The sequence below is a fragment of the Humulus lupulus genome, chromosome 4 (assembly GCF_963169125.1).
Source record: "Humulus lupulus chromosome 4, drHumLupu1.1, whole genome shotgun sequence".
NCBI lineage: Eukaryota > Viridiplantae > Streptophyta > Magnoliopsida > Rosales > Cannabaceae > Humulus > Humulus lupulus.
The window spans coordinates 218,094,977-218,167,065 of record NC_084796.1 but is presented as its reverse complement, the minus strand read 5'-3'; the positions used below and the strand labels follow the sequence as shown (position 1 = coordinate 218,167,065).

The window sequence follows — 72,089 nt, the reverse complement described above, 5'->3', positions numbered from 1 at the left end:
ACATCGAATATAAAGAAGACATTCGAGTAGTTGAACACTGCAAAAATATTCGACCAGTTAAATACTACTAATCTACCTAATGGATACTGACCAGTTGAACACTTCCTGGTGTTTTTCGACCAGAATTTTTTTTTTTCAAATGTACTAACAATTGAACACTGCCAGAGTAAAAATATGTAACACATATGCATAATTTGTAGAAAGATTCGACCGCGCTGCACGTGATCTCTTTTATTACTCGTAAAAAAGGACAAAACGATTCTAATAACGAGTCTCAATCAAACTAAAATTGTTTCAAAAATAAAATGACTGGTTAGCAAATAACCAGTTCACAAACAAACTTAAATAAAAAGTAAACACTTGAAACTAAGCTACCACTCTGTAAGCGGTATTCATTGGTAATATTTCCTAAGGTGCTTGGCATTCCAATAGTTTTGACTAGCTCTCCATTTAGTTAAGAAATTTTGTAAGTCCTGGGTGGCAAGACTTGCTCAATCTGATACGGTCCCCCCCAGTTTGGTCCTAGCACTCCAGCTTCTAAGGACCAAATCTCCGACCTGGAATTTTCGATCTCTAACTCTAGAATTAAAATAGTGGGCCACTTTTTGCTGATGGGCAGCAACTCTCAAGCTCGCATTTTCTCATTTTTCTTCAACAAAGTCCAAAGACTCAGCAAACAATTGGTGATTCTCTTCCTGATCATATGTACTTCTCCGATGAGATGGTGGGTCGACCTCGATAGGCAACATCGCTTCATATCCATTCGTCAAGGAAAAAGGACTATGATCAGTTGCCGTCTGGGTAATAGGTCTGTATGACCAAAGAACTTCTGGCAATTCTTCTGCCCAAGAACCTTTAGCTTGCTCTAGACTCTTCTTTAGAGTATCCTTCAAAGTTTTATTCACTGCTTCCACTTTCCCATTTTCTTGTGGATGAGCTACCGAGGAGAAACTTTTTGTAATGCCATGTCTAGTGCAAAAATCAGTAAACAAGTCACTATCAAATTGAGTGCCGTTGTCAGAGACTATCTTCTTGGGCAGACCATAGGGACATATTATATTCTTTACTACAAAATCTAACACTTTCTTTGAGGTGATTGTTGCTAGTGGTTCAGCTTCGCAGAATCCTTTGTGAAATTTAGCCAACAGGTTTTTTGACTGGTTGGGTGTTATGCATCTAAGTAGTGGCATAAAGTACCATCTTCTATAAAATATCCCATCCATCATAATATACCTAGTAACTTTCCTCATAATCTTATTGGCTTCATTACGATTGTCTTGTAAGATTCCATGCTCAAGGTAAGTAATGATGGGTGTCATCCAAGTGTTAGCTAATGTGATGGGCATGGCTTCCTGCTCATTAATACTCGGTTCTGCCAAGTATTCTACTTGTACTATGTTCAAAGTTTCAGCATCTTTTGCACTAGCCAATTTAGCCAAAGCGTCGGCATTGGAGTTCTGCTCTCTGGGTACTAGCTTGATAGTATATTCCTCGAATTGTGCTAGCAGGTCCTTGGCTTTATTAAAGTATTCCACCTTGCGCAAACCTCTTTCCCGATATTCCCCTAAAATTTTGTAGACCACCAACTGGGAATCACTATTTATCTCGACTGACCGGGCATGAACATTTCTAGCCAGGCGCAATCCTGCCAGGAGGGCTTCATACTCTGCCTCAATATTAGAAGCATTAAATCTGAACCTCAACATGCAATGAATTCGATGTTGCTCAGGTGTGACCAATATAATTCCCGCTCCTGAATGATGTTCATTTGATGACCCATTAACAAAAAGTTGCCAGGTAGGAAAATTTTCTCTCTGCCCAGTCACATTTGCTTGCCGGTCGGGAAGATAAGAATCCCAGTGCATTCAGCAATGAAGTTTGCCAAAGCTTGTCCTTTAATGGCTGACCTCGGTTGATATTTGATTTCAAACTGGCCCAATTGGACAGCCCATTTAAGTAAACAACCAGAAGATTCTAGTTTCTATAAGACTTGGCGTAAGGGCTGGTCGGTAAGTACTTTAATGGGATGTGCCTGGAAGTACGGCCGTAATTTGCGAGATGCAAGTACTAAACAATAAGCTAACTTCTCGATCACGGGATACCTTGACTCTGCTCCTATCAATCGCTTGCTAAAATAATATACTGGACGTTGCACCTTATCTTCTTCTCGTATTAGAGCAACACTAACAAAATGCTCTCTGACTGCCAAATAAATAAAAAGATCCTCTCCATCTACTGGTTTTGAAAGAATAGGAGGTTGAGCCAAATGTTTCTTTATGGCTTGGAAAGCTCGCTCACATTCCTCCATCCATTCAAATGTTTTGCTTCCTCTAAGTAAGTTAAAAAATGGGACACATTTATCTGTTGATTTGGAAATAAACCTACTTAGAGCAGCAATCTGCCTAGTCAAACTTTGCACATCCTTTGTTCTGGCTGGAGACTTCATTTCCATAAGTGCCTTTATCTTCTCAGGATTCGCTTCTATTCCTCGTGAGTTAACAATAAACCCAAGGAATTTTCCAAAAATTACTCCAAACGAACATTTCAGTGGGTTCAACCAATGCGATACCTTCTAAGTATTGCAAAGCATTCCCCTAGATCTTGAACATGTTTCCCAGCTTCTTTCGACTTGAACAGCATGTCATTGACATATACCTCCATGTTTTTTCCAAACAAGTCACAGAACATACCATTCACTAAATGCTGGTAGGTGGCACCAGCATTCTTCAAGCCGAATGGCATAACCTTATAACAGTATAAGCCTATATCTGTCCGAAAGTTGGTATGCTCCTTGTCGGGAGGGTGCATACTTATTTGATTATATCCTGAGTAACCATCCATAAAGGAAAAAATTTCATGACCAGAAGTTGCATCAACCAATTGGTCTATCCTGGGCAGAGGAAAACAGTCCTTGGGACACGCCTTATTTAGATCACTGAAATCTATACAGGTCCTCAACTTTCCATTTGGCTTGGGCACTAAGACTAGGTTAGAAACCCAGGTTGGGTAGTAAGTTTCCCTTATGAACCCGTTTTCCTTTAGACGTTCAAATTCTTCTTTCAGGGCCTTTGACAAATCTTTGTCAAGTAACCTTCTCTTCTGCTGCGATGCTGGGTAGTTTTCATCCACGTTGAGCATGTGGTTGATCACAGTTGGTGAGATACCCACCATATCCTTGTGAGACCAGGCAAAGACGTCTTGATTTCTTTGCAAGAATTCTACTAGCTATGCTTTCACTTCCACCTTTAGATTTTTTCCAATTTTGACCACTCTGGTCGGGTCAATTTTATCTATTGGGACATCTTCTAACTCTTCCATAGGTCCTACTCTACTATCAAAATCTCCAAAGTGAGGATCAAAGTCCATTTCCTCACTTTGGGAAACATCCTATTTGGTGACATCATCACCGGATGGGGTTTGTTGCTTTGTAATAGCAGGAGTCCTTTCCTGGTCAGTAAAATTTACAACATCGTGCAAGTCAACATCCATCTTGTCTAAAAATTCTTTTCCTTCTCTACACACAATCATGTTATTCTCACTGACTCCCCTTCGTACCTTAACCACTGAAGCATTGTAACACTCCCTAGCTTCTCTTTGGTTTCCTTGGACACACCCTATACCCGCACTGGTTGGGAATTTCATAGTAAGGTGCCATATAGACACTGCTACTTGTAGATCCATGAGCAGCGGTCGACCAATCACCACGTTGTACGCCGATGAACAGTCTATTATTAGAAACTCTGTCATGACTGTCTCGTGCCTAGGAGTGTCTCCTGCTGTGACCGCCAACTTGATTATTCTGGTCGGTGACAGTCCTTCTCCAGTGAATCCATATATAATTTGAGATCATGGCTTTAAATCATTGACAGATAACTTCATCTTTTCAAAAGACAATTTACAGATAATATCCACCAAGCTTCTCGTATCAACCAGGCACCTCTTCACCTTCATGTTTGCAATCTGAATGGTAATGACGAGTGAATCATTGTGATGATACCTGACGTGTTTGGCATCATCCTCTATGAAAGTGAGAGACTCACTCTCATACCGAGGATTTTTTAACGGTCACTCCTCTTGCCGAAGTAACCAAGCATATATCTCTCTTGCTTTGTTACTATCTACGGCCAAGTGTGGACCTCAACATATAGTGTCTAATGTAAATTCCATAGGCTCAGGTTGTAGAGGTGGAGATCTTTCTCGCTTGAACCCAGGATTGTTGTTGCTTCCTTCTCCTTGGGTTTATTCTGCTCGATACTTCTTTAACTTCCCCGACCGGAGAAGAAACTCTATCTCGTCTTTGAGATGATTGCATTCATTTGTTTCGTGACCATAGTCTCCATAGAAATGACATAATTTATTCATATCTCTCTTACTCATTTCCTTCCTAATGGGTGGGGGTTTCCGGTAAGGAACCTCTTGATGACTTATGAGAAAGATTTCTACCCGGTTGGCCGAAAGAGTGGTGTAATTGGTGAATCGAGGTTCATATTTGGTTGGCTTATCGTTCGGACTTGACTTAGCCTTCTTTTTGTCATGGCGGTCAGACCTGTTATTCCCACGTTTCTTTCTGCCATTTTTACTATTTCCTCCATTCTTAGGAGGATCAGTTGATCCGCTCGGGTTGTTTAGGACTTTTTCTCCTTTCTCAATCGCGTCATTCAATTTCATATATTTGTCTGCTCGGTCGAGAAATTGTTGGAGTGTTGTAATTGGATTGCGATGTCTACTGTCCCACAAAGGGCTCCGATAAGTTATCCCAGAGGAGATTGCAACCATCTTCCCCTCGTCTTCGACAACAGTTGCTCGGTTGGCCTCTCTCATGAATCTCTGTATATAATTCTTCAGAGATTCATCATTTCCTTGTTTAATGTCAGCCAAGTGGTTGGCATAAACTGGAGGGGTCCGAGTGGCACTAAATTGCCTATAAAATTCTTTCCTAAAAGATTCCTAAGAGGTAATGGAGTTTGGCTTGAATTTCTAATACCATTCTTGGGCAGTATCGGATAATGTAGTCGGAAAGACTCTGCACCGGTAATCGTCACTTACACCGAGCAGCTCCATTTGTTCTTCAAATATTCCAACGTGCCTAATGGGATCTGCCTTTTCTGTATATACTGGCAGAACTGGTGCTTTATACTTAGTTGGTGGTTGGGCTGCTCTGATCCTAGCACAAAAGGGACTACCATTTTTGTGGTCTATCACTTCCAATTCAGAGGGGCGTTTTGACAAACCTTGCACCGTGGACGTTAGCGCATCAAGCTGGGCTTGGATGGCTAGTGCAACTGACGAGGTTCCAAGGTCGTGACCGCCTGGTCGGGCATTTTCATTTGGTGCACTGTCGTCAAGTATTTCTTCTTGGATAGCAGGGTGGTTCAGATTTTGCCCTTCGACCGAGATAGTCCTCCTCTTGTCCCTGATAATGTCCCTTAGATCTTTCTGGGAAGTGCGTCCTCCTAGGCGATCAAACACTGTGCTCTGAGTTTTTTGAGAAGGCTTACCGCGCGAGACCTGCTCTCTCCCATTGCACTGCTGGTCAAGATGTAGTGGTGGCCTTCCTATACGTGTCGGGAAGTCTTTTCCTCCTTGTTGGTTGTTGCCCTCTTATTCCTTTGACCTGTCGGTGTGATGACTATCAGCCTCATCACGACCATGTCCATGTTTGAACTGTGAAGTTTCTTTGTCTCGAGGAGCTCTGGTCTGATCTTGCTTGGGAGGAGTCGTTTTACTGCCCGATTGGTGACTTCCTGATCTAGAAGTTTCTGACCTGTGGCTCTTGGAGGGAGTTCTAGAGTTCTCCCTATGTGTCGAAGCTTTCTGGAACGGATCCCATCATCCTCCCCACCAGGAGGATTACTCTTACTTTTGTCTAGGGCCCAAGAATCGGCTCTGCTTGCAGTTCTCTGACCGACATCATTATTCTTTGCTCCCTGTGTGGTTGCTCCTCCTGCTGCGGTCTGGGCATTGGCCCAGATCAATTGCGCTGCTGCTTCTAGAGAAAGTGCAGCCTCACAGTGTCGCCGATCGGCCTCCTCCTGTCGTCGCCTAATCTCTTCGCTTCTGGCATCCATCTCCTGTCTTTGCGGCTCAAATGCAGCCTTTGGCCTGGCCATCTATTCAGCAAATGACTCATGTCGAGCATTGAATTGCATCATTTCTTCTTGGAAGGCCCCCATGGCTTTCTGGAATTGTTCAACCTCTGGAGTTGTTCAACCTCTGGATTCATTTCCTCGAGGAAGACCCTGGGCTCAGTCTCAAGGTTCTGAGGTCCAGGACCTTATAATCTAACAGGCTCTTTTGATGTGCCTGATTTCTTGGATGCCACATTGGTATTCTTGGGTGCCATATGATATGATAGTAGTATGTTTCTTCCCTTCAGGCTCTCAATGAAAACACCAAAAATGTTGACCATGATTTTGGCCAACGATGAATAGACGTCAAAACTATAGTAACCGTCAAGAGAAAATACGATATTGATAATTTTATAGTGGTTCGGCCCCAATTTATTGGTAATAGCCTAATCGACTTGGAGTTGTGATATATAGAACCTACACTCAAGATCAGAAGAACCTGTGTCAACTGAGTTTCTTAAGTGTAAATGAAAAAGTACAGGATTTCTCTCTCAAGAATACAAAGTTTCTCTCAGAAAAATCAGAATCCGAATCAGAATCCTTTCAATGATGCCATGAGCTCTTTATTTATAGGCTCATAGATCTTACAATCAAAGTCCCTCAATAATCGAGATCATTGAGTTGTTCTAACCTACTCTTAATTAATAATCAAATTTAAAATACAACAATAAGCGATTTCTTTGGGATAATTGAGAGATTCCCGATGTAGATATGGATGATTCTAACTGATGTCGTTACTGAAACTGGCTAAGTTTCTGATCGGTTCGGTCGGCCAAATCCATTCCCTGAAGTGAGACTGGTCAGCTATCTCACTTTACTGGTCGGGGAAAACATCTTCATAAACTGACTAGCCGGATAAACCTGATTCCTAAAGTAACTGGTCGGCAAAAACTCTTCACTGGTCGGCCAAAACATTCTACTGGGCGGAAAGAAATTTCACCTGGTCGGTGAAATTACTACCAGACCAAATAGATAATTTTCATGACCAGTAATATCACAACTCCGAAGATCAATCTCAAACCTTTGCCCTCCTTAGTCAACACATTTATTGACTATTAATGTGTCACTCACTACCTTGCATTGCCACTTTTGATTGCCATGTCATCATATTCAATTTTTGGAGATAACACTAAGGTTTAGATAGAATATGTAAGAATGTGACTGTAGAGTCCAAGAACTTTACTTAGATAGTTAGATAGTATCAGTAGTAGTGATAGCTAGTAGTAGTTATAGTGTGTTTATGACTGTGGATTTTGGTTCAAGCAGGGACTTAGTTGGACACTCACAGCAACGCAGATTTTAGAGGAAATGTTATGCGCTTGTGTACTTGCCATTGATAGAGTTCTCCTACAACAATAGCTACCAGTCAACCATCGGGATGGCACCATATGAGTTACTTTATGGAAGAAGGTGTCGATCGACGTTACATTGGAACGAGGTAGGAGAATGGCAGCTTCTCGGTCCCAAAGCTGTTAGAAAAGCTCAAAAAGCAGTAGCACTGATTAGGAAGTGTATGCTCGCTACTCAAAGCCATCAGAAAAGCTATGCGGATGCCAAGCGATGTGATGTGGAATTCAAAGTCGGAGATCAAGTCTTCCTTAAGATATCTCCTATGAAAGGTGTGAAGTGGTTTGGGAAGAAAGGCAAGCTTAGTCCCCGATTTATAGTTCCTTTTCAGATATTGGATAAAGTGGGAGCCGTTGCATATAGACTAGCCCTACCGCTAGCCCTAGTAGATAGCCACAACGTGTTCCACATCTCAATGCTACGCAAGTATGTGTCAGACCCATCTCACATCCTCAAGTATGATATGATAGCACTCCAGAAAGACTTGACTTACGAGGAACGACCGGTTAGCATCCTAAATAGAGGGATGAAGCAATTACGGTCCAAGAGTATTCCGATAGTCCAAGTCCTATGGACTAATAGTTCTGAACAGGAGACAACGTGGGAGTTGGAGGAAGACATGCGAGGCCGGTATCCGGAATTATTTGGTATTTAAATTTCGAGGATGAAATTCTTTTTAGAAGGGGAGAATTTTAGAGTCCAAGAACTTTACTTAGCTAGTTAGATAGTAGTAGTAGTAGTGATAGCTAGTAGTAGTTATAGTATGTTTATGACTGCGGATTTTGGTTCAAGCTGGGACTTAGTTGGACTCTCGTAGCAACACTTGTAGATTTTATATGTTTAACCTATAGTTTAAGAATATTAATTATAACCTAAGGTTTGATTAATATGATTGAGTAATTATAACCTAATGATACTTGTCATGTGCATGTTTAATAAGAAATTAAGTATTTTTGAGGAATAGTTTATTAAGAGTAATATTTGAAAATCCCAGAGTCTGCCAGCATCTTTGAAATCGTTATATGACTTAGTCAAAGTTGTTTACTCAATTCAAATTAGGCTTAAAAAGTGCAATTACGTGTATAATATTTCAGCGTATGCCGATATATCGTAGCTCTAGGGGGCGATATATCGCCACACGGGGATACGAAAAACACATAACTTCGCACGACCACTTCGATGAGCCTCGAGAATATCATTCCAGGCGATATATCGGCTCTAGGGCATGAATTTTGAATAATTTTGAACCGAGCTCATTTTATTTCATAACCTCTTGATAAGTCCAGAATCTTTTTGATCGAGTCTTAAGCCTCTGCAGAACGAATATTTAAACGTTTTTCAATTAAAAGTCATTATTTTTATTCAAGCTAAATGAAGATCTTTTCATACTTGAACTCTATAAATAGGACCTAGTACCCAAACATTTTTTCATTCTTCAAGCTGAGTTCAGATCCTTCAAGCTGCTTGGTTTACTTTAGAGTGTTAAACACTTGGGTTGGGGTTATAAGCTTTATCATTCTAAGCTTATTAAACGCTTGGGAAGTAAGTATAATAGTGTTCATTCCGATATGGAGGTGTAGTTCGGTTATAGTGCATTCAAGGTATTCATATTTCTAGTTCCTTTCTGTATTGTTTCATTAGTTTTTATAGTTTTTCTAACTCGCTATTTTCATTCGTAATTAGGCATCTAAGTTCTTTGAACTTGAGGTTCTTGTCGGTAAGTACCTTCTCGGTGGTTTAGTTCATTCCTTTTCATCTCCTTATTTTAGAATACTCACCTTGTCATTAATGATTTTAGGAGTGTTCTAAAATTCCGTCCTTGTTCTCACATCCCGGTATTTGGTAAGGAAAATAGGATAGTTTCTATATGTTATGTGTTATGTTTATGTATAATATGTTGTGACAATTTTATATTATGTTATGTTTTATCTAGGGCTCATAGTTTCTTAGTGCCTTAGTGTTTATCATTTTTATGTTTATAGATATGATTTACCCTACCTCAAATATTAGACAGGGGATCCACATGAGTTATCATATACAATCATATGATTTACCCTACCTCAAATATTAGACAGGGGATTTAGATGGGTTATCATATATTGCCATGTGATTTAACCTACCTCAAATATTAGACAGGGGACACAGATGGTTTATCACATGTCATAATGGCCATTAATAGAGTAGTCTTATGTGGTATGTGTTGGTATAGTCATATGTTTATATTATATGTTATATGTTTATAGTTTATGTTTATGTTTCATCCTTGTAGTAGATTTTCCTTGCTGGGCATTAGGCTCATTCCTTTGTTTTATATGTGTGGGAAAATAGTTATGGCGGCGGGAAGATTCTTGGCAGCTTGGGATTGGGATTGTGTTTGAAGGAGAATGGAATCGATTCGAGGATGAAGTTGTTTAAGTCTTTTAATTATGATTTATATGTATTTTTTCGCACTTTGTTTTGTAACGAATTTATGGATTTAAGTTATGTTCTATTTTATTTTCAAACAATGGGATCCCATATCCTAACTGATTTTTTATGTATTTAACCTTTGCTTTACAGTTTTTAATAAAATAATCAAGGGTAAACCTAGGAAGTCTAGAACCTTCCCTTAGGTACCAGGATCTCGTATTCTGGTTTAAACTACTTTAAGTGTGCTCAAAATGCACAATAACGTGGGTTAGTATTTCAGCATCAGGCGATATATCGCATCTATAAGGGAAACCACGAAGCCTTAGGAAAATGGTGCAAGCAATATATCACCTATTGGGGGAAATATATCGTCTCTATCAGCCAATTTTGAAAATTCGTGGAATCCAAAGCTAGAAACATCCCTCAACAGCTTGCATTTGCTCTTGAACAATTTTGAGCGAGTTTTGGGCATTTGTAGAGCAGAAAATCCCATCTTTATTCATTTTAATGGGAGTTAGTTTGACTCCTTGAACTCTTTAAATAGAACCCTTCACTTAGCCATTTGCATCATCTTTCAAACACTTTTCAGAGCCTCCAAGCTACCAATTTTGTTATAGAGAGAAACACTAGGGTTTTGGGGTTAAAAGCTTTCAAATCTAAGCTTTTCTAAACACTTGGGAAGTAAGATATAGTGTGATTTCAGTGTTTGCGGTATAGATCAAAGCTCTAAGCTATCTAACCTACTCTTAATCCTCTGGTTTAGTCTATTGGTATCCTGCTATTATTTTCTTTTACTTCACATCCTAACTGGTTATAATAACTTTTGGTTAGGTGCTTGATTTCTTTAAAACTTAAGGATTTTTGTAAGTTCTTATCTTGATGGTTTAGATTTTATTTTCATCTTCTTTTCTTTAGGAAACTTATCATTTTACTGTTTGGTTTTAGGAGTTTCCAATCCCGCACTTGTCTCCAATACCTCTGTTTTTGGTAAGGAGAATAAGTTAGATTTATGTGCTTGTCTATGTATTTTTTTTTATGTCTTTTAATCGCTTGGGAAATGTTGTTGCTTAGATAGCAAATCCCAAGATTTTTATCATTATCGTAGACCACAGTTGTGATTAAACCTACCTTTAAATAGTAGCAAGAGGACTATAATGGTTTCTATCATATACTACGGTAATGAGTTAATGGCCATTAATATTGTAGTCCATTTTTATGTTTTATGTTTTATTTTTTTAGTAGTTTTTCGTTACTGAGCATTAGGCTCATTCCTTTTTATTTAGATTGTGCACATAAATGAACATGGAAGGGGGGACGGATCCAAGGTGGCTTTGTCATGTGTATTGGGTGAGGAACTTAAGGAATGAACCGATGGGATCGATCAAGGATGACATTGACATTTGATTCTTTTAATTACGTATTTATGATTTCCGCATTTAATATTTGAACATATAAAGAAAGGTTTTGTTTTCTTTGTGGTTTTATGTATGAACAACGGGATCCAGTATTTTTGGATTTTCTATGTTTTAGTAAATAAAGTTCAATCATTCTATGTATATATCCAAAAATAGTAGTTATGTCTTAGTAGTTTTAATGGTCCGAGGTCTTTAAGTTAGTCGGGTCATTACAATTGCTACCAAAGCCACGGTCCATATGCATAAAGTTCTGCTTGATACACACACAAAAGCTTTGAATCTAACTACCAATGTAAGTGTTTATGTTATGAATATTATGTTTATGTTAAAACTAACGCATTAGTTAATATGTTTTCAGTCAAAACAAATGGAGCCATAAATTATCAGGATATCCGTGCCATTAAGGCATTGAAAAGGATTAGAGAGCCAAATGATACGATTGGTGTGCTATAACGAATCACTCAAAGATTGGTCAGATTTCACAAGGAGATAGCTCACCTTCAAAACACCAGGTAAATTAAGATGAGAGCCATGGATCAATATGTCCTAGTAATTAGGATTTTTGTAGATATGGCTTTTGTAGTTTCAAATTTGAAAGAATAATGGGAAGCTCTAGATAATGAGGATAATGTACCAGTAGCCATTAGATATTATTTTCTCATACTTAGGTTTACCTATAGGTTTGAGATTCAATTCACCAATGCACAAAAAAATAATATCCTAATAAATATTTCCCGTAGCAGATTCAAGGCTTATAATATTGATGATTATGAGGAAATAACTGATGATATTCTAGATGAAGGGTCAGATGTAGAAGATCTTGATTTTTAGAAATTTTACCCTAGTTATTATTAGTATTATTCTTGATTTATTTTTAATTATTATTGTAATAAGTGAATTTTTTTCCTTATGAATAAAGTTATTATTATTTTGAATGGTATGTTTGGAATTTGAATTTTTTTTAATCATAATTAAATTAGAATAAATTCAATAAATAATGACTAAATTCAGTGAGAGTGGATACAAATCAATGGACCAAGTTCTATATTGAGAGTTTAGGGGGCCATAGTAGTGGGAACGATTTTACTGATCCCAACCCTCCCTCAATATGGTTAATATTGGAACAGCAACAAGTTTCAAGCTTGAGAATTAATTCATATAGGGTGGTTAGAAACAAACTTAGAAAATAAAAAAGATGACCTAATAGTCTTAGTATAGAAACCCACCCTAATTTATAGAGATGACTTCCATAATTTTTCATAAGAAATAATAACTTATAGCTCCGAGTTATGCTTGCTTAGACTAAGTTTTTGCCTTAGAAACCATTAGGGTAAGTTCTAAATTGTTTCATGAATATTAGATTTGCACGCACTAACGACAATGCCCTCAGCACTGGTAAAGAGACACATGAGGCCCCTCCAGTCCGCAGAAGGGGAAGACGTGCTGCCACTACTGCTGCTAATAGAACTGCACCACCTCCAGTTGACAACGATGCTGAAATTATTGGTTACGACGACGAGTAGTAGAGCTACTACAGCAACAACTACAACCTCAGCCGCAGCCTCAGCCAGCAGCTCAAGCACCCCAGTTGGAGCAAAATGGTGAATATCTGTATGGGAGATGGCCTATGGAAAATTATGCACCTTATCCAGCTCAGTACATGGATCCATTCTATGAGCATTTTCGAAAATATAACGCTCCAAATTTTGAAGGGACAACCGAACCCTTTGATGCTGAGGAATGGCTTAGAAATGTAGAGTCAATTCTGACACACATGAACCTCGGCAACGTAGATCGCATATCCTGCATTTCATCTCTACTGAAAAAGAATGCTAGAATTTGATGGGATTTGGTGTAGCAAACTCACGATATCACCACCATGACTTGGGCAAAATTTGTGGAGCTATTTCACAAAAAGTACTACAACTCGGCAATCATCGCTACAAGGGTGGAAGAATTCGCTAGCCTGAAATAGGGAAATTTGTTGGTAGTCGAGTATGCTCGACAGTTTGATTGGCTAGCAAAGTTCGCACTAGAATTAGTCCCAAAAGAATACTTGAGGGAAACAAAGTTCTCCAAAGGACTCAAACCAAAGATTGAATTAGGGGTCAAGATGGCAAACCCTGGAACCACTTCTTACGCCAATGTTCTGGAAATGGCTATAGAAGTGGAAAGGCTCCAAGAAAATGTTAGCAAGGAGAAGACGAGCAAGTCAAAACCTAAGCAGCAGAATCAGACTTGGAATGGTCGAAACGACAACAACTAATAACAACAATGGGTAGAAAAGAAAGCATCCCGATAATAAGTAGACCGACGCTGACAAAAGAGCACGGACCAACAATTGTAATAATAAGTCGGGTTATGTGGTGTACCCTTAGTGCTCCAACTGCTAGAAAGGACATACAGGGGAGTGTTGTGCAAACAACAAGGGTTGCTACAATTGTGGCCAGGAAGGTCAATAGAAAAGAGAATGTCTGTAGCACAAAGTAGAAGAGAAGGAAAACAAGATGGTCCAGCCAGAGTCTTCACTTTGACCCAGGGAGAAGCCAAAACCAGTAACAAGGTGGTCACAGGTTAGCTTCCAATCCTCAATAGTTTATGTTCAGTATTGTTTGATTTGGGAGAAACACACTCATATATCTCTTTAGGAATGATAGAAAAACTAGACAAACCTTGTTAAAGATTTAGAAATAGGTTTGTTACGGAACTGCCTTCAGGCAAAATCGTTTTATCATCACGAATAGTACGAGGAGTACTGATCAAAGTCGAGGACACGGAGTTGGAAGGAGACCTGATACTGCTAGAGATCAAGAATTTTGACGTAATACTGGGCATGGGCAAGCTTTCAATACATGCCACAACCATCGATTGTCAATGCAAGCAAGTGACGTTAGAAACCCATGAGGGTCAGAAACTATGTTTTATGGGAAAGGTTTCAGGACTATGGATACCACTTATCTCATCTCTCAGGGCTTAGAGGATTATAGAGAATGGATGTCACACATTCTTAGCAAACATCACGGATGTTGTACAAGAAACACCATTAAAGGTTAGAGACGTTCTCTTTATAAAGGAATTTCCAGAGATATTTCTTGATGACTTACCAGGGTTACCCCCTACTCAGGAAATTGACTTCACAATCGAACTAATACCGCGAACCGAGCTTATCTCAAAAGCACCATACCGTATGGCACCTACCGAACTCAAGGATTTGAAATGCAGTTACAAGAGCTCTTAGACTTGAAATTCTTCAGACCAAGCCATTCACCATGGGGGGCACCGATTCTATTTGTGAAGAAGAAGGATGGAAGTATGTGGATGTGTATCGATTGACGTGAGCTGAACACGGTGACAATTAAGAACAAGTACCTACTACCCTGGATCGATGACTTATTTGATAAACTCTGAGGAGCGACTATATTTTCAAAGATTTATTTAAGGTCCAATTATGACCAGCTCAAGGTAAAGGAAGAAGATATACCAAATATGAGTTTTGATACTCGATACAGACATTATGAGTTCCTAGTTATGTCTTTAGGTCTTACCAATGCTCCAGCCGCATTTATGGACATAATGAACCATGTCTTTAAGGATTACCTAGACAAAGTCATCATTGTACTCATTAACGATATATTGGTGTACTCCTAGGATGAAGTTGAGCACGAGGAACACTTAAGACTGACCATGCTATGAATAAAGGAGCACCAAATTTACGCCAAGTTAAAGAAATGTGAATTTTTGCTATCACAAGTAGCATTCCTTAGGCACATAGTATCCAAGGATGGAGTTGCAGTAGACCCACCTAAAGTAGAGGTTGTGAAGGTTGGCCAAGACCTAAGAATGCGTTAGAGGTTAGAAGTTTTATTGGGCTAGCAGGCTATTACAGGAAATTTGTAGAAGGCTTTTCTATGATAGCCATTTAGCTTACCAATCTGACGCGGAAACAGTAGAAGTTCAACTGGACGGATTAATGTCAAGAAATCTTCCAGTTTCTCAAAGACAAATTGTGTTCAGCATTAGTGCGTTGCGTACAGACACCCAACGACAAGTTTGTAGTATTTTTTGATGCATCCAAGCAAGGGTTGGGTTGCGTGCTGATGCAAAATGACAAGGTGATAGCCTACACCTCAAGATAGCTGAAGGAATATGATCAACGCTATCCAATACATGATATCAAGTTAGCAGTTGTAGTTTTCACACTAAAAATCTGGTGTCAATATCTATATGGAGAATGATGTGAGATTTATACGGACAACAAGAGATTAAAATATTTCCTCACGCAAAAGGAGCTCAACATGAGGAAGCGCAGGTGGTTGGAACTAGTAAAGGACTATGACTGTGAAATCCTATACCACTCATGAAAGGAAAATGTCGTTGCAGACACATTAAGCCGGAAGATTTATGGAAGTCTAACAACATTATCCAGATTGGGAAGTCGCTACAGCAAAAGCTGGTTAATGTCGGGATAGAAATAGTCATGCGTCAAATGCCTAACTTTTCCATCTAGTCAAGTTTACTAGAGGATATACAGATTGGGCATGGGAAAGATGATATGCTATTATCGCATAAAGCTGCAGTCAAAGAAGGAAAGACTACGGAGTTCTCTATATCAAGACATGGGTTCTTGAAATATAAGGGTAGAGTGTGTGTACCGAATGACCATGAGATTAGATGAAGATATTGGAGGAGGTACACACTACCCATACTCAGTTTTCCCAGGGTCCACCAAGATGACTCATAACCTTAAGGCACTATATTGGTGGCCGGGAATGAAGAAAGATGTAGCAGAGTATGTGTCCAAATGCCTAACATGCCAGCAAGTAAAGGCAGAACATCAACGACCCGCAGGCTTATTACAACCACTTAGTATTCCGAAATTGAAGTGGGAAGACATAGCCATGGACTTCATGATAGGACTACCACGAAAAAGCAGGCAGCACGACTTAACCTGGGTTGTGGTGGATATACTCACAAAGTCAGCTCACTTCTTGCCTGTCAAGACTACGTACACTGCAGACATCTATGTTCACAAAATTGTACGACTGCATAGAATCCCTAAGACCATAGTATTCGACAAAGGTTCGGTGTTCACATCAAGATTTTGGGGAAGCTTGTAGAAAGCCATGGGTACCAAGCTAAGTCTCACTACGGCATTTCATCCTCAGACTGATGAATAGTCGGAGCTTACCATACATAAAGATATGTTGCACGCTTGTGTACTAGACTTCAGGGGATCGTGGAGTAAGTATTTTCAACTTTTAGAATTCTCCTACAATAATAGCTTCCAGGAAACGATCGGTATGGCGCCTTATGAGATACTTTACAGAAGGAAATGTCAGTCGTCTTTACATTGGGATGAGGTAGGAGAAAGAAAACTTCTACGACCCGAGGTTGTTAGAGAGGCTTAAGATGCAGTGGAGATAATTAGAAAACGTATGCTCACTGCTCAGGGTCGACAAAAGAGTTATGCGGATGATAAGTGACGAGATTTGGAATTCAAGGTCAAAGATCAAGTCTTTTTAAGAATATCTCCAATGAAAGGAATGAAGCGGTTCAGGATGAAATATTACCTTAGTCCCCGGTACGTAGGTCCTTTGAGATTTTGGACAAGGTGGGACAAGTAGCATATAGATTAGCCCTACAACAAGCTCTAGCAGACAACCACAATGTGTTTCACATATTGATGCTGCATTAGCACTTCATAAAGACCTAAGTTATGAGGAAGGACCAGTTCGCATCCTGGAGAAAGGGGTAAAGGAATTACGGTCGAAGAGTATTCTGATAGTCAAGGTCTTATAGAGTAATAGTATAGAATGGGAGGTAAAATGGAAATCGGAGGAAGACATCCTAGCACAGTATCCAGAATTGTTTGGTAAGTAAATTTCAAAGACGAAATTCATTAAGTAGGGGAGAATTGTAGGGCCTCAAAATTTTACTGAGTTAGATAGTAGTATCTTGTGGTATTATTTTTAATTTTTGTGGATATTGGTTCAAGCTGGAAATTATTTGGAAACTCATGGAGATAGTTATGGATTTTGTAAGTTTATCCTATAGTTTAGAAATATTACTTTTATCATAAGGTTTAATTATTGAAACTAGTCCTAGAAATATTATTTATTATAACCTAAAGTTTAGATAGAATAAGTATGAATGTGACATTTGGCACATATATGTTTATTAAGGATTTACAATGAATAAAATAATCAAGGATAAACCTAGGAAGTCCGAAACCTTCCCTCAGATGCTACGATCTCATATTTATGGTTTAAACAGCTTTAAGTGTGCTTAAAATGTGCAAAATTGTGAGTTAGTATATCAACGTAAGACGATATATTGCAGCTATAAGAGTCGATGTATCGCCTATGCTAATACGAAAAATACGTTGACTTTGCATAAACGAAACCACGAGGCAGGCAATATATCGGCTCCATCAGCCAATTTTGAAAATACATCGAATCTGAAGCTAGAAATAGCCCTCAACAACTTGTACTTGCTCTTGAACAGTTATGACCGAGTTTTGGGCGCTTGTTGAGTGGAAAATCCCATTTTTATTCATTTTAATGGGAGTTAGTTTCACTTCTTAAACTCTACAAATAGGACCCTTCACTCAGCCATTTGCATCATCTTTCAAACATTTCTTAGAGCCTCCAAGCAGCCAATTTCGTTCTAGAGAGAAACACTAGGGTTTTGAGGTTAAAAGCTTTCAAATCTAAGCTTTTCTAAACACTTGGGAAGTAAGCTATAGCGTGATTTTGGTGTTTGAGGTATAGATCAAAGCTCTAAGCTATCTATGGTAATCTTAATCCTCATGTTTAGTCCATTGGTATTCATCTTATTCGTTTCTTTTACTTCAGATCCTAGCTCGTTATAATGGCTTTTGGTTAGGTGCTTGATTTCTTTGAAATTTAAGGTTTTTGGTAAGTTCTTATCTTGATGGTTTAGATCTTCTTTTCTTTAGGAAACTTATCATTTTACTATTTGGTTTTGGGAGATTCCAATCCCACACTTGTCTCCAATACCCCGATTTTTTGTAAGTAAAATAAGTTAGATTTATATACAATGTGCTATGTGTATGTATGTTTTTTTTTTATGTCTTCTAGTAACTTGGGAAATATGGTTGCTTAGATAGCAAATCCCGAAATCTTTATCGTTATCATAGACTATAGTTGTGTCTAAACCTACCTCTAAAAAGTAGCAAGAGGACTATAGAGAATTCCATCACATACTATGGTAATGAGTTAATGGACATTATTATTATAGTCCATTTTTATGTTTTATGTCTTATGTGTTATCTTTTAGTAATTTTTCCTTACTGGGCATTAAACTCATTCCTTTTTATTTAGATTGTGCAGGTAAATGAACATGGAAGGCGGGACGAATCCGAGGTGGCTTTGGCATGTGTATTGGGCAAGAAACTTAAGGAATGAACTGATGGGATCAATAGAGGATGACGTTGGCATTTGAGTCTTTTAATCATGTATTTATGTTTTTCGCATTTAGTATTTGAACATTTAAATAAAGGTTTTGTTTTCTTTATGATTTTATGTATAAACAATGGGATCCCATATTTTTGGATTTTCTATGTATTAGTAAATAAAGTTCTATTATATATATCCGAAAATAGTAGTTATGTCTTAGTAGATTTAAAGGTCCGAGGTTTTTAAGTTAGTCGGGTCGTTAGATGGTAATAATGGCTTCTTTCTAAGTCATTGGTAATAGGATATAGGTATTGTGTAGTGTAAGGAATAGGGTTTTGAATTAGGGTTTTAATGCACATAACCCGATGAAATCCCCTTTCTGGGTAACTGCCCATTTCTTCCTAGAAATTTGAGATACCCCAAATTGGATGTAACCGTCCCACTCTTCCATGGACCTACTCTCGGTGCCCCAAGCTTATAACAACTCGATCATGGTATTCGAGCAGTCTCGCCATTTCTTGTTCTTGGGCTTGATTTACTGTATCGGGTTATCTCGACCTTGCGAACTCGAGTTATCAAGATTTTTTCTTTCCATTTTTTCTATGTGATTGGACCTAATTCTTTTCTTTCTTGTTAGATGATGCAGTCTTTAGAGATTCGGTGAGGGCCCAAGCTTGCAATCCCTTATTGCCCACTGTCTCCTCGAGTTGAGTCTCCATTTACTCGAAATCAACGGTTGATTTGGGAGCACGAATAATGCCTCGAACAAGAAGATATCTGAGCCCACTTCCGACGTCAAATTAATGAGGTCAAGGAGGGGAAAAGAAGGACACTATGGTTTTCCATGTATCTTGACCCAAACATTGATGTTCGACCAATCCCTTAGATCCCATGTGTAAGGTTATAGTGGCATTTACCCTCAGGCAAGCTCTCCTTCAAACTTATGGAGGGTACATTACACCAGCCGACTGATCAAACAACCTCTGAAGTATCTTTTTCCCTAACTTTAAGGAGTTCTTTCTTTCTAGGCCAAACACTACTAGAGTTCTATCACCTCCACGAGATAGATTAAAGACATTCTGTCTTTTCATGGACTAAATCTTTTTGACTAATTGGTGTGTCTGCTTGCCAGCTCCGGGTGAAGACAACCAGTAGAGAAACGTTAAGCTCATAGCCTAGAGTCCTGAGCATATGGAAGCTAGGACACTACTTCCCCTAAAGGAGTACTTCAGGAAGTTCACTAACTATGTTGGTAACTCTGCTTCCAGCTCCAATCCAATTCATACAGGGTCCTTGCGACATTGAAGTTGCTCTACCACGAGAAGAAATGGGATGGAACCTCGGCACACGAGATTTTGTATCTTTTTTTCCTGAAAAGCAACCCTTCCCGAGCTCACGGTGGGGATGGCTTCTATTACCTATTGAGCTATCCGAGGGAGAGGAGGTCGTTCAAAGACATGCCTAATCACCCTATGAACTTCAAGACCATCTACTTCTGGACAGACGGGCTCGATTCGTCCAATTTTTTTTTCAACGAATCCATATGTATTTTCTAGCAATTTTCTTCTTGAATTCTTTCATCTAGAGCTTGAGAAGCTCATCTAAGTTACTTGTTCAACCAATTACCACCACCTAAAGCCCACTACTGCAATGAAGGACCATAGGGAAGAAATCTTGAGGGTCCTGTATGGCCAACAATCCTTCAACTACTTTCTTCACGGGAACAAGCTCCGCCTATGTGATCTCCTTGGTGCGAGCGAGTCTACATATGATGTTTAGACTCATAAGTACACGAGGTGGGAAGATGTCCTAGTCATAAATATCAAGCTTTCATCTAAAGGGAAGCATTCAAGCTTGCGTTCTTAAGTCTCTATCCCTCGCCTAGTAGTTCCTTCCGGCTCGACCACCGAAGCACAAGATGAGGCCTCTCCACACTCACCTATTAGAGGTAAAGTTGTGTTAGACAAGTCTATGTCGTCTCCAACCCTTTTAAAACAAGAGCCTAATGTCGTAGTCCTTTTTAATGATCCGCATAACAATTTTATGACCTGGTCGGCGGTATATCTTAAGGTACATAGGGACATTAGTTAGTTAGGTAAATACCAAACCATGTATAGTGCAAACGAGGTTTGGGCAGGGATAGCCATCCAACATGGGACTAACGAATATAGAGATTTGTCGAGGTTTTCCCCTACTTATTGAGAAGGAACTCTCTTAGAATCATCTGAAGATAGTGGGATTTCTTGGCTCCCAAGTTCGAGCCAGAGGGAATCTTCCAGTTAGGTCCCTTAGAAATTTTCATGTTTTTTTAAACATGATTAAGTACTAATATTTACTTACCTTTTTTCAGGCGAGATGGATTTGGACATTGATAACATCCATAGCCAACCAACCGTCTAAGGGATCCAAGCACAACCAGGTGGCATCGAGGGGAGTTCGTTTCTCCAAGGTCACCAAAATGACCGAGGCTTCTCTAGCAGCCTCAAGGCAAGTTGAGTCGGGCCCTGTCACTGTTCCTCTGGTGCTCTCAATGGTTGTTATTCCTCACCCTTCAAGCTAGACAAAGAAAACTCATCTTCACTGCACCCCAACCCAGGATCTCACGCTCATGGTTGCAACCTATGTCCCTGAGTTCGTGATTAACAATCCTGCCAGGACCTCATGAGCTCAACTGGGTTCAGATGCCTTAACTCGTATGGGTCAATGCTACAGCAACCTCGGGGCTCCCCAGTGGGAGTTCATAATAGGCTACAAGAACGTTAATGACCAATTTGACAAGAATGGAGAGTTTTTCTCTTCTGTAAGTTTGCCATTAAGATTGGTTAACTTTGTGCTTAATGCCAAGCTTCTTTGTTTCTAGGTGTTTAATATATGTTCTTAATGCAGGCCTTTCTTGCCTTTGTCCAACAAAACTATATGTTGGACCATGAGGTTGTAATGCACAAGGTGTATGCTCAAAGTGGCAAGGAAGCTCAAATTAAGGCCAAGGATGACCTAAAGAGGGCACATAAAAAGTTTGAGGTGAAACACCTAGAGCTTAAGAGGATCCAAGAGATAAATTCCAAGCACAAGGAGGACAAGAAGACAACTTTCGAGTTTATTGAGAGCAAGAAAGCTTGTCTTCTTGAGGAATTCAGGACCAAGAAAGATAACGTCATTGATATGGCGATGTATCGTATCTGGGCCATGAATCCTGACCTCGATACTAGTTTCCTGGCTTGTAATGAGACCTAGTATGTCGACAGGTGGCAAGCTCATTTGGAGGAGGAGGAAGCCAAGCTCGCAGCCCAGGAGGCTACAAAGGCCGAGGAGCAAGCTGGATCGACGGATGCCAGAGCTGCCAATCCATAAAGAATCAAACATGGGCTATGACCCATTGTATTATTTTATAATTTTAATTACCATTTTTTTTATGCCCTAGGGGAAAAGACAATTTATCGCTCAAGTTTGAGCTATTGTTATTATCTTGCGAATGCTTTAACTTAATAGTAGTTTTTATTCTTTTAATTTTCTAGCTTGAAAACGTTATGCACATCTTCACCTTTAGCTTTTTGCCTTATCATTATGCATCATATTTTTGTAACGAAACCTTTTCAGCTTATTACTAAGGGCTTGCTTTTATACTTGTTTCCTCACAGAAGTACATGTTTGGGCTTAAGTTTGAATTTCCATGTAATCATACATACTTCATCTGATCGCTCATTTTTCGACCTCATTATTTTAAAGTTCGAATACTGTAACGTCCCAAATTACCTAATAAGGCTTTGGGCCTTGATTAGGGGGCCAGGATGGCAAATTCTGGAGAATTATTTGAATATATGTGATTTCATTGTGAAATATGTGTTTATGTAATATATATGGGTATCATTATATGATTATATGAGTTATATTATAATATGACTAGATATGCATGTTTAGGTGTATTAAATATGCATGTGGTCCCGTTTCTTATTAGAAGGGAAATTTTTGTAATTTGGCCCATTACGGGTATATTTGGAATATATGTGCATATATGTGATGTATGTGTGAGACCACATTATTATGTGGATACATTTGGGTTACTCGGAATGAGGAGATCCTAGGGAGCAAGATAGCGAGAGAGTCACAACAGGACCAAATACCCGACTCTGTGTGAGTCAAGGGGTATTTTGGCCCCGAGCGCTCTTTTTAAATGCTCTGGTGGATCTGGAGTAGCAAGGCTAGCCCTTATTAGCAAAGCTTCAGCTCGGTTAATGGGAATAAATATTTGATGATATATTTGAAGTTAGTAAGATTAGAAGGGAATTTCAGGAATTTTGACCATTTTACCCTCAGGGATGTTTTTGGCACCTCGAGCTTCAGAATTTGCCTAGAGTTACTTGAACTCTAAGTAAACTACACACAAACAGAAAAACATAGCAAAATACAAACACCAAACTCTCTCTCTCTCTCTCTCTCTCTCTCTCTTTCTCTCTCTCACTTCTTTGGAATTTCTTGCAATCTAAGGGGAATCGAAGCTAGCTTAGGCTCGGCATTGCTTGAGGAAATTCTTGGCATTGTTTTAGTAGTAGAGGTATCGATTTCTAGCCTCAATTCTTTATGTTTTCTCTGGTTTTAGTTGACATTTAGAGTTTTGGAAACTCAAATATGAATTTGGTTATGTGAGTTTTAAATTTGTTTTTGGTGATGGTTTTGAGGCTTATCAAGTGCTGAGTTGATTGGGAACTTTATTTTTTGGGATTTGGCCATGTTTGGTTGGGTTTTTTGTGTGTTTTGGCTTGAAGAAAATGAGGGAAAAATAGGGTTTTCATGTCGAGCCGCAGCCCTGTTCTTGGGGCGCCACGACCCATGTGAACCCAGGACCCAGGGGATTCTATTTTGCTTACGCTCACCTCGAAACTTCAGGGCTAAGTTGCAGCACGTGTCCCTAGGATTTTACAGGGGGAGGCTTCTGACTTGAGGTGCCCTGCGACGTGCATAGGGTAGATTGGATAGAAGTGGTTTTGAGTGATGGGAACTCAACGCCAAGGGCTCATGATTCGACGTCTCGAAGGCTAGGGTTCAGTCCAGAAGCCTTTATCCGCTCTTTATTGATGGGATTCTACATTATGGTTGTGACTAGGTTATCGCTAGGGGCTTGAAAGAGAGATCATGCTCAAGGGTTGTTCTTATTATACGTTGCACTCGGACCTGAGGTAAGAAAAATTTACCCAGTACGTGTTAAATGTGATTATATGCGTGATTAGGGCTCGATCCCGTTAAGAAACATGGTTATTATTGTTTTTGTATTTAATTGGCTGAGATATATGATTAATATGTATGCGTACTTGTATTATCTAGAGTATGCTTGTCTGTTTCTTGTTATCTATTTATGTGGATGTTTGAATATCTGGCTAAGGCATTGACTTATTAATCAAGGGCAGCAATAGTGCACTGTGCGCTGGTCGAGAGGCTTAGGCCTAATCAGGGATGTATTATTACGTTGGGCAACCCTATGGTCGTTTGGAAAAATAAAGCGATTGGCTAGCTCTATGGCTAGTTACTCAGAGCTAGGGCATATGGCCACGAGTGACTCTATGGTCACTTAGCTAGGGCATAGGGCCCCGGGTTTACTCTATGATCATCTATTTAGTGTAGCAAGCCTCAGTATGATCCTATAATCATTTATTTATAATTGTATGCATGCATGAGTAGGTTATTACTTTTGAGCATGCTAGATATGCATTTGGAATCTGTATTTACTATTTATACACTTGTTTATAGTTTCTTGCTGAGCCTTAGCTAATAGGTGCTGTGTGGTGCAGGTAAGGGGAAGGAAAAGTTTGACTAGCCCTGAGTTGGAGAGCTTCGGTGCCGACGTATACAGATGCGGCTGCTCGACCAGCACAACTGGGGTTATCATGGAGGAACTAGGGTTGTATCCCTTATTTTCTCGTCTAGCTCGACTTGGCTTGTATTTTGTCTTGTATATAACCTTTTAAACACCTGTTATGTTATTTTGGGATCCCATGTATATATTAAACTTTTAAATGAAAAGTCAACATTTTCTTTTGACCAAAAATTCTAACCCTAACCCTTGTCATTAACCCTAGTTACATGTTTATAACCAAGGAACTTGATTAGGAAGTCTTGCACTATTTAAAGTACATGGTGTAACGATCTTTGCTATCCACAGCGTTACAAATACTACTTATACCACGCGTTTAAAAACACTTACTGACATGTAGACTTGTTAGTCTATTCATTTCTCCTTAGTAATAGTAACTTTCTTCATCCTCGAGTATGGTCTCAAGGTTACGAGGTCGAAACTATTTTGCAAAAAAATCCAGCTCTTTCTCTCTCTATTTCTGACTATTTTTTGTTAATATAGAATAACAAATTTAATGCCTTTTGATTTATTTGTATCAGTTAATCTAGACTCGTAGTGGTGTTAAACTCGTACTTGGTTATTGATCCATGCACTTATATTTATTTTTTCTATGTTTTTCCGAGCTTATGTGATAAGTTCATTGTTCTATATATTTTTTGCAAGTTCTTTCGTCTTTGGATGATGTTAATTCTGTGTTTTAAGAAATTTTAGCTTCATTTTGTAAGTTTTCGATATTTAAACTAAGTTGTAGTTTTTGTTGATAACACTGATATATTTGATGTCACGGCTCAAGGATAAGTTTCTCAAGCGTCAGGCACTCAGGCCGTGACCACTACTTTTCCAAGCCGCAGCCAGTCATCACAATTTTAGAATTTTATGTTATTTTAAATTAGATATTTAAGAGAACTATAAAAGTTTTTAGGGATAATTTTTGTAAAGAGTTTTAAATTGCGAATTTTAGGAAATTAGAAGAATAGAGGAGAGGAGAGGCCACAATCTTTCAAACATTAAACTAGTTTTTTCTTCTTCCTTTTAAACACTTTAATTTCAATTATTTGTTATGTTTGTGATTATGGAGTACTCTTCTTTTAGGTTAAGGGTTATTTCAAATCCCAAGACATGAATTCTTGATTTTCAATAATGAATGTTATTTCTTGATTTCTCCAATATTAAATTACTTATATTCTTCTATGATTAATGTTATGAATTATGTGATATCTTGTTAGGTGGGCAACTAATTAGGATGTTTAATTGTTTTACTATCATCTTAGACTTACTATTCACCTAATAGTTTAGGGTTCTAAGTGTATGTGATAACTTGCAATTCATAGTAATGTCATAGGTATAATTGATTGTGACGCAGTTTAGAACCTACGTTAAGCGAATTATATGCTAAATTGATTTGTTGCTTGGATTAACCTATCTCCATGGAAATTAATGTTCTTCCTAGGTTAAATAGATTGCATGCTTCATGTATTTATTTATTGGTATAAAGATTTAATTATTGAGCGCTTCACCTTGATTAATTTTAATTAGGAGATTGGGATAATTGAATGCTTCAGCGTTATCTACGGGATTAATAATTTAATTGGGAAATCAGAATAATGTTTATTATTGTTGGTCTTCAATGATTGTGGAGGGTGGAGAATGACTCTTAACTATTTCTTTAAATCGTAATATCAACTCATTATTGCTTTTATGTTTATGTAATTTAAATTTCTAATTGAAAAAAATCCCTTCTTTAATTTTTGTTGTTAATGTTGGGGTTTTATGCCCTAATTACAACCTAATTTCTTTGTAATCTCATTTATTATCAATAAAAGAATATAAATTATTTTTTGACTTGGTCAATCACTTTGCTCACATGTTTTATTTTCATGATTATTTTTTTAATATAAACTTCTATTAAATCCCGATCATATAGCTAATCGTATTTATATTGACGTAATCACAGTGGAATATATAAATATGATTATATGTTCAAAATAAGTTAGTCCTAAGATTAGTCAGCGCACAAGATTTACACTGACTTGCCAATCTACGATATGTTCTACTTACACATCATAGCGTTAAGTTCTTTCCAAAACATTAGCAAAGTAGATAATATTAGATGTATTTGTTACATCGGACTGGACCGATAGTGACAGTTGATAGGATAAGTAAACATATCGTTATTATCTATTCTAGTCATATCATATAGTTGACCATTGGCCAATTCAATCTCAATTCTGAGTGGTTAGTATTCTAACTGATTGTATTATTTGATTTGTTTGACTAGTTCGTTACCAGCTTACCCTCTGGACTAGCCCATACTTACATATTGGGAACTCGGTAGTATAATTCAGTGGGAGTGTTAATCATAGATATGAACATCTATAACTTCTGATGAAGAAGTGAAACGATGGTTTCCTTTTAGTTTGGTTCAATGTGTTAAATGATAGAGATCTAATTTCAGTAATTAATATTAGTTACTAAAATAACATTTACAAGGAACTAAGTGTTTTAAGTATAAAATACAATGAGGGGTAAAACGGTATTTTAGTCCCATCTCATTGTAGACTGTCTATAGAGGATTCAGTTACAATTATGGTAGTAATAATGGATCATTAATAACATATCAATATTGCTTATAGAGCGTTCTATGATTTCAAGAGTTCAATTTCGAGTCTTTAATAGAGTCACGAGGAATTAATAAGTTAGTACATTTATTTGTTAGATTTATGATAACTTATTGTAGCTTGATTTCATAGGCCCATGGTCCCCATTGTACCTTGGATAAAATCATATAGATAGTCTCAATTAATTGTTTTAATTATCAATTAGAATTTTCAAAGTCGACCTGGTCAATTTTGGATAGTGTTGACGCAACTTTTTGCCAACAGTGAATTAAGAAAATAACAAGTTTTCTTAGTGCTTGATAATAAACCGTAAACAATAAATGAAAGACACAGATCTTTTTGCGTGGTTCAGTGGTTAAAATCCACATAGTTCACGAGTCTATATTATTACTGTTTTTCTCTCTATTTTGGCAGAGTTTCAGTATTATAGAATAATCGTCCCTCTTCCTGTCCAATATTCTCAGTATTTATAAAGAAATTCCTTGGACAGGTTTGGGTAACCGCGTGAGTCAATCACGGATTTACATATTTATTATATTTAATACAAACAATTACCATTTATATTAGGATATGATCAGATCATGAAATAAATGGTCTCCTAATATCTGGGACATTAAATATTACAGGTTGGCCATAAATGATCGTATAAAATACTAGAATCTTTGGGGATTCGCGGATTCACCATATGCTTGAGCTAACACGAACTGGATATGTCTCTGAGCTCGTACTATGGAGGCCGTGTCGTATGAATATCATAAGCTCGTGCTATGCAACTTATGCATTCCCGGCCTGTATAACCATCGTGAACAGCGTGCTATCCACGTGGACAATATATGGATTCCTGGCTATTTCTTCCATGTATTTATTTTCCAGCTTTACCCGAGCTGAGTGAAGGACTCGTGCTGAAATTAGGGTACAACATTTGCCTCCCAAGTCCCTGCTCGTGGCTCATGTCGTCACTTTCTGACTTACACAGTATGGACTTTTATACTTCTGCTGCTTTAAACCATGTCTGCCCACTACTCAAGTAGTGGACACGTTGCGTACCACAATTGGCATCTGTTTGGGTTTTGAGGCTTACAATAACTGTCTTGTAACCTTTTTGCCGCCATTTTGTCTTTTGAAACATAGCCCTTGGATTCTGTACTGACCAAATCAGATGGCTCACATTGATCTATGTCGTTTACGTATAAATAGGGTAGGCAATTTTCACAGTTCACCACCTCTTATTCAAAATCTTTCTACATCTTCTTTCATCAGCATTTTCAAACCCTTTTTCTTTCTCAGAGAAACCCCAAAATCCATCTATTGCAAAAACTCTCAGAAACACAGTCACTTAGGAGTCTTCCAGGAACTCCCCCTACAAAGTCTACTTCTGTTATCGACGAACACACTATAAGTCTTTTTTGTTTTGAAAAAACGTTTCTTTTACTAATTTATGTGTTTTCCTTATCATGCTACCCACATTTCACCGTACTCAATATTAGGTTGTTTTCTAAATGTTTTTGGCATGTAGGCTTCGACTTAGGTTTATTGAGTAGGTCTTAAAATATCTCTTAAAACTATGATATTCATAAAACTGGGTAATTTATGGGTAAATCTAGGTAATTTATAACGAATTTTAGGAAATACCCATTTCGGGATATAGAAGATGAAATGTTTTTATTGTTCGAAACCAGGTTTCTTAAGAGACACACTTCTGGGGTGTTTTTATACTAAACCGGCCTCCAAGGGAAGTAATGGTGTGACACTCTGACACACGGATCCCTAGGATAGCGCATGGCATCACATAGTAGGCTGAGACTAACTTAGCTCGAATATCAGAGGCAACACCCTCCTTCGTAGTTCCGTGCTATAACCTTTACAAACTCTTAGGTCGCCTACTATGTAACTCGTCATTCTTATTCGTTAGGTGATCTGATGGCTCCCAAGAAGAATGCACGAAAGAAGAATTCACCCATCCCGTCTTCTCAACAAAAGCAAAAGGGGAAGAAGGTCACCCCTGAGTCTCCCATTCCTTACTTTGGTCCAGTGGTGGTTGCCCCCAATGCTTACTTCGAGGCGGAAAGAATCATCTCCAATATCACAACCTAGGGGAGGGTAAATAAGATTATGTTGAGCCATAACATCAAGGTCGGGACCGGAGTCCTCATTGCATGACCTACCTTCGAAGGAGAATGGAGCTGCTCCACTCTCAAGGATGATTTCGCGGCCTGGAGTGACGAACACTAGAAGGCAGGTGCCTTCCTCCCCCTTGACCAATACTTCGCGGATTTTATAACTTTCATGAAGTTGGCTCCCTTTTAGGACCCCCCAAATTCTTACAGGCTTTTGGCGAGACTGAAGTACCTGTTTTTGAAGCACGAGTGGGAGGTCCCCACTCTGGCAGATATTTTATACTTCTTCTGCCTCAAGGCCAGCCTAGAACAAAGAGTTCGGGGTGATGGGTTCTACTACCTCACCAGGTTCCCCAATTCAGCTCCGGTCATCAAGCTCCTGTGCCACCCCAATGATTATAAAGACTTGTTCTTTATGTCGATCAGGTTCCAAAACTGTGAACACAAGTATTTCAACCGTCCACATAAGTTCTTTATCTCTGACCTCAACTCGTGAAGTTTTGCTCTCTTCAAGACATTTCTATTATACATGTATTAACTAAGTTCATTATTTGTGCAGCAATATTTGCGAGGATGGCGAAGTCCGTGACCCTGGGGGTCAGTACGAGAAATTATCTGGGCTGCCCCCCTATGAGAAGGATTATCGCTAGCTCATGAATGACGTCACGATGCTGGCATGCCAATTAATTGATGAAGGGTAGACGTTAGCCTTGCGGACCAGGCCTACTCTCTTGATAATCCATGAGCTCCCACCCTCTCAAGAAGTGGACTCACCGGCCACCGAAGGCGAGGAATAGGAAGAGGACGAGATGCCTCTTGTGCAGAAGCGATAGGTTCCTCAGGCTGCTTTGGAACCCAATTTAGAACGAGCTGCGTCTGGGGCAGCAGCCGGCCCCTCCAGCCAAGGTAACCCATATCCTTATAGGGAACTAGATAAGGTTGTGGCCAATTTTAGGTTAGTTAGATTTAACCCAAATCATCTCATCCATCGTCATCCCTACAACCCAGACCGTAATATCACCCTGCTCCAATGTGTAGACCATGTGGTGGTGCGTCATGACAATAGTTACCCATAAGGCCACCATTGTTGTAGATAACACCTTAAATTTTAGGTCTGCCATCTTTGAAGAGTATGGGACCAATCGTCGGAGCTGGCCTTCTCTAATCCAAGGTACCTTTGCCCCTGGGTTTAGGAAATATGTAGATGGGTCTAGCCCCGAGGTACCTCCCCAGGTTCAAGAAATATTAGACTTAGATTCTCCTTCTCCTCCAGTAGTCCCAAGGCCGGAGGTCATGATAATAGACTCCTCCCCTAGCCCGGAGGGTAGGATATTTATTTATTTTCTTTGTGCATGTTCCTGACTTTAATTGTGAACTAATCCCCTTTTTTCCCTTTTTAAATGACGGGATGGAACAATCTGAAGCCTCTCACCTACGCACAGCTTTCCACGGCAGGAAATCCAGCTCGGGCCCTATCGTGAAGAGGCCCCGAATTACAAAGAAGACTCCTCCAGTAAGGGAAATGTCTCAAAATCCCCTGCTAAGGGGAAAGCCAAAAGCTCGACAACTCCGACATCTACTGTCACTGAGAGGAGGGTTTCTCATCCTCCACCTCAGTTTGCGCCTTCTCGGAATTAGATGATACAAGCTGATCCCCCAGCTCCTCCTCTCCCAGTTGCTACTGTTCGCATACCAGTCGATCCCAAGATCTGGAGAAGATCCTCGAAGCCTTACGAGGAATCCTCTATGAGACGGCAAGCCACATGGTGGGGCACGCTTATAAGGCCAGCTCGAGGGACTTGAGGATAATCGAGGAGCGGAGCCCAGAGAACGTCCTAGAGTCCGCCTTGGGGATGACCCTCACAGTAAATTATTATTCCTTGGTGACATTTTTATCTTTTTCTTGTCAAAGGATACATCTAACTTGCCTTGTTATTTTGCAGTCTGCCCTGGTTCAACATCACAGCATAGCCAGGTCTAGGGCCAGGAATAGTGACCTCTAGGCCGAGCTCAATGCCGCTAAGACCGCCTTGATCGTTGCTCAAGAAGGTGAGCAGACCGCCAAGTCTACCTTTGCGGCTGCTCAAAAGAGTGAGTACGATGCCAAGTTCACTCTGACTGCTACCCAAGAAGGTGAGTAGGCTGCAAAGATTTCCTTGGCTGCTCTCCAAGCTCAAACGGCATAATTTCAGGCCGAGGTTGCTGAAGCCAAAGGTAAACAGTTGGAGGTCGAGGCTACAATTAAAGAGGAGAAGGCAGCCTCATTATCCTCCATGGAAGATATGTTGTACCATTGTTGGGCTTTTAACTAGGATGGTAACTATTATTTTATGGCTCCCGCCCTGTTAGAACCATACCTTAAAAAATTCAAGGCTCGGAACTTGCTAGAACCGTCAGAAACGGGGGATGCTTCTACAACAGGCGAGCAGGAAGGTGAGGAGGTCACATCCTAAGAGCATCCTGGAGGGGCTCCATGACAGTCTTTGTTTTTTGTTATATTTTTTTGTAAAAAGTTGCCCTTGGGCTTAATTCGAGGTTTTTCTCCTCTGGACAAATTTAATTTCAATTTACATATCTAATTTTTAATCTATTTGTCTTTCCTTGATAATCTCTCATGTTTATGACTTCTTAGACTTGTACAATCAAGATTTTAGGAATTGATTTTTAGATAGAGATAGATATTTTAAGCTCGGTTATATCCAAACTTAAGGTATTGATTTATATCATACCTGATATGAAACAGGCCTTGGACTCGGTTATGTGCGGGATTTTAAATATTTTAAACTTAGTTCGTGTTAGGTTTATTGATAACCCGAGATTTAACAAACCCTTGATTTTAAACAATTTTTCCCAACCTTCCAAGTTTGGTACCGGGTTATATCCAGGGTTTTAAATGATTAAAATTGAGTTTATGATATGTCTATTGACATCTCGAGCTCTTAAAAATCCAGCGAATGTTCAACTTTCCAAGCTTCTAAGTTTTGGACCTGGTTGTTTCCTGGATAGTTTTGTACCTGGTTGTATGCAGGGTTTTCAATAATTTACAATTATCCAGCGATCTTCTCCTAATCCACCTCGGGTTATATGCCCCCCAAGTTACCAATACACGAGCTAATGCACCCTTATAAGGAAAAATTACTTAAAGCTACTTTAACAAGAAAGATTACACAATAATCTCTTGTTATTTAATTAAATGCCTTTAATAATTAAACCTTACATGGATGATTGTACTACTGGTAATACTTTTTTAGGTGCATGGAGTTCCATGTTCGTGGGATATTTCTCCACTTAGCCGAGCTAAATTGAAAGTTCCTTCACACAAAACTTCCACGATCTGATATGGCCCTGCCCAGTTCGGGCCTAAAACGCCGTCCTTGGGATCTTGTTTGCCAAGAAAACCCTTCGAAGTACCAGGCCGCCTAATCCAAAACCTCATTTCTTGACCTTAGAATTAAAGTAACGAGTGATTTTCTATTGATAATGGGGGAGCTGTAACTACGAATCCTCTCGTTTCTCATCAATCAGATTGAGTGATGCGTTAAGTAATTCATCATATCGTTCCTGGATGAATGTATTTTGTCTGTGAGTAGCCACCATACCTTCGAATGGAAGGATGACCTCGCTTCCAAAATTTAAGGAAAAAGGAGTGTGTCCTGTGGAGGTCCTGTAGGAAGTTCGATATGCCCAAAGTACTTGTAGGAGCTACTCATGCTAGACTTTTTTGACCTCATCTAACCGTTTTTTAAGGCTCGCCTTTAGTGTGTTATTCACAGCCTCAACCTGTCCATTGGCCTATGGATATGCTATCGAGGAAAAAATCTTAATTACATTGTACTTTTCACAGAAGTTGGTGAAGAGATCACCGTCGAACAGGGTCCCATTATCCAACACGATCTTTTCAGGAAGCCCAAACCGATATACAATGTTCTTCACCACAAAGTCCAGGACTCTCTTTGAAGTGATAATGGCCAAAGGCTCGGCTTCTACCCACTTCGTGAAATAGTCGATTGCCACCACCGCGTAACGAACTCCTCCGTTTCCCGTAGATAAGAATCCTATTAGGTCAATTCCCCAAACTGCAAATGGCCACGGAGATTAGACCATTGTTAGCTCGACTTGAGCAGCTTGGGCAATTCAATGGCATTTTTTGCACTTCTGAACATACGAGATGGAATCTTTCGTTAATGTGGGACAAAAATTATCCATGCCTCAGTATCTTCAGTGGTAGGTTTTGCCCCCCAGCTGATCTCCACAAAAGCCTTCATGCACTTCTTGTAGAATAGTTTTAGCCTCCTCCGGCAGAACACATTTTAGGAGAGGCAATGAATGACCACGTCGGTATAGTGCACCATCCACAATTACATACCTCGGAGCTTGATAGAGTATTTTTCTTGCATCCTTTCTTTCCTTAGGTAGCCTTCCCATTGTAAGGTATTCCACTATGGGAGTCATCCAGGTCAGCCTTATGTCGATCTTCTCGACCTCTACCATTTTTTAGTCACGCTCGGACTCTCCAAGAACTCCACAAGCACTACATTCAAAGTTTCAGCTTCCTTGGTGGTGGCGAGCTTTGCCAAAGCGTCAGCATTATAGTTCTGCTTGTGAGGTATCTGTTTAACAGTGTTGTATTCAAATTCTGATAGTTCCTCATTCACCCTAGGTAGGTAAGCCGCCATCATTGTACCACGAGCTTGATACTCCCCCAACACCTGATTGACCACGAGCTGGGAATAGCTATAGAACTGGATGACCGTTTCTTTTTGCTCCTTTGACATTCTATGTCCAGCTAGCAAGGCCTCATAGTTGGCTTCATTGTTAAATGCTTCGAATCCAAGTCTCAGAGCCATATGGAATCAATGCCCTTCTGGAGCAATCAATATGATCCCGACTCTGGATCCGTTCTCGTTCGATGAGTTGTCTACGAATATTTTCCTATTGAAATATGGTGCATTTAGCCACAAAATCAACAAGGGCCTGGATTTTGATTGAGGTCCGTGGTATGTAAAGTATCTCGAATTGGCTGAGTTCAACAGCCCATTTTAAAAGGCGTCCCGACGCTTCAGGTTTTTTGCGATACCTGCCTTAGAGGTTGGTCGATCATGAGGTGGATTGAATGGGACTGGAAATCTTCCCTAAGCTTCCTGGAAGCTAATATTAGGCAGAATGCTATCTTTTCTATCAGTTGATACCGTGTTTCTGCTCTGAGAAGTCTCTTGCTTATATAATACACTGGGTTTTGAGTGTGGTCTTCTTCCAGAACTAACACGGCACTGACTGCATTTTCTGTCATAGCCAAATAAAGGAACAAGGGTTCTCCAGATATAGGCTTAGACAACACTGGGGGCTCGACCAAGTGCATTTTAAGGTCGAGGAACGCTTGTTCGCACTCCTCAGTCCATTCAAATTTCTTATTTCCTCTGAGCAAGTTGTAGAACGGAAAGCACTTGTCAGTGGAATTTGAAATAAATCGGTTCACGACTGCTACCTCTCCAATCAGGCACTGAACCTCTTTAAATGAGCTAGGCTAAGGCATTTCCAATAATGATCTGATTTTATCTGGGTTCACCACTATCCCCCTTGTATTGACTATGAATCCCATAAATTTTCCCGACGCCACTCCGAAGGTACACTTCAGGTGATTCAGCCTCATATTGTACCACCTCAAGATCTCAAAACATTCATTAAGGTTGAATACATGGTTATCGATAGTCTTGGATTTTACTAGCATATCGTCGACATACTCTTCCATATTTTTCCCATTCTGACCAACAAACATTTTGTTGACTAACCGTTGGTAGGTAGCTCCGACATTCTTCAGCCCGAAAGGCATAACTTTATAACAATATACATTAGTGGGAGTCATAAATCTAGTATGCTCTTCATCTGCAGGATTCATTGCGATCTGGTTATATCCAGAATACGCGTCCATAAAAGACATGAGCTCGTGTCCCGCGGTGGCATCGACCAACTGATCAATCCTTGGTAGTGGGAAGCAATCTTTAGGACAAGCTTTGTTCAGGTCAGAGAAATCGATGTAGGTCCTCCACTTTCTGTTTGGCTTCGGGACCAGAGCAAGATTCGCAACCCAGATCAAGTATTTTACTTTATGAATAAACCCACACTTTAAAAGCCGAGCTACTTCTACCTCCAATGCTTCAACTCGGATAGTTCCCAAACGTCTCTATTTTTTGGGTTTTGCAGGCACGCTTTTGTCCATGTTTAGAGTGTGCATGATCACACTTAGGCTTATTCCCACCATAACTTCATGCGACTAGGCGAAGAAATCTAGATTCCCCTGTAAAAAATATAACCAACTCCTTTTTCCTTTCATCACCAAGATTTTTCCCAATCTTAATGACTCTTGAAGCGTCCTTGGGATCTATGTTTACTTCCTCAAGCTCCTCAATGGGATTGTGCTCTGACCTGTCTTCACCCATTCGTAGGTCGATATCATCGCCTGGGGCAACGTGACCATCCTTTGTTTCTTGAGGTTCTACCATCTTGCAAGCAACTTCCACTTCCTGTGACTCCTCACCTCCGTTACTTATGGCCATTACTTGTTGCCCGGGTTATGATTTTCCCTTCATAGAGATGCTATAGCATTCCCTAGTAGCGAGCTGATCACCTCTAATGGTGTATATTCCCGCAGATGAGGGGAATTTGATTGCTAGGTGACGAATAGAGGTTATGGCTTCAAACGCCATCAACACAGGTCGGCCCAAAATCGCATTGTATGCGGCTGGACAATCGATGACCACAAACTCGAGTAACTTGGAGACAGTTTGTGGACCTTCACCCAATGTCACCACTAACTCGATTGTTTTTATAGCAGCCGACCCTTCTCCAGAAAACCCATATAGTATCATCGAGGTTGCCTTTAGTTCGGTTACCGACAATCCCATTTTTTCTAAAGTGGACCTAAAAAGTAGATTCACAGAACTTCTATTATCTACTCGTGTCCTCTGAACCCTCTAGTTGGCGAGCTGAATAATTATAACGAGAGGATCGTTATGTGGAAACTGGACATGGCTGGCATCTTCCTCTGAAAAAATGATAGGCTGTTTCTCCAATCGCTGCTGCTTTGATAACCGTTGTTGGGGGACGAACTCCACTCCGTTATGGGAATTTAGTTCTTTGATGTACCTCTTCTCGGCACCTCTGCTCGTGCTTGCCAGATGAGGTCCTCTAGAAATGGTGGCTATATCTCCTCCTGTTATCGGAGGAGGATTGTCCTGATTCACCTGAGTTACGACTTGATTCGTTGGAGCTTCAGGAGCTGACGGAGGGTTTTGTCCAATGGGCTGACTGGGAGTCGCTTGATTCCGGGCGTACTAGGCCAAAGGTCCCGCCCTGATGAGAGTATCGATCTCATCCTTCAACTGTCTACAGTCATCTGTATTATAACCAATATTATTGTGGAATCAGCAAAAATTAGAAGGATCTCTCTTTGCTCTTTGGTTTTTTAGCGGTTCTGGCTTCTTCCATGGAAGGCGAGTAGAATTAACTAAGAAGATGCGGATTCTGGTATCCGTGAGATCGATAAATGTCACGTAGACTGGCTTAAATTCCTCCACGGAGTTGTTTTTCTTTGTTCTGCTTTGGTCGCCCTCACCTTTTCCCTTCCTATTATTATTTCCCCTATGTTATTCTGGGGAACGGTTTGAGCCATAGCTGCAACATCCGTTACCACTCCAACGGGATGGACAGGGAGTTGGCTGGTTCCTACAACATAAGTGCGCACCTATTCTAGATTTACCCATCTTTGAGCTCGTGTCAAGAACTCGTCCACAGTATTAACTCCTTTCCTCTGCAACTCTTTCCATAAGTCGCCTCCAACAAGAATTCCCATCCTCATTGCCATAAGCTTGGAGCTTTCGTCGGCATCTCTAGCTCATGTAGCAACATTGGCAAACCTACTTAGATACGCTTTCAATGGCTCACTGGGCTGCTGCACTGGGCTGCTGCTTTACATTAGTGAATGAGTCTGCCTTAATTCAATCTTCTTGGGAAGCACTGAATGCTCTCTTAAAATCAGTGGAAAAACTCTTCCACAAGCTAATTGAATGCCTCTTGTATTGTTTGAACCACTGCCTGGCTGGACCTATCAGAGTCGAGGGGAGTATAAGAAACCTTAGATCGGGTCCAACGTTGTGGGACATCACTATGGTGTTGAACATTCCCAGGTGATTGGATGGATCCCCATCTCCATCAAGCTTTGACAAATGTGGCATCCTGAAACCCACAGGATACACGGCTGTCGCAATATTTGGGGCAAAAATTTCGAGCTCGTCCTCTGAGTCACAACCATCTTTCTCTTTCTCCGATAGAAGCTTCTTCATCAACTCCTCCATCTGGGCTAACCTTTTGAGGGTTTGGTCCTTGGGTCCTAGGTTATTCTGGGGCTGTTCAACAGCTCCCATTCTATCTTATGCGTTTTGTGGGTTATTGTCCCTCCAATTTTGGGCTTCGTTTTGTGGAACATTCTCGTTATCACGTACTTTAGAAGGACCTCCCTCTTGACGAGTGTAACTGACTCCTTCATCCCGGGCTGAATTTCTTCTCTGCGAATTTAAGCGATCATGCAGATCAGGCTGTGGATCATACCGAGGGCTTTGCGCTGAAGTTAGATGATTCCTTAGATCGCTTTCAAACCTACCAGGCCTACCACTTCAACGACTTTCCATCCAATATATTTTATTTGCAAAGCTCACATCTCGGGGTTGAGGTTGAGAGTCCAGATTTTAACACGTGTCCATGGAACATAGGCCTGGGCAGATGGAGGAGCATTTCTTCTACTGTCTCCATAAGAAGGCATGTCCCGTGTAGGATGAAGCAGTGTCGGATGTCTTATGTGTGACGGGGGATGCCTAACTGGCGAGGTAATCCTTGTCCCATCAGGGCGAACTAAATTAGCTTGCCTCTATTCTCCCCCATCATTTCTAGTTCTCCACGCTCGATCCAATCGTCGCGCCCTAATCTTCCTATCCAATATTCTCAGTATAAAATATACAATTTAGAGAAGAAAAGAGAAATTATGGAACATTTATTATTTAAGATAAATTGGTATCTGTTGTACCCTACTTTTAGCACGAGTCCTTCACTCAGCTCTGGTATTGCTGGAAAATAAATGCATGGATGAAATAGCCAAGGAATCCATATATTGTCCATGTGGATAGCACGATGTTCACGATGGTTATACGATCTAGGAATACATAAATTGCGCAATGCAAGCTTATGATATTCATACGGCACGACCTCCACAGTACGAGCTCGGAGAATCCAGTTCGTGTTAACTCAAGCATATGGCGAATCCGCGGATCCCCAAAGATCTGAGTATTTTATACGATCATTTATGGCCAGCCTGTAATATTTAATGTCCCAGATATTAGGAGACCATTTATTTCGTGATCATATCATATCCTAATATAAATGGTAATTGTTTGTATTAAATATAATAAATATGTAAATCCGTGAATGACTCACGTGGTTACCCAAACCTGTCAAAGGAATTTCTCTACAAATACTGAGAATATTGGACAGAAAGAGGGACGATTATTGTGTAATACTTAAACTCTGCCAAAATAGAGAGAAAAACAGTAATAATATAGACTTGTGGACTAGGTGGATTTTGACCACTGAACCACGTAAAAAGATCTGTCTTTCATTTCTTATTTACGGTTTATTATTAAGCACTAGTCAGCCTTGTTATTTTCTTAATTCAATGTTGGCAAAAAACCGCATCAACAGTTTGGTGCTTTCATTGAGAGAAGAGATTACTCCTTTCTTTTTTAAAATCCCAATCAAATCTCATCATTGTAGTCACCGTTCAATGCATGATAATGAGATAGAACAACTTGGTGGGCAGGAGGCCCCTCGTATTGCTGTTTCAAATGAGCATGGCCCTGAAGTTCAACAACATCTAGGAAAGCAACCGGTAGGCCACGGCGATACTGGGAGTTTGGCGTCATTGCCACCGAAACCAAACCAAGACTACTTAGCTGCGGTTGAGTTGGAAAATATGCAGCTAAGAAGACATTTGGTTGGGGGAAACAAGCAAATCGAGGAGGCTTTTGTTTGGTTAACCCCTCTTGCATCCGATGTTAATGTCGGAAAGAGGCAAAGTGGGTCTCATAAGTCCCACAGGAATAACCGATCCAAACCAAGTCGGTCAGTCAAAACTACCACCCCAAGTTCTATGCCTACGGTGTGAGATCGACAAAATGCTTAGTTTAGTGGCCATCCTAGGGGTCATTGGCAAGTCATTCGGTCGGTTAGAATCACGATCCCATGTTCGGTACATCCGTCACACGCGCCTGGAAATACTCATGGCAACCCACGAGGAGGTGTTGGAGTAGGCTCACTGAGACAAAATGTTATCGCTAACCCTCCTACGTCATGATCGGACCGTCAGACGCAGAGAGCTAGAAATGATGGGGGAGAACAGAGGCAGGCTAATTTAGTTTGCCCTGACAGGTTAAGGATTTCCTCGCTAGTTAGGCATCCCCTGTCTCCCATAAGACATCTGACACCGCCTCGTCCTACATGACACATACCTACTTACAGAGACAAAAGAGGAAATGCTCCTCCATCTGCCCGAGCCTATGTTCCATGGACACATGTTGGAAATCTGGACCCTCAACCTCAACCACGATCTATGAGCTTCACAAATGGAAGCTATTGGAAGGAAAGTTGTCGAAGTGGTAGGTCTGGTAGGTTCGAAGGCGATCTGAGGAATCATCTAAGTTCGGCTCAAAGCCCTCGGTATGATCCACAGCCTGATCTACGTGATCGCCTCAATTCGCATAAAAGAAATTCAGCCCGGGATGAAGAAGTCAGTTACACTCGTCAAGAGGGAGGTCCTTCCAAAGTACTTGATAACGAGAATGTTCCACAAAACCAAGCCTGAACGTGGAGGGACAATAACCCCTAAAACGTGTACGATAGGATGGGAGCTATTGAACAACACCAGAATAACCTAGGAACCAAGGACCAAACCCTCGAAAGGCTGGCCCAGATGGAGGAGCAGATGAAGAAGCTTCTATCGCAGTAAGAGAATGATGATTTTGACTCAGAGGATGAGCTCGAGCTTTTTGCCCCGAATATTGCGGCAGCTACATATCGAGTGGGTCCCAAGATGCAATATTTATCAAAGTTTGACGGAGATGGGGATCCGTCCAATCACCTGGGAATGTTCAACACCATAATGGTGGCCCACAAGGTCAGACCCGATCTAAGGTTCCTTATATTCCCCTCGACTTTGATAGGTCCATCCAAGCAGTGGTTCAAACAATACAAGAGGCATTCAATCAGCTCGTGGAAGAGTTTTTCCATTGATTTTAAGAGAACATTCAGGGCTTCCCAGGTAGCTCGAATTAAGGCTGACTCATTGGCCAATGTAAAGCTGCAGCCCGGTGAACCATTGAAAGTGTATCTAAGTAGGTTTGCCAATGTTAATGCACGAGCTAGAGAAGTTGACGAAAGCTCCAAGCTTATGGCAATGTGGACGGGAATTCTTGTTGGAGGCAACTTATGGCAAGAGTTGCAGAGGAAAAGAGTTAATATTGTGGACGAGTTCTTGACACGAGCTCAAAGAAAGGGTAAATCTGGAAAAGGGGCAGGCTTCTGTTGTAAGGACCAGCCAAGTCCCTGTCCAGCCCGTTGGAGCGGTAATGGATGTTGCAGCTACGACTCAAACTGTTGCCCAGAATAACCAAGGGGGAAATAATAAGAGGAAGGGAAATGGTGAGGGCGACCAAAGCAGAACAAAGAAAATCAAGTCCGTGGAGAAATTCAACCCAGTCTACACGACATATATCGATCTCACGGATACCAGAATCTGCATCTTCTTAGCTAATTCTACTCGCCTTCCATGGAAGAAGCCAGAACCGCTAAAAAACCAAAGAGCAAAGAGAGATCCTTCTTATTTTTGCTGATTCCACAATAATATCGGTTATAATACAGATGACTGTAGACAGTTGAAGGATGAGATCGAGACTCTCATCAGGGCGGGACCTTTGGCCTAGTACGCCCGGAATCAAGCAACTCCCAGTCAGCCCATTGGACAAAACCCTCCGTCAGCTCCTGAAGCTCCAACGAATCAAGTCGTAACTCAGGTGAATCAGGACAATCCTCCTCCGATAACAGGAGGAGATATAGCCACCATTTCTGGAGGACCTCATCTGGCAAGCACGAGCAGAGGTGCCGAGAAGAGGTACATCAAAGAACTAAATTCCCATAACGGAGTGGAGTTCGTCCCCAAACAACGGTTATCAAAGCAGCAGCGATTGGAGAAACAGCCTATCATTTTTTCAGAGGAAGATGCCAGCCATGTCCAGTTTCCACATAACTATCCTTTGGTTATAACTATTAAGCTCACCAACCAGAGGGCTCAGAGGACACGAGTAGACAACAAAAGTTCTGTGAATCTACTCTTTAGGTCCACTTTAGAAAAAATGGGATTGTCAGTAACCGAACTAAAGGCAACCTCGATAATACTATATGGGTTTTCTGGAGAAGGGTCGGCTGCCATAAAAACGATCGAGTTAGTGGTGACATTGGGTGAAGGTCCACAAACTGTCTCCAAGTTACTCGAGTTTGTGGTCATCGATTGTCCAGCCGCATACAATATGATTTTGGGTCGACCTGCGTTGATGGCGTTTGAAGCCATAACCTCTATTCGTCGCCTAGCAATAAAATTCCCCTCATCTATGGGAATATGCACTATTAGAGGTGATTAGCTCTATGCCAGGGAATGCTATAGCATTTCTATGAAGAGAAAATCACAACCCGGGCAGCAAGCAATGGCCATAAGTAATGGAGGTGAGGAGTCCCAGGAAGTGGAACTTGCTCGCGGGACGGAAGAACCTCAAGAAACAAAGGATCGTGATGTCATCCTAGGTGATGATATCGACCCAAGAATGGGCGAAGACAGGTCAGAGCTCCAACCCATTGTGGAGCTCGAGGAAGTAACCATAGATCCCAAGGACGCTTCAAGAATCATTATCATTGGGAAAAATGTTGGTGATGAAAGGAAAAATAGTGGGTTAATTTTTTACAAGGGAATCTAGATATATTTTCCTAGTTGCATGAAGATATGGTGGGAATAAGCCCGAGTATAATCATGCACACTCTATACTTGGACAAAAGTGTGCCTGCAAAATCCCAAAAACAAAGACGTTTGGGAACAATTCAAGCTGAAGCACTGGAGGAAGAAGTAGCTCAGCTTTTAAAGTGTGGGTTTATTCGTGAAGAAAAATACCCGATCTGGGTTGTGAATCTTGTGTGGGTCCCGAAGCCAAATAGAAATTAGAGGACCTTCATCGATTTCTCTGACCTAGACAAAGCTTGTCCTAAAGATTGCTTCCCACTACCAAGGATTGATCAGTTGGTAGATGCCATCGTGGTACATGAGCTCATGTCTTTTATGGATGCGTATTCTGGATATAACCAGATCATAATGAATCCTACAGACTAAGAGCACACTAGCTTTATGACTCCAACTATTGTATATTGTTATAAGGTTATGCCCTTCGGGCTGAAGAATGTAGGAGCTACCTACCAACAGTTAGTCAACACAATGCTTGTTGGTCAGATCGAGAAACATATGGATGTGTGTGTCGACGATATGCTAGTCAAATCCAAGACCACAAATAACCATGTATCCGTCTTGAATGAATGTTTTGAGATCTTTAGGAGGTATAATATGAGGTTGAATCCCCTGAAGTGTACCTTCGGAGTGGCATCGAGAAAATTTCTGAGATTCATATTCTATACAAGGGGGATAGAGGTGAACCCAGATAAAACAGATCATTATTGGAAATGCCTTTGCCTAGCTCACGTAAAGAATTTCAGTGCCTGACTAGAAAGGTAGCAGCCCTGAACCAATTTATTTCAAAATTCATTGACAAGTGCTTGTCGTTCTTCAACTTCCTCAAAGGAAATAAGAAATTTGAATGGATTGAGGAGTGCGAACAAGCGTTCCTCGACTTAAAAACGCACTTGGTTGAGCCCCCAATGTTGTCTAAGCCTATATTTGGACAACCCCTGTTCCTTTATTTGGTTGTGATAGAAAATGCAGTCAGTGCCGTGTTAGTTCGGGAAGAAGACCGCACTCAAAAACTGGTGTATTATATAAGCAAGAGACTTCTCAGAGCTGAATCACGGTATCAACTGATAGAAAAGATAGCATTTTGCCTGATATTAGCTTCCAAGAAGCTCAGGCCATATTTCTAGTCCCATTAAATCCACGTCATGACCGACCAACCTCTAAGGGAGGTATTTCAAAAAACCTGAAGCGTCGGGACGTCTTTTAAAATGGGCGGTTGAACTCAGCCAGTTCGAGATACTATACGTACCATGGACCTCGATCAAAAGCTAGGCCCTTTTTTATTTTGTTGTTGAATGCACTAGATTTCAAGAGGATCTTTTGAAGGAACCGGTGCAGGAGTTGTGGAAAATATTCGTAGACCGCTCATCGAACGAGAACGGATCTGGAGCCAGGATCATATTGATCGCTCCAGAAGGGCATCGATTCCATATAGCTCTGAGAATCTGTTGACGGTGAAATCTCGTCAACGAAATCAGGTCAGAAAACTCAAAGGTAAATGCAACGATGTTTAGATAAGAACTTAGAATTAACTTATGAAAGGATAAACACAAGTGAACAATGGAGTGAGAAATGTATATTGCTTAATAGCCTCTGCATACAATGAATTTTCCAACCCCCTTTCAAGTGGTGTTCCAGTCCATTTTATAGTAGGCTCTAATGGCCTTAGATACATGGTGGTCCAGGGGACCAAATGGTACATAAGTACTATGTCAGGGGAGTGGCTTCAGAGGTTGTGGTCGTACATCAGTACAGGAGCAGGTGTCAGGAGGATGTCTCCACTACTTGTCTGTACCATGTCTGATGAGTGGCGGCAGGCGTAGTGGCGCAGGTTGTAGTGTTGTGGACTCTGACCCTTGGCCGTAGACGTACGGGCCATAACTCTTACCCCAGCAATCCCACTGGTACTGGTGTCCGTACTCAATACTAGGTCGTACAAGTACGTCCCATTCGACTTGTATTAGAGCCTCTAAGCATAGGGGTCTCAAGGTGTAAGGAATGGGACCCTTGATGCATGGCTCTACTCATGTGGCCACTAGGTGACGTAGCTCTCATTCCTTTGCGAGGCCCCCTCGGAAGGCATATTGATGGCGCGGCTCTCCTGGCGGTTACCGGGGCCAAATGTGTTGCGGATTTGACCCCCATGAGGCTATGTGCGAGGCCGCCACCATGGGGCCTATTTGGCGAGGCCACCATGGGGCCTATTCGGCGAGGCCACCTCGGGGCCATGGGTGAGGCCACTTTGAGCCTAAGTGGCGAGGCCACCTTGGGGCCATGGGCGAGGCCACTTTGAGCCTAAGTGGCGAGGCCACCTCGGGGCCATGGGCGAGGCCACTTTGGGCCTAAGTGGCGAGGCCACCTTGGGGCCATGGGCAAGGCCACGTTGGGCCTAAGTGGCGGGGCCACCTTGGGGCCATGGGCGAGGCCACTTTGAGCCTAAATGGCGAGGCCACCTTGGGGCCATGGGCGAGGCCACCTTGGGCCTAAGTGGTGAGGCCACCTTGGGGCCATGGGCGAGGCCACTTTGAGCCTAAGTGGTGAGGCCACCTTGGGGCCATGGGCGAGGCCACCTTGGGCCTAAGTGGCGAGGCCACCTTGGGGCCATGGGTGAGGCCACTTTGAGCCTAAGTGGCGAGGCCACCTTGGGGCCATGGGCGAGGCCACCTTGGGCCTAAGAGGCAAGGCCACCTTGGGGCCATGGGCGAGGCCACTTTGAGCCTAAGTGGCGAGGCCACCTTGGGGCCATGGGCGAGGCCACCTTGGGGCCATGGGCGAGGCCACTTTCAGCCTAAGGGGGAGGCCACCTTGGGGCCATGGGCGAGGCCACCTTGGGCCTAAGTGGCGAGGCCACTTTGAGCCTAAGGGGCGAGGCCACCTTGGGGCCATGGGCGAGGCCACTTTGAGCCTAAGTGGAAAGGCCACCTTGGGGCCATGGGCGAGGCCACTTTGAGCCTAAGTGGCGAGGCCACCTTGGGGCCATGGGCGAGGCCACCTTGGGCCTAAGTGGCGAGGCCAACTTGGGCCTAAGTGGCGAGGCCACCTTGGGCCTAAGTGGCGAGGCCACCTTGGGGCCATGGAGGGCCTCGCTAGTGGCGCGTGCCTGATGGCCTGGGTAGGAGGTGCATGCCTGATGGCCCGAGGACCCAGTGAGAGTGTAGGCGTATGGGGGTCTAAGTGCGTTCTTTGTGTCTTTTATAAGCATGGAATATTGAGCATCCACGGGTGTATGTCCCTGGTGTCTTTGGCAGCGTTTACGCGTATGAGTGCATCTTGACCTGTGAGCATGTCAGCCTTGCGCGGGCACGTCGGACCTCACTATGTGAGGGCCTTGTGCACCTATCCTCTTGTAGTATTCAATGTGGCCCCTTAGCTTAGCAGGGCCAAACCTTGTGGCTCATAATGTGTTGTTTCTCAGGAGATGATCTCTTGTATTCAACAAGGCCTACAGGCTCGAGCCCAATAGCATGAATAAGTGACCTTTGTCCCTATGTTCCAACCCGGGACTAAAGAGTTTTTATTTGGTGGATTTTTGGCATCCACAGAATCGGATTCAAAGCATCTAACAACGAAGCCGAATATGAGGCCTTGCTAATCGGACATATAGTGGCAAAGGAGCTAAAAGCAACGGTTGTCCAGTGCTATAGCGATTCCCAGCTCGTAGTCAATCAGGTGTTGGGGGAGTATCAAGCTTTTGGTACCACGATGGTGGCTTACCTGGCTAGGTTGAAAGAGGAACTATCAAAATTTGAATATAGTACTGTTGAATAGATACCTCGCGAGCAGAACTCTAACGCTGATGCATTTGCAAGGCTCGCCACCACCAATGAAGGTGAAACTTTGAATGTAGTACTAGTGGAGTTCTTGGAGAGGCCGAGTGTGGAAAAAAAAATTGTAGAGGTCAAATAGGGACTTGGGGGGCAAATGTTGTACCCTAATTTCAGCATGAGTCCTTCGCTCATCTCAGGTACAACTGACAAATAAATACATGGAAGAAATAGCAAATGAATCCATATATTGTCCACATGGATACCACGATGGTTATACGGGATAGGAATGCATAAGTTGCACAATGCGAGCATGTGATATTCATACGGCACGGGCTCCGCAGTACGAGCTCGGAGGCATATCCAGTTCGTGTTAACTCAAGCATATGGCGAATCTGCAGATCCCCAAAGATCCGAGTATTTTATACGATCATTTATGGCCACCCTGTAATATTTAATGTCATAGATATTAGGAGACCATTTATTTTGTGATCAAATCATATCCTAATATAAATGGTAATTGATTGTATTAAATATGTAAATCTGTGATTGACTCACGCAGTTACCCAAACCTATCCAAGGAATTTCTCTATAAATACTGAGAATATTGGACAGGAAGAGGGACGATTATTCTGTAATACTGAAACTCTGCCAAGATATAGGGAAAAACAGTAATAATATAGACTTGTGGAGTAGGTTGATTTTAAACACTAAACCATATAAAAAGATCTGTGTCATTCATTTCTTATTTATGGTTTAGTATCAAGCACTAATCAACCTTATTGTTTTCTTAATTCACTGTTGGCGAAAAACCACTTCAACAGTATCTAAATTAATAAATAAGTTTAAATCAAGGTTCAAATTATAAATAATTAATTTGATAAAGGATTTAAATAATTAGTTAATTTATTAAATCAATAGAAAATAATACAGGCCTTGATTTTAAGTCCAATGGGCTTATAATCAAAACGAAAATTTCACGGGCCTAAAGCCCATGATAATTTCGACCTAGGGCTGTTAATTGGATATTATCTTATGGATTTTTTAATTAAATAAATGACCTAATTGAGTCTATAAAAGGAATGTTAAGTGAGAGTTGGAAACATAAGTCAAGACACAAGTTTAGTCCCTGGTTTTTTGATAGATTCTCTCTATAAACATAAGTCCTTTTCTAAGCCTCATTATTCTTTCTCTTCTTCTCTCTGTATCTATCTCATGTGTTGAGAATTTCCCACTCTATTCTAGGTGATTCTAAGGATACTTTGGAAGGCTATGAAGAAAATTGAAGATCGGTTCAATTTCTTGGTATCACTCTGCGACATAAAGGATACAAGGGTTAGAGAAACTGAAGGAAGGACTATATTATTCCACTACGTATAATGTAAGTATTCTTATCATTATTTCTCTTTGAATTCAATTTTAGAAACATGTTCTAGGTTGTCTCATATTAACTTGTTTAATATTAGATCTATATGAAAATAAATAAAGATCATGTATAAGTTTTCCAAATAGTTAATTCTTGAATAATAATTTGAACGTAGTCGTGGGTTCGACTCGTATTTAAAATTATAATTATATAATTGGTGATACTAAAAAGAAAATATTTAGTATATTTTGTACGACATATGATACGCATCAAATTTTTTGCGTTGTTGCCGGGGACTATTGTTATTCACTTTATTACTCAAATTTATTTATTTGCAACTAACAAGTTTTTTCCTTCGAATTGTCATATGTATGTGTCTGGTGAAGACGATACACAAGTTCGACTAAAAAAAATCAAAGATTATCTTGAGGCATCGTTAGTGTCACACTCTTCTGGAACTATCACTGATAATCCACTTTTTCAGCGTCCTTATCAATGAGTAGATTCTGTTAAAGTACCAAAACCGTCTGATAACGAATCTGATTTTGACGATTCAATTTGATCCTACAGAACAATTGCCCATCAAAGGACATTGAAAGAGTTGGCAGCGCCAGATCTTGACCAACAACCACTTTGCATCCATTATCCACCTTTGGATGTCAACTTTGAGTTGAAGTCGGGCCCTCATGCACTTTTTGCCCCTCTTTCCATGGGTTGGCCGGCGAGGATTCAAAAATAGATTTGAAGGAGTTTCATATTGTATATTCTAGTATGAAACTGCTGTAGTGAATGAAGAATAAATTAAGCTGCGAGTTTTTCCTTTCTCCCTAAAGGATGCAGCTAAAGAGTGGTTGTACTATATTCCACCCGATATTGTTGAAACTTGGAATGGTATGAAGACTATGTTCTTAGAATGATATCTTTCAGCATCTAAAGTTGGAAGCATCAGGAAAGAGAACAGCGGTATAAGGAAATATACAGGCGAGTCGTTGTATGAATATTGGGAGAGATTTAATCAGTTGTGTGCTAGTTTCCCTCATCATCAAATAAGTGAAAAACTGTTAATCCGGTACTTTTATGAAGGATTATAATCACTGGATAGGAGTCTGATCGATGCATCCAGTGGGGGTGTACTAGTTGACAAGACTCCTACTGCAGCCAGGAGCTTGATTTCTAATATGGATGCCAACTCACAACAGCTTGGCATTCGCCAAGATCCTAATCCACAACCAAATTCAGATAATGAGGTGAGAACTTCCAATGAGAACCAGCTTGGTCATCAATTTGCTCAATTAACTACAGTGGTACAACAACTTGCTTTAGGCCAACAGGTGTGGCCATGTGAAATATGTCAGGTTGTGGGGCATGCTACTGATACTTTCCCTACTCTATTTGAGGGAGAGACTGAGAATGTTAATGTTGTAGGTAATTTCCAAGGTCAATTACGCCAGATTTACTATGAACATTTTTCTCAAACTTATAATCCTGGCTGGCGTGATCATCCAAATCTTCGCTATGGGAATCACCAACTAGCTTCTTTACAGTCTACAACTGCTAGACTGCCTGGTTTCTCTCTTCAACAATGATCTCAACGGAATTATGCACGTAGACCATCGCAAGCACCACAAGCTACTCAACCACCGAGTACAAAACCCTCTATTGAAGATTTAATCAATACAATTGCTACAAATACTCTTCAGTTTCAGCAAACTACCCAAGCTTCCATCAAAAGTTTGGAGAATCAGGTGGGACAACTAACAACATCATAAAATAGGGTGGAAGCTCATCTTTCCTTCACAACCTGAGAGGAATCCCAAGGAGAATGCTAGTGCGGTAACTTTGAGATGTGGGAAGCAGTATGATCCACCTAGTCCTCCAATACCTATTAATTTTTCATCCAAGCCAGTGGATTGCTCGGTTGATGAAGATGTGCCTTCAAAGACAATTGTCCTAAACAACCAACCACTAAGCCTACTTTTGTCACTCCACCTCCTTTCTAAAGCAGACCAATGAAGAATGAAAAGGAAGAGGTCGATAAGGAAATTCTTAACACATTCTAAAAGGGGGAGGTGAATTTTCCTCTTCTTGATGCTATTAAACAAGTGTCCGCTATGCCAAGTTTTTGAAAGAATTTGTGCATGAATAAGCGTAAGTTGAGGGGTAATGAAAAAGATAGTGTGGGGGAGAATGTTTCTGTAGTTCTTCAAAAGAAGTTTCCACCAAAGTGTAAGGATCCTGGAACTTTTACTATTCCTTGCACTATTGGTAATAAAAGGATTGAGTGTTGTATGTTGGATTTGGGAGCCTCTATAAATTTCATTCCATTCTCCATTTATGCTGTATTGAATCTTGGTCCACTTAAAGAAACAGGGATGATTATTCAACTTGTTGATAGATCGAATGCTTTTCCCAGAGGTGTAATAGAAGATGTTTTAGTTCAAGTGAGTGAATTGGTGTTTCTAGTTGATTTTTATATTTTTCATATGGAGGATGAATCCATTCCATGTTCCACATCGATATTGTTGGGAAGACTGTTCATGAAAACTACAAGAACGAAGATTGATGTGCATGAAGTTACATTGACCATGGAATTTTATGGGGAGACAATTCAATTCAACATTTTAGAGGCTATGAGGTATCCAAGTGATGTACATGCTATTTATTCTCTTGATATTTTGGATACCCTTTCTCAACGAGTCTTAGATTTGCATAATGAAGATTGTTTAGATGTTGCTTTGAGAGTACATGTGTTGTATGATGAAGACTATTTTGGTGAAATCATGGATGCCATAGCCACACTCAATATTGGTTTTGATGATATTTTTAAGAAGGTTTCATTCTTGGACTTACAAATCTCTAATGAGAAATTGTAGCCATCTATTGTGCAAGCACCTATGCTTGAATTGAAGCCACTTCTGGGACATCTTAGATATGTTTACTTGGGGGAGAATGAGACACTTCCAGTTATAGTTGCAAGAAATCTCAACCAAGTTCAATAAGAGAAATTGACAAAAGTGCTTTGGGATTACAAAACAGCCATTGGGTGGTCTATCGCTGACATTAAGGGAATCAATCCTTCTATGTGCATGCACTGAATTCTACTTGAAGGAGGGTCTAAAATAACACATGAGACACAACGGAGGTTAAATCCACCTATGACGGAAGTGGTGAAAAAGGAGAGTACTTAAGCTCCTTAGTGTGGGTATTATTTAGACAATTCCAGATAGTCAATGGGTGAGTTCAGTATAGGTAGTACCAAAGAATTCTGGAATTATAGTGGTAAAGAATGACGACAATGAGTTGGTGCCTACAAGAATGCAGACTGGGTGGCGAGTTTGTATAGACTACTGCAAGCTGAACGTGGCGACTCGTAGAGATCACTTTCCATTACCTTTCATTGATTATATGCTTGAGATGTTAGCAGGTCATCCTTCTTATTGTTTTCTTGATGGTTATTCGGGATATAATCAAATTGTTATTGCTCTTGAAGATCAAGAGAATACGACCTTCACATGCCCTTTTGGTACTTTTGCTTTCCGACGTATGCTATTTGGGTATTGTAATGCTCCCGCCACCTTTCAACGATATATTTGGGTTATGACTGATTTCCCATTTATTATGGTACAAATTAAGAACAGGAAATGGCAAAAATTGTGCTCTCAACCACAAGCGACAGTCCAGCCTATTGTTCAAGAATTCTATGCAAATGTTGTGGAGCGAGCTAATAATAAAGTCATAGCTCATGGCAATCCTGTTAGTTATTCAGCCGTTGCTATTAACAAATTCTACAAACTCCGAGACATACCTGATGATGAGTATAGCCAACCAGAGAATGGTCTAGACTTGATGCTATCATACCAACTATTGGTGTCCATCCAGGTGCTAAATGGAAAACATTTGAAAGGGACCAACCAAGCAAGTTCAAAACTAAATTTATGGATTTAAATTCCAAGGCTTGGCATAGGTTCATTGGGGCCAAACTCATGCCAACAAAGCATTTTGTTGATGCTGATATTGCGTATATTTTAATTATCTATGCTATCATAATAGGAAAATAAATTGATGTGGGGAAGATTATTAAGTCTTCCATCATCAAGTGCATCAAATATGTGCAAAATTCCTTTTATCATCCCCAACTCATCACTGCACTATGTGCTAAAGCTGGGGTGGTATGGGATGATACTGAGGAGTTGGTCCTATGACCACATTGGATAAATCCAACCCCCTTCACCTCATTCCAAAGGACAAGACTAAATCCAGTTCTTCTACTCCGGCAACAATTCAACCTCCAACTAGGACAGAGAGAAGTCTCACTGACCGCATGGGCATTGTGGACCAAGAGTTGTACTACACTCGCCTTGATCTACAAGCCCATCGCATTGAATTTCATGAACATCAGCAAAGAATGGTAGAGTGGGCCGGTTATCAAGATCTATGTTTTCAAATGCATGGAACTATTATCGGAGTAAACATGTCTAATTATCCTCCTACACCAAACTGGTTGTAGCAATATCCTCCACCAGTCAACCTAGAGACATTCTTGCTCAGATGAACATGCCTGACCAGTGACATTATTTTGAGGGAGTTTTTCCTTTCCTTTACTTTTACTTTTGTTTGAAATAAGTTCCATTGAGGACAATGTACTATTTAAGTGTGGGGAAAGGGAATAACAATTTAATTTTGTCTGTTTTTAGTGTCTGTTTTTTTATTTAATTTGTCTGTTTTAGTTTTTTTTAGTTTGTTTTTCTTTTATTTTTTTTTATTTGTGTGTTTTAGTTGTGTTTTCATGTGTTGGACTTGTTGAACGTTGTGGTCGATGATGAGAACTATGGATTGTACTGAATGTGATGCTAGATAATGATGAATTCTGTATGCTTTGTGTGCTTAACAAATGTGTGATTTCTACTTAAGCTTGAGCTTGTATTTTGGAATCTATGCACACAATTGATTTTACTTCTTATTTGCATTGGAAAAAATTGCATGTTGGAAATTTAAAGTCCCTAGCACTCTAGAAAGCATTGATTAATTATTTGAGGCGAAATCATGAGTACACATAGTTAGGGAGATGATTAAGGCAAGTTCTTTGGATTTTTTGAGCCTTTCAAGCCAACCCTTGATTTGTTATTCCATGGTTTTCCTATTTTGAGCCATAATGACTATTCGTTTATTCTATGAATCTATAATCTAAACCTTTGCAGCTTTGAAAATTTTAATTCTTGCTTGTAACCCATTGCATCATAGTTATAAGTGAATGTTATTTTGTGGAATTTATATTATAAAGAATGGAGGAAATTATGTAATGTTTATTTTGTTTGGGTAGTGATATGAATGTAAATGATCTCCCATTTCCTTATGAAATGTGAATTGAAAAAAAAAAGTTTGTAATGAAATTTTTAAAATATATATATATATATAGTTATTGCAAAAGAATAATTGTGGAGCAATTAGTCATATCAATGTGAAATGAAGAAGATAAAAGAATGTTTATTCTAGATTTGTATGGGAAGTTTTTGGGGAGATCTAAAGATTAGAAAAAAAAATGTATGCTACGGTGTGAATTGAGCCTTAATGTAAGTTTTTCATCTACCTCTAACCTTAGCCTTATAGTACGTGCTTATAAAGACCTTTTGATTTTTTTATTATGTGTATTTATATTAGTGGAGAACAATTGGTCAATGTCTATGGAGTGAATATTCTTTCATGATAAGTATTTTCTATACAAGGGACACACATATATATATATATGACATGCATGGATTGATTTTGATACATCTAAGTTGGTAAGATTGATTATGAATGAGTGTATAAAGATTGAATTTTAGTAGTGATTCACTTTGATGTTAAAATTCTAATGAGTATGGAATTTATATTTTTTCTAGAATTATATATTTGTGTGATTCTCTCATAAAATCATCACTTTCAACAAGATTGTTGCTTAGTTGAGTCAAATGTATTTTGTTTGATGTCATTTTTATTTTAGTTTTAGTTTGTTTGCTAAGGGACTAGTAAAGTTCAAGTGTGAAGGAATTTGATAAGTTCATTGTTCTATATATATTTTGCAGTTTCTTTCGTATTTGGATGATGCTAATTTTGTGTTTTAGGAGATTTTAGCTTCACTTTGTAAGTTTTCAATATTTAAACTAAGTTCTAGTTTTTGTTGCTAACACTGATATATTTAATGCAATTTCAGTTTAAGAATTTTATAGGCTACAAAAAGGAGTTGCAAGATGAAGTTGAGATGTAATTCTAATGTGTTTTGAAGTCTCTAAGCATATATGGTGATGTTGTGGTGAAAGAAGCTTGAGTAATGGCTTACAAAATTAAGTGAAGTGAAATTAGAGTGTTAATTGCGACTCAAAAAAGTGGTGGCTGCAACCTAATTACAAGGAGTTAGGATTTTGGAAATTGTAGGTTTTGGCCGCGGTAAGTACTTCTTCAAGCTGCGACCTAAACCCTATTTTATAAGGGAATACGTACACTGCCTGCGACCACTACTTTTCTAGGCCATGGCTCAAGGCTAATTTCTCAAGCATCACGCACTCAGGCCGCGACCACTACTTTTCTAGGCCATGACCAATCATCGCGATTTTAAATTTTTATGTTATTTTTAATTAGATTTTTAACAGAACTATAAGCGGTTTTAGGGCTAATTTTTGTAAAGAGTTCAAAATTGTGAATTTTGGGAGATTAGAACAACATAAGAGAGGATAGGACAACAATCTTTCCTACATTAAACTAGTTTTTTCTTCTTCCTTTAAACTATTTAATTTCAATTTTGATTATGTTATTGGTTATGTTTGTGATTATGGACTAATCTTCTTTTAGGTTAAGGGTTATTTCAAAACCCAAGACATGAATTCTTGATTTTCAATAATGAATGTTATTTCTTGATTTCTCCAAAATTAAAATGCTTCTATTCTTCTATGATTAATGTTATGAATTATGTGATATCTTGTTAGGTGGCCAACTAATTAGGATGTTTCATTGTTCTACTATCATCGTAAAATTTCTATTCACCTAATAGGTTAGGATTCTAAGTGTATGTGATAATTTTCCACTCATAGTATTGTCATATGTATTATTGATTGTGATAAAGTTTAGAACCTAGGTTAAGAAAATTATATGCTAAATTGATTTGTTGTTTAGATTAACCTATCTCCATGGAAATTAATGTTATTCCTAGGTTAAATAGATTGCATGCTTCAAGGATTTATTGCTTGGTATAAAGAATTAATTATTGAGCGTTTCACCTTGATTCATTGTAATTGTGAGATTGGGATAATTTATTGCTTCAGAGTTATCTACGGGGTTTATAATTTAATTGGAAAATCATAATAATGTTTATTATTGTTGGTCTTGAATGATTGTGGAGGGTGGAGAATGACTCTTAGTTGTTTCCTTAAATCGTAATATCAACAAATTATTGCTTTTATTTTTATTTTATTTAAATTTCTAATTAAAAAAAAGTTCCCCTCATTAATTTTTGTTGTTAATTCTTGAATAATAATTCGAACGTAGTCGTCGTGGGTTCGACTCGTATTTACCATTATACTAATGTAATTTGTGATACTGAAAAGAAAATATTTAGTAAATTTGGCACAGCATATGACAAGCATCATTATGGTATATTGTATACCACTTATGCCTCCTTAAATTCCTACAATTGAGAAATCTTAGGTTATTAAATATTGAGAGCTTGTGAAAAACATTAAATAAAAATAAGGAAAATGAATAACATTTTATTGATCAAAGGCCTCGTTAAAACCTTCAAGAGCAAACCCCATGGGAAAATCTAATGAAGGGAAAAGTGTGCCTTTGGGAATATACAAGCTTGGTTACAACTAAATAGACATCATTCCATAATCTATTGATAATATGGTCGTAGATCAACGTTTCAAGCTCGTGGGACCAATTCTCCATTAAATCGAGCTAGTTTATAGACTCCAGATCGAATGATGGATTCAATTTGGTAGGTTCCTTCCCAATTAGATCCAAGCACACATACAAAGGGGTCTCGTGTGGCCAAAAATACGCGGCTTTGCACTAAGTCTCCCAATCCAAAGTGTCTATCTCAAACCCTTTTATTGACATATCCTGTAGCCCTTTGCTGGTATGCAAAATTTGTAAGCTGGGCTTCATCACACTTTTCTTCAATTAGTTCTAAGGATTCTTCAAGTTGGGAATGGTTTGAGTCTTTGTTATATGCCTCACCGCTTATAGTAGAAACTTTGACCTCGATTAGTAACATTGCCTCGTAGTAGTAGGCTAGGGAGAAGGGTTTGTGTCCAGTGGAAGTTTGAGCTGTCGCCCTATTGGACCATAAGACATGTGGTAACTCTTCGAGCCATCTACCTTTAGCTTCTTCAAGCCTTTTCTTCATAGAAATTTTGGGAGTCTTATTTATAGCTTCGACCTGACCATTTTCTTGGTGATGGGCCATTGAGGAAAAGCTCTTAATAATCCCATTTTTCTTATAGAACTATGTAAATAGATCACTGTTGAATTGAGTTCCATTGTCCAAGACTATCTTCCTTGGCATCCCATACCTACAAGTGATGTTCTTTACCAAAAAAACCAGAACCTTCTTCGAGGTGATTGTGGCTAGAGGTTCATTCTCAGTCCATTTTGTTAAGTATTCTATAGCCACTACCGCATATTTGACTCCACCTTTGCCTGTTAATAAGGATCCAATGAGGTCAATCCCCATACCGGAAATGGCCAACGGGAACTCATCATGGTGAGCTCGGTTTGTGGAGCTTGAGGTATCAAGGTGAATTGTTGACACTTGTCGTAGCACCTTACATATTCAAATGAGTTTGCCTTCACTGTCGGCCAGAAATATACTTGTCTTATTACTTTCTTCGAGGGGTTGTGCCCCCTAGCGTGATCTCCAAAAAATCCTTCGTGAATTTCTTCTAGGATTTTCTTAGATTTGGGTGCGGTTACACATCGCAATAACGACATAAATTATCCTCTTCTGTACAATTTCCCTTCCAAGATAATGTACCTTGGTATTTTATACATCAGTTTTCGAGCCTCATTCCGATCTCCAGGCAAGTTCCCTATTTCGAGGTAATAAATTTTAGGTGTCATCCAAGTAGGTTGCGAGTCTATCATGTCGATATGCTTGATTCTAGAAAGAACTCCACTCGTACCACATTGAGTGTGTCAACTTCCCTAGTAGTGGCGAGTCGAGCTAGGGCGTCTGCATTCAAGTTCTGTTCTCGCGAAACATGCTCGATCACGTAGAACTCAAATTGTTTGAATGCTTCTTTGAATTTTTCCAGGTATGCTGCCATCTTAAGCCCCTGAGCTTGGTACTCTCTTAACACTTGGTTGACTACCAATTGAGAATCATTATAGTATTGTATGGCCTTAGCTTTTAGCTCGATAGCTACTCAAAGCCCAGGTAACAGTGCCTCATATTTAGCCTCATTATTTGTAGCCTCGATACTAAACCTTAAGGCTGAGTGGAACCTATTTCTTGATAGAGTTATTAGGATAATATCTACCCTTGATCCGATCACATTAGAGGATCCATCGACATAAAGTCTCTGCAGCTCGTGAGAAGGGCTTATGACTTCTTCATTGGTGATTCCTGTACATTCGACTATAAAGTCCGCCAAGGCCTGACCTTTTATCGTTGTTCATGGGTAGTATGTGATCTCGAACTGCCTGAGTTCGACCGCTGTCTTTAATAGACTTCTAGATGCTTCAGGTTTTTCTAATATTTGTCTAAATGGATGATTACCGAAGACATGAATGGGATATAATTAAAAGTAAGGTCGAAGCTTTCGAGATGCATGAACTATGCATAGTGCTAGTTTTTCCATGAATGGATATCTTTGTCCCAGCAGTCATTTGCTTACGTAGTAGACTGGTCTGTGTACTTTCTTATCATCCTGAACAAGTGTTGCACTAATTTCATGCTTGGTTGTAGCGAAGTATAAGTTCAATATTTCCTCTATGACTGGTTTGGATAAGATTGGTGGCTTAGAGAGGTGTTTTTTGAGAGCCTGAAAGGCGAGCTCGCATTCGTGTGACCACTTGAACTTCTTCCCCCCTCTCAAAAGATTAAAGAATGGTAGACACATGTCTGTGGATTTCGAGATGAATCTACTTAAAGCCGCCATTCGTCTCGTCAAAATCTGAACGTCCTTATGCTTTCGAGGTGAAGGCATATCAATCAATGCTCTGATCTTATCCGGGTTTGCCTCTATGCCTCATTCATTCACTATAAATCCTAAGAACTTACCTGAAGATACCCTGCAAGAGCACTTTTATGGGTTGAGTCTCATGTTATACTCTTGAAGTATAGTGAAGCATTCTGCGAGGTCGTTAACATGGTTATTATTGTGTTTGGACTTGACCAGCCTATTGTCCACATACACTTCCATGTTGCTTCAAATCTGTTCAGCAAACATTTGATTTACCACTCTTTGGTACATCGCTCCAACATTTTTGAGCCTCAAATGCATTAAATTGTAACAATATAGTTCTTTTTCCTTCATCAAGCTCGTATGCTCCTGATTGGGTGCATGCATTTCTATCTGGTTATATTCAGAATATGCCTCCATGAATGATATGATATCGTGACCCATGGTTGCATCAACAAGTTGATAGATTCGAGGCAATGGAAAACAATCTTATGGACATGCTTTGTTGAGTTTTGAATAATTAATGTAAGTTCGCCACTTGCCATTCAGTTTCGGATCCAGTACTGGGATAGCCATCCATTCTAGGTAGAAAGCATCTTGAAGAAATAAATTTTCCTTCATTCTGTCGACCTCTTTTTTCAATGTCGTTTTCCTCTCATCGTCGAGGAGTCTTTGCTTTTGCTGCTTCGAAGAGAAGTTTTTGTCGATGTTCAATGCGTGGCTTATAACATTGGGACTAATCCCGATATTGTCTAAGTGCAACCACACGAATACATCTTGATTTTCCTTTAGGATGCGAATTAATTGCTTTCTCGCTTCCTTTGTGAGGATCTTTCCAATTTTTACCACCTTGGTGGTTTCTCTTCAATGGGGCCAAGGTCGACCTTGTCTTCTTCTACTCGCTTGGCATTTTCCCCTTACGGAGATACTGTAGGATTCTCAGGATGCTAATTGATCTACTTTCAACGTCCCGATACCACTAGGTGTTGGGAACTTTACGACCAAATGCCTAACAGATGTGACTGCCCCTAGCCCGATTAAGGATGGTCTATCGAGCAGGACATTGTAGGCTGATGGGGTGTCCACTGCTATAAATTACAACATCTTAGTTATCGAGACTGGATAGTCTCCTAAGGTGATTGGGAGCTCGATGGATCCTATACTGGCGATTCCATCCCCTGAGAATTCGTACAGGGTCGTTGCGCAAGCTTTTAAGTCTCGAACAACCAACTGCATTTTCTCCAATGTCTTCTTATAAAGGATATTGACCGAGCTCCCGCTATCGATGAGGACTCGGCGATTCCTGTTATTTGGGAGCTGGAATGTTATGACTAGGGGGTCATTGTGAGGAAATTAGACATGGGAAGCATCCTCTTCGGTAAAAGTGATCGGTTGGGTTTTGACCCTCTGTTGTTTTGGAGCTCGAGGTTCAGGCACGTGGGGAGATCCATCTCTCGTCTTTAGTTCTTGGACGTAACTCTTTTGAGCATTTCTGCTTGCCCCTGCAATGTGAGGCCCCCAGCGATGGTTATTACGTCTTCTCCATCAATTGGGGGAGGTCGATTATCCTCCCTTGTAGGTGGTGTCGTGGCTTGTTGAGCGGGTTGAGCTAGAGCTGCCCTTTGATTAGGCGGAGCTTGGACTTGATTCCGATTTCGGACATATTGTCCGAGGTAACCCCTCGAGATCAGCCACTTGATCTCATCTTTCAGCTATCTATATTTTACTGTTGATTATTTTATTTATGAGTTTATAAAGTATTTTTTTTCGAATATTAAATTTGGATTCTTTGTATAAGAAAATTTTATAATTACACTAGTGATATGGTAAAAATTGGTCGTATGTGTTAAAATTTAGCCAAATTCTTGATTATATGAATTGATTAATTTGATTTCATGTTATGATATTTCATAAAATAAATCACCATAACAAAAAAGATGATATATAAAAAAAAATTCTCCACCCTCTTTTTTTTTGTCGGTTGTGATCTTCTCCCCCACCAATTTATTGAAATCCAAATGTCAATCTCCCCATAAATGCTTTATAAACACCACCATGTGGTTGATGTTTTGTAGCTTGCCTGAAAAAAAATTCTGAATTCTTCATCTATTTTGACACCTTTAATTTCAATTAAAATCTAAAAGTGAAGTGGACAATAAATGGAGGGGTTTGTAGATCCGGGTTTACGCGGAGAAAGGGTGATAGATTTCCATAAAAACAATATATATACCTATTAAAGAAACGCAGCGGTAAAACATATAAAAGGAAACAAACAATCAAATAATGCCACATGATGTTTTCTAATTCTGTCATTGGAATGCCTTTTCATAACTTCTTTTAGATAGAATTTGACTTCGATAATAATAATAATAGAGAAAAAAAAAGTAAAAACCATTAAATGATTCAGTATTATGGATCTAGAACATATCTAGTTTCATGGCAACCAATCAGGTGAATTATAGTAACTTAACGATGTATCACAAATATGAATCATGACATATCCATTTTTCTAATATCTTCGATGAACAACTTCATGTTGAGATAAGAAGATCCTCCTTCCTCTATTGCCTTCTTTGCCGTATCACCAAGCCTTTCTGCTCTTTCTCTTCTATCTTCTCCTTCTATACCTTCTCTCATTACTTTATCTATAGCTTCCTCGATATCTTTCCTAAATACCAACACTCCAAACTTTTCTTCTTGCCCATATTGAACAACAAACTTAACCCCAACAGACTCACCAACCTTCAAAATTTGAACAATCAGCTTCTGATTATAGAACTGCTCAGCAAACATGGGCCAAGTTATCATTGGTTTACCACAAGTAATCCCTTCCAATGTTGAGTTCCAACCACAATGAGTTAAAAAGCCTCCAACTGAAGGGTGTGACAATATCAGTACCTGCGGAGCCCAACCATATATCAACAATGCCCTGCTTTTAGTCCTCTCCTTAAAACCACTATCCAAAATCCAATTCTCTATCTCTTCTTGCTGATCATTTACATTTACTACCCAAATGAATGGCCTGTTTGATGTCTCCAAGCCTAAACCAAGCTCAATCATCTGCGGAATTAAAAGGCGGTTGACGCTTCCTAAACAAGCATAAACGACAGAGCTCTTAGGCCATGAATCAAGCCATTTTGTGAACTGCTTTTCATCAGTAGCAGCCATGTTATTTCCTCTTCGAGCCACTTCAAAATCTGTTTTGTTAAAAAGAGAGACCGGACCAATACACCAGGTTTTGCTTACTTTTTCCTTCTGATAACCTTCAATGTATTTGGATTCCAATTCCTCAAAGCTATTCACCAAAAACCCATATGCTCCTTCTTCAGCTTCTCTTACTTTGTTGTGAAAATCTTGGTCATCTTCTGAATTTGGATACAAATCTGCAGGTAGTTGATTTCTAGTAAACTCAATATGATCAGGCATACCAGGAACCACAAAGGGTATTGATATTGGTACACTCGTATGAACTTGGGTTTTTCTAATGATGTGAGTACATAACAAAGAAAAACAACTCATTCCATCAAACAAAACTCTTGGTATCCGAAACTTGCTGGCGATTTCTGCTGTCCATGCAAGATGTTTGTCAGCTATGATGCATTTCGGACTAGGCTTAAGCTCACTCACCACTTGCTCAATTGGCTTTTGAAGCTCCCTAAGTGCAGCGAAGAAACTTCTGAGCAAGTTTCTTGAAGGAACTAAGTCAACACTATCACACCCCTCAGGTAAGCCAAATTCGTGGAGTGGCAAAGGGACTTGGACTAGCTGGATTTTGAGGTTGGACTTGGCGATGGCCCGGTCGATGACGGGTTTCATTCTTGCAGCGCTAACCGGCGTGGTGATAAGAGTGATCATCACGCCCTGCTCCGCTAATTTCTTGGCCATGTCCGCCATGGGAATAAGGTGGCCTGGGGCCAAAAATGGGATCATGATAAGGTGAAGCTGGTGTGGTTCTGAACCCATTTTGTTATCTCTGATTTCTTTGAATTTTGAGTTGTTTATTGAATACGATACCGATACCGAGGTTAATGCAACAGAATAGATTGGTGTGCTTTTGCTCTGAAACATGTACGTAACGTCATGAATCTATCTACGTGTAACTTTTCAATTTGTTAAATTTTGATTTTGGATGAAAGAGAGAATGAATGTGTGGATGTCACTCTTCTAACTTTTCAGCCGCCATATCTGATTTTATTTATCAATAATCTCTACCATTTAATACCTTTCATTATTCTTCTCTTCTTTTTTTCTTTTCTTTCTTTCTCGTAACACTTTTTGTCTCAAGTTTTTGTGGGATATTGAAGATAGGCAAAATGACAAAAAGAGTGTACAGCGATGACTTTTGTCGTCATTGTAGATCGAGAAATCGTCGCTGTAGGTATACAACGACGACATGTCGTCGCCAAAACGGCGTCGCTGTAGGTTCGTATGTGTAACAATCTACTACGACGACAAAACGTAGTCGTCCCAATAAGGGAATCCTTATTTTCGGTTGGACTAAGATATTGCGACGACATGTCGTCGCTGTTGGTGGTTGCAAAATTTGAAAATTTGAATTTCAAAATCTTCTACAACAAGGACATGTGGTCGCTGTAGGTCTGTCAACCGCTCCATCTACAGCGACGTCATGTCGTCGCTGAAAAGTGCACGGGCTTATATGCCTTCAGTGATGAGATGGCATCGCTGTAGTGTCACGAAAACTCAGATTTTCGTGTCCAAAGTTCACCATATGTCGTACGTATACAATTTTTTTTTAAAATATATTTAATTAATTATATTGTTTAAGATTTATTTAATAAAATATTAAATATTATTTAAATAAATAAATAAAACCAAATTATTTAATTAAATTATAAAACTAATTTATTAATTAAATAATAAAACCAATTTAACAATATTCATAGTCTCCAAAATGTAAGGTAACAAAACATAAGTAGTATCGTCTCCAAAATAATAAAAAAAACACAAAATATTAATAATTTAAAAATAGTAATATAATAAAACTAAATGTAATCAAAATCAACTCCAAAGTCATTATCGTCGGGCTGTTGTAGTGGATATGGTGATGGCAGTGGTGGTTGTGGCTATTGTAGTTGTTGTGGTTGAAAGCTTGTCATCATGGACTGTATTATGTTCATGTCCAAGTTGATAGAGTGAAATTGTGAAGGTTGGATGTTCGGATTTGTTGTTTACAAATATTGTTGCATTTGCTGTTGTTCTAGGTCATAAAGGCTTGATTGAATTGTTGAATCATGGACTGGAAAGCCTCATGTGGTATCGTTGGAGGGCCAACTATGCTTGACGGAAACGGTGATGCCTCTGATTGTGAAGAGTATCCGGTGGCGCTTGAGGCAAAGGTACTAGTGCCCTTCAACTTCCATCCAATACATCGGTTGTGGCCATGACGTTGATCAAATACCTTTGAGACGACTTGTGTCTCATCGACAGCGGCACTTCCTGCTTCAAATTCAGATTGAGATTGAGATTGGGATTGTGTCTAGACATCTTGCTGCAAGGCATCCTGCCGTTTATAAACAAGACAATTAAGACATAATATAATTGAATATTATACATAAATACAAAACTTAGAAAGTTACTTACATATGCATCCTTAGCATTCGTGTTAACGCATCCACATGTCGGATGATTGTGCATGTCATGGAACGTATCGATAATATTGGGCAATTCCTTAGTCTGAAGATTCATCTTTAGAAAACAAAATTTAACAAAATCTCACTTAAATATTGAAATTATTATTAAGATAACTTAAAATATTTTAAATTATCTATATATTTTTATTTACCTTCTTAAATCGAGCAAAGGCATAAGAAGTCGATCCATAGAGACTTGGATACTTCTGTTTTGCTCTGTTGGCAGCATTTGCCTTTGAGCGTGCCATGAACTGTAGAGTGGTGAAAAGGTCAACCAACTTCTGCCAACTCTCATTGTCAATGTCCTCCGGTGGATTCTTTCTGGCTGTCTCGATATCATCATACTCTCCATGTTCATCAAAGTGTCTTTTCTTCTGACCTTTTCTATCCTTGTAGCGATCCTGAAACTCTCGCTCAATCCCAGTCTCTATCAGTCCCCACTCAGGGAGAGCTCTGGGAAGAATGAAAAATTCCTTCAAAAAAATGGTGAGATTTTTTAAATAATAAAAAAAACATTACATGTGAATAAGTAGATAAATTTACCTCAAGCTTTTGCATAATTTTAATCTTTTGCTTATCCGGAACACTCTGCCATGAGTCATAACATGATGGGACTGGTGACCAATAAGGTTGCCAATAAGTTTCGTGAACAACGTCCCAAAATCACCAATTGCTTTGTAAGTTCCCTCCTTTAGATCAAATTGTAGAGCCAACGGACCTTTATTGTCGCTGACGAACTGCTGCAAATTTTTGGATCGAGACCGACCTCTTCTTTTTGCGGTAGCTGCTGCATATGTTAATTAAAAAATTAAATTAAATTGAATAAAATAATAACAATTTGTCATTTATTTATAAAATATAGAGTAATTATAGTATATTACCTGTCTCACAAGAAGTTGGAACTCGCGTGGGATCTGGAGGAGGAGGAGGATCTGCTCCATCACCGCCATGAGAACGAGCAACAATAGCAGACATATCTTTGCAGTTTAAATAATTATTAACTTAAATTCAGTTATAGTTGGAGTTTAATTACATAGCTTAAAAAACAAACATTGTTGAGAAAAGTCATATATTGATTGAAAATTCTTGAAATTAAAACATACAAATATGAATATGGATAAGAAAATATTATTCCTCATCAATGTCGATTCTTACATCATCATCTGTACTTTCTAAATCATTTTCACTAATTTCATCATCATTGTCATTGATGAAATTATCATCCACATCCGGAACAGATCGAGGCATTTCCCCAATTATGCTGGTTTGACCAGGCCAATCCAAATGCATAATCTCCAACTCTCATAATTCCACAGTGAGTACAAAATTTGATGAAGTGCTATCATGCACAACATCAATTTCGTTATCATCATCGATACTTGGATGATCCCAGATTTTTCGATGATTGAATTCTTCTACTACCTTCCAATTTTTGTTTCTTGAAGGATCTTCCAAGTAGAAAACTTGTTTTGCTTGCTTGGCGAGAATAAATTGATCGTTCTTGTACCTTTCAGAATTAATCATGATACTAGTTATGTTATTCTCAGTCACATTTCCACCCATGCTTGCATCTGTGTTAAACCATTTGCATAAAAACAATACTACTGAGTAACCATGGGAATAGCGTAACTCTACAATCTCCTCAAGTTGGCCATAGAGTGAAACCATCGGTTCCTGGCACCGAAACTCCACTATTTTGAGTGCTACGTCTTTCGTCACGACTATGGACCAAAAACTTCACACTGTTAACAATGCAAGGCGTGTAGGAGTATGCATTCTGATTGGACCTGTTTGCTAAAGCAAATAATTCATCAGTACTCAGTTGACTGTACTTGCCGCAAACAATCCATCTATAGAGTATAACACAGAAAAATAAAACACAATGAGATGAGTATTAATCGATACAAATTTTGTAAGAATTTTACAGTTTCGATAATTTATCTTCAATTTAAACTAGATACGGAAATATTTTTTAAGATTTATGTTTGAATTTTCTCGAAGGCATTCACTGTATAACACAATTAAGGTAAGATAGTAGTTTGGCATGAGTTAAATTTAATGAATTCATATATGTATTGAGCAACTTACTCCATATATGGTTGGATTTCAGGGCAATTGTTGATTACAATCCACTCCGCTTCTTTTCGACGAAGATAGTCAAGGGATATGATTTTCTTTTTGCTACTTGGACGACATTGTGATTCAAAAACTGACAACTCTCTTTTAGGAATAACAATATCCGCATTTCCTTACGGACGATTAAATTTAGTATGTACGCCCTGAAGATATTGCGAACAAAAAGTCAAAGCTTCATCGACAATATAACCCTCCGCTATAGAACCTTCAGGGCGCGCCTTATTCCTAACATAATTTTTCAATTTCTTCATATATCACTCAAACGAATACATCCACCTCATGTAAACTAGTCCTCTGAGGATAGCTTCTTATAGTAAATGAAGAATTAAATGAATCATTCTGTCAAAAAAGGCTGGAGGAAAAATTAACTCCAACTTGAACAAAATTTGTATCACTTGATATTCTCCAGTCTCCATGTCCTTAACAACCAATGTACGAGCACAAATTTGCTTAAAGAAATTGCAAAGCTCAATTATTGTCTTCAAATAGACTTATCCAAGTTGCGATCATTGCCAGTTACTTAGAGAAATTTGAACCGAAGTCATCATGAAGTCTAACTCCTTTTACGAACTGACAAAAAAATTGTCTATCATCCGATGTGAAAGAGTACATAGGATGTGGTTTGACAAACATTGTACCGTCTTCCTTGAGGTGCAACTCTTCTCGGATACCCCAAATCTTCAAGTCTACTCGTGCGTTGGTGGTGCATTTAGTATTCTCATTCATAAGAAAAGTACCGAGTTAACTGTCGCAAACATTTTTCTCTACATACATCACATCTAAATTATGCTTCAGTTCAAGTTCAGACCAGTGATCAAGTTGAAAGAAAATACTATTTTTACTCAAATTAAGCTCTTTTGGATCTCGCTTTCTTTTCACACCCCCAAAACTGACATGTTTACCTGGAAAATAATCTGGAACATGCGCTAATTGTTCGAGTATGTCTTGACTACTGAATTTTCTTGGAGGACGTCCTTTTCATTATTCCCATCAAACAAGCGACTCTTCCTCCACTATTGCGTAAAAGATAAGAATCTTCTATGACCAACATAAGCCATCTTTCCAATTACCCAACATGAAGGAGTGTCTTCATTGCTTGAAGGACATGCCACATATCCTTGGCCACCCCAACTAGACAAACTACTACGCGTTGGAAAATCATTGATAGTCCATAATAGTGTTGCACGCAATCTGAATACACTATTCATTGCAGTGTCTCTGTTTTGAACTCCTTCATCCTACAACTCCTTTAATTCATCTACCACAAGCCTAAAAAAGACATCCATGTCCTTCCAAGGTGATTTCAGACCGGGAATCAATAAGGTCAGCATGAATGATGACTCTTTCATGCACAACCAAGGAGGCATATTATATGTGCAGAATACTACCAGCCACATGCTGTAAGATAGATTCATGTTATCAAATGGATTAAAACCATCAGCATCCAAACCCAATCGAATGTTTATGGATTCTTTGGAAAAATTGGGATATCTGGAATCAAATTGTTTCCAAGCACAACCATCAATAGAGTGGTGCATCACACCATCTTCTTTCGACCGTCCCGTACTATGCCAGGTCATATCATTTTCTGTATGCCTTGAACCATAAAGATGCTTCAGCCTAGGAGTCAAAGGGAAGTACAACAACACTTTGTGGGAAAAAATTTCCCCTTTGTGTCTTTGTCAACCCATCGACTCTCACCACATACAGGACAACTCTGTTTTTTGGTATTCTCCTTCCAGAACAAACAACAGTCGTACTTGCAAGCATGAATTGATTGATAACCTAAGCCTAACTTCCTCATTTTTTTCTTAGACTCGTAGAATGAAGCCAGAATCTTATTCTCCTTCGGGAATGCAAATTTTATAAGCTTCAAAAATTCATCAAATGAACTATTTGTCTATTTATTCTTAACCTTCATGTGCATCATCTTCGCCAAGAAGTTCAAGGAAGACAACCAAGTAAAACCAGGGTATAACTCAGCATCGGCCTCTTAAAATAGGTCATCAAATTGATTCTCCGCACTATTGCCACCATCATATGAAATTCCTTCATTTCCGCCTTCTTCGTTAGTGTCTTGTTCACCAATGACATCACCTCATCAGTCACTGGAGCCCCATCGTCCACTACTGGAGGCATATCAACTTTACCGTGGTAGGTCCACTTCACATATCGCTGCAGAAACTCATATCTGTGTATGTGAGTCTCCACTATATCCATTTTCTGATTCAGCATATTGACACACTGAACACATGGGCATCTGACTTCTCCCGAAGCATTCACATGATTCTTGGCCATTTGTATAAATGCTTGAAGACCATTCCAAAACTCATTAGAGTTACGTCGTCTATTAGTTATCCAACTCTTGTCAATCGTCATAATTAATTCAAGTGGAAAATAAATTATCACAATGTGATAATCATAAAAAACTACATTTATTTGCTAATAATTTTATGAAATCACTATGAATAAATTATGAAATTTTATGAATATATATTATTGTTGGTTATCAATATATTATAAAGTTTCATTATACAATCAAATATTTAATTATAATTATTATTATGTTATTTAATAATTATCAAATTCTTAATATTATTTTCACTTTTTATTTTTTTTAAAATGACAATAAAGTTTTATTATTTTAATTTTAACTTAATTTTAAGAGTATAGTTAACTTAATTATCTATTATTAATTTACCATTAGAGATTATTATTTTAATTTCTACTTATTTCATAAAAAAATATTAATAATGTTGTATACTTGTAAAATTATTATTTTAATTTACACTTTATAATTTTTTTAATTAATTTTTATTAATTGTTTTAAAATTTATTAATTAACAATTTTAATAACACTACTTTGTAATACATAGTTTTTTTAAATCTACAAAAATTTCAGCAGCATAACGGTTGTAATCTAGCCTATCCCAAAATTTAAAATCTACATAAAAACATATAAACCAGTCCGAGAATATACATAAAATTTAATATAATCATTTGAATTCACAAGTAAAAAACAAAAAATATTATAAATATATTCACAAATCAACATATTATTTATATAACCTAACTTATATATAATTCGAAACAAAAAATTTATTTAACCTAACATATATATAATTGAAAACAAAAAATTATAATAAAATCTAATCATATTAATTTAACCTACCACACAATTTCAAAATATATTTCACATTCACATTTATATACATATAAACATATTCACATAATCACATTTATATACATATACTTATACATATATTTAACCTATCATATATTTTTTATTACATAACATTTAATTAAATTAAATTAACATAAAAAAATATTAAAAATCACAAATATAATTAAATTAACAATACAAATTCCTAAAATGAAAAACAAAATTCAACACTATCTAAAATAACCAATTACATAATTAAAAACATAATTTAACAATTAATCAATCAAAAATAATTTTAAGCTCGGGCTAGGGGATGATCAAAAGGCAAAGGCTCGGGATGATGATCCAATATACAAATCTAAAAAAGAAAACAAAAAAAAATGTTGACCACCCTACAGCGAAGACATGTCATCGTTGTAGCTTGTTTTTTTTAATAATTTCAGAAAAAATCATTTTTCATGGATTTTGCCTACATACAGCGATGACATTGGAGTCTTTCTCTTGTAGTGTGGTCAATTAATATTTTGAAAAGATAAATAGGTATAATTAGTATATGACTCGGAGAGATATCGAACTCTTGTAGATTAACGTGTGTGGTCATGATTTAAGCTATAATAACTGTATATATAGTCTCTAAGTAAGAATGAGATGTCATTAGTCTAAATCATTGAAGTTGGTTTGTTCTTGTGTACAAGACTTTTTAATAGTAAACTCTTAGTTAAAAAATATTTAAAGTTTGTATTGTTGTAAAAATAGTAAAATGTCTTGTAAATGACACAATCAGATATATTTACATTGTTCGATTGTTAAAACAATACAAAAAATAGGTGTTTCACGAGCTACATGTGTCTCCGTTGAAGACCCTTGTTCCCTAATATGTACTAGGAGCAACGTAGTCAACGCCCTAAATACGTCAACGCTAATAGTCCACGTTAGTGGCGACTATGACCATCGTCCTTAATAGTCAACTATTAAGGGGGAAAGTGTCGCCCTTGATTTTTCAAAAGTCGCCACAAATATTACCCGATGTGGCGAAATGTTATTGTATTTTGCAGCGACATGTCGTCGTTTATACATTCTCTTTACCCCTAAAATTTGATAATTAGCAGTGACACCATCACCTCAAATAGTTGTTATTTTTTATGGCAAAACCTCCTAAACCACAGTCTTGTTAGCAAATTGACAACCTCTGTTAATTTTTTTTATTATACGGCAGCATGGGCACACGTGGCTACCTATTATTAGTCCATGTCATAATTCATCAATTCCCTTAAATTAAAAAAAATTACAAAATCTATATAAATTAATTTAAAATAAAAAACCATTTTAGTTTAGAATAAAAAAAATATAACATGTTTGATTTCTTTTTTAAATTTTATTTAAATTTAAATCCAAAATTAAAAAAAAAAACATTTAATAGTTATAACAATAAGAAATCTAACATAACACAAATTAAAATGAAAAAGCCTAATATTTTCCTCTTTCTTCCCTATTTTCTTCTTCTCTTTCCTTCTCCTTTCTCCTCTTCTTCTTACAGATACAACAAATGGTGTTGGACAAGGATTGGCATAGGTGGACTTGCGGCGATGAGACTTGCGCTGGTGTGGTTGGCTTTGTGTCGATGATGGCATTTGGGTATGGCTGCGAAGTCAGAGATGGCGTTTGAGGATGGTTGGGTGTCGGACTAGGCACTGGGCAGTTGATCTTCAACGGCTTGAGAGGAGAGGTTTCACAGGGGGCCAGTGGTTCCACATCATTCAGGGAAAATTCATGCAATAAGCTTATGGCAGACATGAAATTCTTGAGTAAACTAAGCGAAGGGGGAGTGTCGATGCTTTCCTAATCCTTCAGGCAAACTGATACACCATCAAAGCTTATATTATTCACAGTATTAGATTATTAGTTATAAAAAAAAAATATATTGTATGAGCTTGTAAGTGGGGTTATTAGTTTGTTATGAGTATCCAAATTTGTTGAATAGAGTTATTGGCTCACTTTACCAATTAATGAAGAATATATGAATTTTCTATTCTCTCTAGTCTCTCCTCTTTCTCTATACTTTGTCTCTCTGCTTCTCCCTATTCTCTTTTCTCTTCTTCTTAATTGTATGGAGTAAGCCAAACACTTGCATATTATTATATTTGATGGTGTATCACAAACCCAATCTGGCATGTGGGAACTAGAGACGATCTGAATTGGGTAACTAGATTGAATGTCACAGTTGATGAGTGTGTTGAATCGGACGACGTTAAGTGGCGTGAGCACTATATATAGTTACCATGGCACCGTGATAGGCTAATAATCTTGCTATGCCTGACATGAGAATTTGGTGGCTTTGGCTCATTAAGGGTATTACTAAAATGTAAATCTTTTTCTGGGGTTTGTGTAGCTATATTGATCGTATTGGGTGCTCAAAATTTTTCTTCTTTAAAAGAATTGACCTATAATTTTATAAATAGAATATAAGTATTGATAATATGCACCTAAATATTATATACAGTGATGTGTGAGACTAGCTTAGCTAATTATAATTATTAAAACTAAGACCCACTATTTTAAAAAATACTGCCATGTGACTGTGTATAATGTTTGGGTGCAGATTTTGAGTGCACATATCATTATTCATAGAATATACATTACATTATATTGTACGACAATTAAATTTTCTCTATATTGTATTCTTTGATTGGCTTCCCCATCTAATTTACATGCTCTAACGTAATACATAACAATAAACTAAGGCGAGTAAGAAAATAATAAGATAATTTGATTGTTTATTATTATTAAGGAGAGAGAGTTAATATACACTTGGAGACAAAAAAAAGTACATATAAAAGAGTGAGCATCTCTTGGGTTTAATAATGCCTTAATATTGTGTCAAGTTCATCCATCTTAATATATATCTATATATGGAAGACTTCTCAATGGTTACTACCCATAAATGGGTATAACAATTATGATGATGTGGCAACATAGTGATTTGGTATAGCAAGTCACCAACAGGTAAATATCTTTTTTTTTAAACATTAATTTCGAATTTAGTTATTATTATTTTTTGTCATAATTAATGTTGTTTCTAATCAATCAGAGACACTAGCTATATTTTAGAAATTGACATGCATTTGAAAAATGAAAAGTATACGATATTATATTTCTATAATAAATACATATTTTCATCACGTAACCCATAAATAAATTTGAAAAAATCAAATTTTTTTTTTATAAATATTAATTAACAACTATAAATATGGATCATTGATTTTATTCCAATGGTTAATATTAAAGTAACCATTTACATACACATGATTAATTTTTAGAGAAATTGATGAAAATTATATATGTTTTGAAGTTATTTTGTACTCTCGCTTAATTTTGATAATCTTTTGCAAAATGACATTTGTCTAAAATTTCAACCAGCTGTCTAAAATTTTTGACTAGCTATCTAAA

At 39.0% G+C, this 72,089-nt stretch overlaps 2 protein-coding genes across 2 annotated transcripts; one reads left to right on the top strand and one right to left on the bottom strand.

The window, feature by feature from the left end:
• The first annotated feature begins 50,850 nt into the window (after nt 1-50,850).
• Nucleotides 50,851-53,779, top strand: LOC133832900 (uncharacterized). The gene is made up of 2 exons (XM_062263177.1): nt 50,851-51,414; nt 53,726-53,779. The coding sequence occupies exons 1-2, from the start codon at nt 50,851-50,853 to the stop codon at nt 53,777-53,779; spliced, it is 618 nt and encodes a 205-aa protein (XP_062119161.1).
• A 6,207-nt stretch (nt 53,780-59,986) lies between these two features.
• Nucleotides 59,987-61,739, bottom strand: LOC133831214 (UDP-glycosyltransferase 73C4-like). Its single transcript, XM_062261421.1, has one exon. It carries the CDS (start codon nt 61,653-61,655, stop codon nt 60,183-60,185), a length of 1,473 nt encoding a protein of 490 aa, XP_062117405.1. The 5' UTR covers nt 61,656-61,739; the 3' UTR covers nt 59,987-60,182.
• Nucleotides 61,740-72,089: the final 10,350 nt, after the last annotated feature.

Excerpts from the sequence above, each read along its gene's own strand:
- LOC133832900 (XM_062263177.1), top strand. The coding sequence starts at position 50,851 with ATGCAGACTGGGTGGCGAGTTTGTATAGACTACTGCAAGCTGAACGTG. Across the intron at positions 51,415-53,725 it reads AACTATTGGTGTCCATCCAG|TTTAAGAATTTTATAGGCTA; the intron begins GTGCTAAATGGA and ends ATGCAATTTCAG.
- LOC133831214 (XM_062261421.1), bottom strand. The coding sequence starts at position 61,655 with ATGGGTTCAGAACCACACCAGCTTCACCTTATCATGATCCCATTTTTG.